The 70210-nt window shown below is 53.8% G+C and overlaps 1 protein-coding gene across 2 annotated transcripts; it reads right to left on the reverse strand.

Annotated features, from left to right (window-relative positions):
* Nucleotides 1–2652: 2652 nt before the first annotated feature.
* Nucleotides 2653–57368, reverse strand: LOC102456961 (C-type lectin domain family 2 member B-like). 2 transcript variants are annotated; one of them, XM_075913821.1, is made up of 9 exons: nucleotides 57079–57220; nucleotides 45475–45762; nucleotides 31229–31379; nucleotides 17770–17835; nucleotides 17585–17641; nucleotides 16122–16214; nucleotides 11810–11994; nucleotides 10188–10297; nucleotides 2653–8736 (listed from the first exon to the last, which is right to left on the reverse strand). In XM_075913821.1, exons 4-9 carry the CDS (start codon nucleotides 17795–17797, stop codon nucleotides 8574–8576), a joined length of 636 nt encoding a protein of 211 aa, XP_075769936.1. In that variant the 5' UTR covers nucleotides 17798–17835; nucleotides 31229–31379; nucleotides 45475–45762; nucleotides 57079–57220; the 3' UTR covers nucleotides 2653–8573. The 2 variants fall into 2 exon arrangements, with proteins under 2 accessions (XP_075769936.1, XP_075769937.1); XM_075913822.1 differs by having other exon boundaries at nucleotides 8597–8736; nucleotides 10207–10297; nucleotides 57079–57368.
* Between the last annotated feature and the right edge of the window lie 12842 nt (nucleotides 57369–70210).

Genomic DNA, 70210 nt, shown 5'->3' on the forward strand with positions numbered 1-70210 from the left:
CTGGCTGTCGGCTTCTCACACTCCTAGGATCGTCCGGCTGGCAGAGACCTCAGCAGGCATCAAGTCCAGCCCCCTGCCCAAAGCAGGACCAACCCCGACTCAATCATCCCAGTGGGGCTTCGTCAAGCCATGTCCTGACCACCTCTATGGATGGAGATTCCACCCCTCCCTAGGGAACCCATCTCAGTGCTTCCCCCACCCTCCTAGTGAAATAGTTTTTCCTAATCTCCCACCTAGACCTCCCCGGCTGCAACTTGAGCCCATTGCTCCTTGTTCTGTCCCCACCAAGAACAGCCTCTCCCCATCCTCTTTGGAACCCCCTTCAGGGAGTTGCAGGCTGCTCTCAAATCCCCCCTCGCTCTTCTCTTCCGCAGACTGAACAAACCCAAATCCCTCAGCCTCTCCTCGTAGGTCATGTGCTGCAGCCCCTCATCACTTTTGTTACCCCCTGACCTCTCTCCAATGCAGCCACCTCCTTTTTATAGTGGGCAGCCCAGAACTGGCCACAATACTCCCAACACGGCCTCACTCCCTGTCTTTCTATCTCCCTTCACCCCCCCCCCCCCCCCCCCCCCAGGGAAGCTTTTAAAAGGTCTGGGGCAGGCTGGGAGTGGAGTCAGCTGGCTCTCATTGAGCCAGAGTGGCTCAGTCTTCCCCTCATCCCTAATCTGCCGGAGCTAGCTCCTTCTCAGCTGCTCCTAATTGACCCCATCCTCCTTAACAAGGGAGTTGGCTCTTTTTCTTCCCCTCCGAGGGCTGCCTTTCTCCCACTCTAATGCCGCCCACAGGTCTGACCTTGCCACAATCTTTTAAGCTATGTCGACACTGGCGGCTTCTTGTGCAAGAACATCTTGCACAAGGGTTCTTGTGCAAGAAGCCTTGCACAAGAACACGTCCGCACTGCCACGTGCGCGCTGTGCTTTTGCGCAAGAGCACCCATGGCCGTGTGAATGCTCTCTTGTGCAAGAAAGCTCCGATGGCCATTTTAGCCATAGGGCTTTCTTGCTCAAGAAACCCCTACCGAGCGTCCACACTGCCCTCTTGTGCAAGAGCTCCGGTGCAAGAGGGCTTACACCTATTACAAAACAGCATCGCTCTTGTGCAAGAAGCCCTCTCTTACCACGCTGTACTGTAAGTCTTCTTGCACAAGAGCCGGCGGGCAGTGTGGACGCTCTGCGGATTCTTGCCGTACTTGTGCAAGAAGCCACGAGTGTAGACGTAGCCTTAGAGTCTGTCTCTGAGTCCGTTTGTTCAAGAACTTCTCCCAAACCATTTTACGAGTTAGGGCCCCCCAATATGATATGCAGTGTCCTCTCACCAGGATTCTCTGTAAGATGAGCACTTGGACGGCCACCTAGGAGACATTCAAATGCTGCCCAGCAGATTAGCAGAGCATCCACAGCTGCCCACAGCATGTTTTTCTACTGGTGGTGCACATGCCTTGGTGCACATAATAAAATTGATTCCACACATGGGTGGGAAAAAGAGGAGGGAACACCACCTCTTACCCTAACTTACAGCAAGGTCAGGGACAGGGTGTGCCAGGAAAAGGGGAAGTGCCTGGAATGGGAATGTTTTCCCCCACGTGGAAAGGGCAGAGAACAGGGACGTGATACTCACTGGGGGCAGCCGCACAGGCAGCAGACTGGCCGGCTGAGGTCAGGGCTCCATAGGGCCGGTCATAGAGTGGGTGAGTGTTCCCTCTGCCCCAAACAGGGCTGGATGGGGGATCCCGTCTGCTCCCCTCGCTCACTGGACATGCCCCTTGGACACTCCCTCCCCTCCCTAAGCTGGACATATGGGGGTCTGTTGGCAGCCTCACCCCCCTGTACCAACTGCAGGCTGGGGGTGGGGGGACACTGGAGACCAGCTGCCAGCAGAAGATGCTGAAGGCCTTACCCCACTCCCCGCAGAGCTGCAGGGGCAGGGAGACACTGCAGGCCTCACCCCCCCTCCTTGGATCAGCTGGGGAGGGGTCGCTGGAGGCCTCTTCTCCCTCCCCAGAGCAGCTGCTGGGCTGGGAGGAGGGGTTGTTGGTGGGTGTGCCCCACCAGCCAGCTGCAGGCTGGGGTGGGGGGGCTGCTGGGCCAGTTGAAGATGGGGGGGGGTGGAGTGTTGTTGGAAGCCTCCACCATACCCTGGCCCAACTACAGGGGTAGAGGGAGCATCTAGAGGGCCCCTGAGTAGCTGGAAGCTGGGGGGGGAGAGGTGGGCACCGGAGACCCCGCCCCCTCCCCAGATCAGCTGTTGGGGGGTGTCAGCTGGAGCCCAGGCTGGCACATGGTGCCTTGCCCCACCACCCCGGATAAGCTGGAGGCTGGGAGGTCATTCCAGGCCCCTCCCCAGCGTCACCCACCAGGGAGGGCCCGGAGGATTTGCCATTGGAGCAGCATCACCCTCGCCTCCATGGGTGACCTGAGTCATGCCCCCCCCCCAGCCCCCTTCTGAGCCCAGAACTCCCCTCCCCGAGCCCCCACCAAAATCTCTGCCCTCAGGCCCCCATCCCCTGCCCTCACTCCATCCCCTTCCACCCCTTGCCTTGAACCCTCCAACACGCCCACCCCTTATTCCTGCACCCCCAACCCCTGCCACGCACGCAGCTCCCTGCCCGGATCCCCCCAGCCCCGGCCCTGCACAATCATTCAAATAAAGCACCGACGTTTCTTTTTTATTGAACAAATTCCACACGAAACTTTATGACAGCTACGAACCTGAGCAGCATCCGCGAGGTCGGCCAGTACGTGATATAAATAGGCCCGGAATTCAGACAGGAGACAGTCGCGGAGCGTACATGTTACTACAGACTGCGTGCTACAGATCAGTGCCAGTGGGGGAGCCGGATTAGTCTATAACTTCAAAAACGAGCCGTCCTATGGCTCCAGCTACATATTTTGGTTAGTCTCTAAGGGTGTGTCTAGACTGCAGGCTTCTTTCGAAAGAGCCTCTTTCGAAAGCATCTTTCGAAAGAGCCTCTTTCGAAAGAGACCGTCTAGACTGCACGGAGAAATTTCGAAAAAGCGGCTTGCTTTTTCGAAAGAACGCATCCAGTGAGTCTGGATGCTCTCTTTTGAAGAAGCCCTATTTACATTGAAGAATGCCTTCTTTCGAAAGAGGAACTTTCGAAAGAAGGCGTTCTTCCTCGTGAAATGAGGTTTACCGCCATCGAAAGAAAAGCCGCGTTCTTTCGAATTAATTTCGAAAGAACGCGGCTTGAGTCTGGACGCAGGGGAAGTTTTTTCGAAAAAAGGCTACTTTTTTCGAAAAAACCTCTGAGTCTGGACACAGCCTAAGATGCCACAGGAGCACTTCTGGTTTTTACAGCTAAGAGCCGGCGCCTAGAAGCTGGGGTCAGTTTCTCTTCACTCCTGCAATAGCGCTGGGGTCATTTAAGTCCCCGATACGGAGGCAGGGTTCAATTGCCGGTTATAAATGGAGGCAGACGGAGGGTAACGGACACCGCTCCCTCCTGTTACTCTTCTCTGGGCGGTTTCCCGCATTTGGTTCAGACCCCTAAGAGGAGCCAGCCTGAGAGCAAAAGAAACCCCCTTTGTCTGACAGGAAACCTTGGCTTCCCCTTGCCGGTGACTCCTGGAAGCTAAATGCTTGGGGGACCGTCCAGAAGAGATTCAAACACTGCCCTGCTGATTAGCCAAGTGCTTGCAGCCTCCTGCGGCTGGCAGCGTGGTGCCCATCTGTGCCTACCTCAGTGCACATAACAAAATTTATTCTGCACACAGACAGTACTCGGGGTTATACGCACGAAGAGCAGACAAGACAAACAGCATCAGGCAGAGCACATGGTAAGAGAAAGGTATTTTAGTGTCTGGTGTTATCCACACAAATTTCTCTCTCCCTTCCACACTGTAGGGACACACACCTTTACCCAGTTCCTAGGGCTCACGGTGCAACCCTGTGAATTTACACACCCACCCGTACCCAATTCCTAGGGCTCAAGTTGTAACAACCTGCAGGTTGGCAGGATCTTTAGCCACTTGAAAGAGCCGCACACGGTAATATCCTTCTCCTCTATTTATTGACAAATCCCAAACAAGCAGAACACACATGCTAAGCGCACAACGTCATGCTCACCAGTCCTGATACAGGCAGGCAATACCAGTCTCTGGTCTTAGGCTGCGTTTCGGAGGTGAGTTCTTCTTTCCAGGTCTTCTCCCTCTTCCTGGTCCTCTTCCAGCCTTTTCTTCCTTCTGTTCCTCCTGATGATCTTCTCTTCTCCTTCTTGGACCCCAGTTTATATAATGAAACCTGAGTCTTGCTTAGCTAGACCGTACCCAATTATTTTAGTATCATTTTACTAACTAATCATAACAAAATGACCTAACTAATCACACCCCACCACCTTCATTGATTTACACCTAGCAACATTAATTATCCAGCAGACGGAAAGAGTTACAAACCAGACAGAGATCACACAGACAAACAATAGGAAAGTGTCGTGACAAGGCTCATAGGATAAGGATTCCACATTCTCAATGGATAAGCAGTTTCTTGACAGACAGAACGGCGTGACGCACAAACTTCTTTGCTCATCTCAAGATCTGTTTCTTTATCTGGGGACAGTGGGGGAGCGATCTGGGCAACGTCCCTCCTCACAGCCTGGTGTGACACAGTTGTGATGGAACTGTGAGGATGTGACTCCAGGCCTTACAGCTACTGGCTGCTGCTCCTCAGTCTGGCTGCAGAAGGTGGCTTTGGTTCAGGCCTAGCACCAGCCTTCCAATTTGGCTACAGAAAAGCCAGACTGTTACACTGGTACAATGAGTCTGGAGTCGTGTGTCAGACTTTAGAAGACTATTTTGAAATTCATTCTCTAGGGGGCGGTCCCGTACTGGGAATTCTGGTGTGAGAGCATCCAAAGAGGCTGCTTCAGTGACGTGAATGGGACCTAGCTCTCATAGGTATTTAGATGCCCAGCTGCCACTGATGAAGAGTTGGCCCTGCTCTGAATGGGACAGACGGGGTAGAGGGTTCTGCCCCACAGGGAGGTGGCTTAGGGGCTGCAGCTCTGCGGGGTGCACATACTGAGTTCAGACTCTGTGCAGGAGCAGGGCTGAAGCCCTCAGCGGCACCCCAACTCTTGAACTGTTGAATATCGCCATATGTGACTTGGAGGGTCAGTAAGTTTGGCCACCTCTGGATACGGTGAGCCCGACACTGAAATGGGGCCTTTCCCGACATATGCCCTGGCCAAGCACAAGTTATTAGGGTCATTACAGGGGCAAGCGGGTGAAATTATCTGGCCTGTGTGAGGCAGGAGGCCAGACTAGATGCTGTAATGGTCTCTTCTGGCCTTACACTGTGTACCTCTATTGAAAACTAGGCGACTAATTTTGGTTCCTAGCATAGGCCATGTTTACACTACCGCAATCAATCTTCCAGTGTTTGATTTATCGGGTCTAGTTAAGACTCGCTAAATCAAACTCAGAGAGCACCCGCTTCAGCAGCCAGTATTCCTGCTTGTGCGAGGAGTTTGGGAAGCTGATGGGAGTGTTTGCTTCTGTCGGCTTCCCACTGTGGGGCTGACAGGGAAATGAGAAACAAGGTCCATCGACTCCAGCTACGTGATTAACATACGTGCTTCAATCTTCCGAGTGTAGGCAGAGACGAAAAGCCATTATGGATCAGTAGATACAAAGCCCAGGAGAAGGGACTGACTACTTCCCGGGAGCAACTCCGAACCAAACCATCTTAGCTCCAGGAACGAATAAAAATGAGGAGTAATTTTTTCCTCAGGCAGGGTTTCCATAAAAAAAGGAAAGCAAGCAAACAAACAAACTAATAAATAAATTCAGGACAACAACAAAAATCCAGGAAAAACACCCTTAAAATGCTGCTCCTCAAATCGTGAGCAGATTTACTTAAAACCAGATCCACAACAATAAAAAAAAAAAGTCGTCTTGTAGCACTGCAGAGAAACCCACTTCTTCAGAGGAGTTAAGTTCATCAAAACTGCCACCTGGCTCAGGCCAATGGTCCATCTGGTAACCTCTCTTCTGGTGGTAGCCAGTGGAAGGTACTTTACAGAGGCTATGGCCAGAACACGACAATTATCGAGCGATCTATCCCATCGGTCCATGACATGAGGTTTCCAAGGTAGACTGGCCTCTTCACGCCTTGACCGCGGTTCAGGGACTCGTTGGCCTCTTCCCAAGTGTAAGGCTCCATATCCTACACTCAGGGCCTCTCTCCTCCTGTGGTCGCTGCTGCTCACGAGCACAGAGCTGTTCACAAGTCTGGTGCGTTGGTTCGAACAGGAGGTTCTGACGACGGCAAAGAGGCGGGGCTATCGGGGGCAACTCGTGGATGTTTTTCTGGAAATCCCAACAAAATCAACCAAACGTTTGGTTGCGGATGGAACCCGAATCAACGAATGTGGTCGTGTCATCATCCATCGATCCCTCCCTGCTTTCATTCTGGTCTCACACCCGTGCCTCATCCTTCGCCTTGTGGGTTCTGAGCCCAGGGGACATGTCCACATTCCCTGTGTGGGCTGGGCCCGGCTGGGTTACACAGGTAGCCTGACAACTAGACGTGCTTTTAACACCACCCCTATACTTGTGTTCAGGGGTAGGTTTTACCTCCTCCGGCGTTCCTAATCTGGCGGACGCCCAGGAGGTCAGTTTAGAGTTTCCATGACAGTCTTGGGGTGAATCGTTTTTAGTCTAGATCCTCCCCCCAGGCCTGTTCGCCAAGGGTGACCCTACCAGGAGCAGCAAACTCCAGACGCCATAGCCCTGGGGTTCACCGGAACACGCAAGCCCCTCCACCACGGCAAGGTAACGATCCTCGGAGGCAGACCCTGTTTTCCAGACACCTGGCTGGAGAGAGAGGGAGAGCTGTGAGCCGGTCACTGCTCTGGTGATGGGAAGGAAGCATGTGAGCGACTGGCGGAATGATACAGCGGCCGGCGGAGTGATATGACAGCAGCAGTGAGGCAACCACTATATTGCTATGTGGGGGTGAAGCCGGAGCTGAATTTCAAGCAAAGCTCTCGGTGCATAGGTCAATCTACGTCCCCATCTTCACTTAGGCTATGTTTACACTGCCCCCAAAATATGCAAATAGGGTGAAAAGCGTGGAATATCACCATGCCTCATTTGCATAATTAATGAGGCTCCGTTTTTGCGCAAACCCCCCCTCTTGTGCAAGAGCCGTTCTTCTGCATTTTTTTCCCGTGCTTCACCTCATTTGCATATTTTTGGTGCAGAATGAGGGCAGTGTAGACATAGCCCTGGGCTCGGGAACGTTTTGGGTTATGAACGAAAGGACAAAACGGCGTGGAAAAGCAGCAGAAATGAGGTTTCTCCACAGGGTGCTGGGTTACTCTCTGAGAGGAACATAGCTCCGAGAAAAGCTCCTACACCTCCGGATCCAGAAAAGCTAGCTGAGTGGGTTCTGGCACCTCAGAAAAGTGCCGAATGTGTGGGCTTCCTTTGGAAATCCACTGGGGCTATGACCACACTGTAGCTTTTTTTGTGGGGAAAAAGCGACACAAATGGAGCGCCACAATTTGTGGAGCTTTTTCCAATTGCTTTTCCGGAAGAGGCTTTTCCACCATTTGGCCCTGTCTAGACGCAGCCAAGTGGCAGAAAAGTCTCCTCTTTCAGAGGAGCCCGTATTCCTCATAGCACAAAGTAGACAAGCGTGTGTTTGCTTTTCTGCAAAAAACAGCGGAAGAGCAGAGGAGTGCGCTGGATGTGGCTGGGTTTTTCCAGCATACCTCTGGTATCCCGGAAAACTCCCGCAGTGTGGACACAGCCTGGGTACCTGCCACTGAGAGGAGGCCTCATGGACAACCCAGAACATGTGGGATGGATGGTATCTCCTGGCTGACCTGGGAATGCTTGGGAGTCCAGCATTGTGGGGAAAAGGGAGACCTGGTCCCAGAAATGCCCAAGGGAGGACAGAGGGGAAGGGAACAGCTGCCCCGTAGCCCAGCAATTTAAAAAGGTCTGGTGTGCCCGTCCAACACTACCGCAGCAGCAGCAGAAGCTGTGGCAAGTGATGCTGAAGTGCTGACTAGGGGAGGCTTGCCCCCAACCCTATTCCTTCTGCTTGAGGCCTGCCCCTTCTGAGGGCCTGGATCCCCCTCCCCACACATACGCCTTGCCTAAGGTCTGCTGTAGTATGTTGGCAGCCTGGCCTAGTCCTCCTTACTCTGCATGCTGTGTCCATCACTCTCACCAGGAAATGACAGAGGAAAAAAAAAAGGAAGATTGTAGTGCTGTCACTAGGTTCCAGAGTTAACACACCAGTTCCATAAATGGGGCTCTTTTCTGTGTCTTTCTTTCAGGCTGTGTTTTCTTCAGCAAGGTATCTTCATAACTAAGCAGGCTAAAACCACACCGGTTTTTTTAAAACAAAAGCTGGGTTTTTTTAAATAAAAAGGGTCACTCCCATGTAGTACCAGCCATGGAGACTTCCTTGAAAGTTAATGATGTTAGCCTCGTAAAAGATGTACTTTTAGCTGAGATCTACGGTCGGAGAGGTAGGGGGGTCCACCAGAGATGACCTATTGAAAACTGGGCACGCCCCGAAAAGGCTGCATTGGCCCTTCAAGTGATTTTCGACATTGTATCCCCTCTGGCGGCGCTCGGCTTCCTTCGAGAGCACTCGTCCGGCTGGCTGCAGATGAAATGTCTGTCCGAGTAGCACCTGGCGCTGCTCACCCCAAAATCATCCAGGTAGGCGCACTGCCCTTCCCCTCTGATCTCAAACCTGCAATGAGATGCAGCGAGGGGTTACCAGCTGTCCTTCCTGCCCTCGTACAGACGTGGCCTAGCCCCACACGACCCAGGGGAGCTGGATTCACAGCCAGGCTTTGCTGCCAACCAGCCATGAAACCCGGCACTGGCCACGTCTGGCTGTAAAGGTCAGCGTGGGCACCGAGTGCTCCAAAATCAGGCTTGCAGAGAGCAGGAAGCAGAGGCTGCCAAGTTTCTTGCAGGTCTTTCCAGTGTGTGAGGGGACAGAGGACTGCAAGGGAGGCGGTAGGCCACCGCTGTTCCCTGAAAGCAGCACGCTGGGGAAGCCAACCAGGAGAGGTGCGAATGCTTCCCAGCTGGGTTTGTGTTTCTACTGGTGGTGCACATCCGCACCAGGCTGGGTGCATGCAATTCCGAAAGGGGCGGGGACTCGGGCAGTAGGGCGGGGCCTCCGGTGGAAGGGGCGGGGCTTCAGGTGGAAGGGGAGGGGCTGAAGCAGCTGGCCCAGGGCTCTCCAGTGGTCCGTGCAGAGCTCTGTCTCTGCCTCCCCTTATGCTATTAAGGAGCTGCTTCCCCTCCTAACTGCCCCGTCTTCCACCCCTTCCCGCAGCCTGGGGGCGGGGAAAGTGCCATTGTGCACGAACGATAGGGGTGCGCTTGGGAATGATTTCGGGTTGAACCCATGTGCGTGAGGGTGGGTGATGAAGGGAATTTCCACTCTGAGGGAAATCCCTGTGTTTCGACAGGTTTTCCTCCTATTGAACAAAGAGTCAAACTAAAATTTCCCACCGGACAGGAATCCTCTCCAAAAAACGATTTAGAACCACCCCAAATTAAGCATTTTTCTTCGTGACGGTGGGGCTGAGGCATCATGGGAATTGTAGTTTTCCTTCCTCCAGCCCGGTGGTCTCCTACAGGCCCTGATTCCCAGCTGGACTATATCTCCCAGGATGCACGGCGGTGCCTCCCTACGGCGGAAGCATCACAGAACACGGAGGTGGGAGATATTGAACGGTCAAAGACCAGGGCCCAATGGAGCCAGAAGGACGTGGAACACAGTTCCCATGATGTGCTGTGGAGGCCCCGCCGGGGAAACCCAAATGAAAATGTTTCCATCTGGGTAGAGTGAAAAATACCCATTGGGAGTCCATTTCTGCAATGGAAAACCCCACCCCGGTGACCTTTTCCTGTGGGAAATTTTTGGCACAACCAGGGTAAACTTCGAGTTGGAATTTTTCCAACCAGTCCCCCTGGGTCAGTGACATTAACCCCGCGGGGCTCTCGTCCTCCTCTGCCAAAGAGCTTCACAAATCTCTGGCAGGTGCCACCGCCCCAGGACTAGCCCCGGAGCTCCGGCAGCAAAGGCTCCGGCCTTTAAAATTGAACTTTCAGTCCGTTCCCCACCCAACCCAGGGCTCTGTTGTGGCCTAACAATGAAAACATCAATAAGGACGAAGGACGCACAGGTTGTTGAATATGGTACCGTTGGTCCATTTCCACGGCTGGCCCTGGTCTTGTTCCCTCTGGAGGCCGATCCAGCAAAAAGGGTTCCCTTTATAGCGCCGCATGAAAGCCTGTGGAGGTGGGGGGTGAAGCACAAATTATATCCTTACCGGTATCACAGCAAGCAAGGTCGGGGGCTGGTTGTGCCAGGACAACTGGCAGCCCCGGGAAACGGGCTGTTTTCCGTAACATGCAAAGGGAGGGGCTGCTGCTAGGAGGGATGCGATATGAGAGCGGCCACTAGGGGGCAGCAATCCACAGGGGAGAGCTCTCCTGCAGTGGCCACTAGGGGGCAGCAACCCACAGGGGAGAGCTCTCCTGCAGTGGCCACTAGGGGGCAGCAATCCACAGGGGGGAGCTCTCCTGCAGTGGCCACTAGGGGGCAGCAATCCACAGGGGAGAGCTCTCCTGCAGTAGCCACTAGGGGGCAGCAACCCACAGGGGAGAGCTCTCCTGCAGTGACCACTAGGGGGCAGCAATCCACAGGGGAGAGCTCTCCTGCAGTGGCCACTAGGGGGCAGCAACCCACAGGGGAGAGCTCTCCTGCAGTGGCCACTAGGGGGCAGCCCACCCCCAAGGGAGTGTCCTGCCTGCCAGTATGCTGAGGAAGCAGCCCCCCTGCCCCAACCTCCCCCCCCCCCCCCGGTCCCCCTCCACAGTCCTTAGGTGCAGCACCAGAGGAGGGGAAGGCCTCTGACAACTGGGGAGGCTGGTGGGCAATAAGATGCCTCTGGCAGCCGGGGATGGGGTGGGGGGAAAGAAAGCCCCACAGGATAGAACCCCCCACCCTGAACCCCCCTTCCCCACTTAATTCTCACTCTCGCACCCCCACACACACACACCCACAACCTATTGCCCTGCCCTCCCCCACATCCCCCTGCCCTCCCCCACCCCCACCTGTATTTGAAAGTTCAGGAAATAGTTGAAGGCAAGTTTCCATAAGCTCTTTCCCACCCTTGTTAACCCTTCCCCCCTTTTTATAGGGGGCAATGATGGGGTGGGGGAAGGCAACAAGAAAAAGGGGGGGGCCCAACATTTTGAAAAATGAGATTTTAGGGTTAAACCCTCCCCCCCCTCCAATTTTAGGTTAAAATGAAAATCTTGGGAGAAATTAGGAATTGTCCGGTTCTGCCCCTGAATTTCCATTTTACAAACAGCGCCTTGTATTTAGTGGGGTAGGGGTTAGGGTCAGGGCCAACCCATTAAACAGCGAGAGCGGAAATGGCTGTGGGAAAAATGTGAAGAGCTGCACCAGAAATTTTTGTTGAGCCAAAAAAAAAAAGAGACGGCTTTTTGGCCACATCAGGCTCCCGTCGGCTGCCGTCTAGACCATTTTGAATCACCACACTGGACGGCTCCCCTGCCCCACTGAGCACAGGGAGCTGGGGGTCATTTCTAGGGGCACAGGGGCAGCATCGAAAGCCATGGGGAAGGCTTCATGAGCCTCACTTTAAGGGGGGAAGAGCCACCAGTCTAGGGTTAGAATTTAGGGTTTTGGGGCAGGGGCTGCTGTAGGCCTGCAGGGGGCGCTAACTCGGGCATGTCCTTATCTGTGGCTACGGAGGTGCCCGTCTCTTGCTTACCAGCTCCGGCAGGGAATCCACGGTGGCCAGGGAGGCGTTGTGGGAAGCGCAGTGGCTCTGGCTAGCGCTCCAGTTCCCCTCCGTCTCCGAGAAGTAGAAGCATTTTCCTTGGAATCCAACCCAGCCGTCCGGGCATGTGGCAGTGACAGGGGGCGGGAACGATGGGCAGGGAGGACTTTGCCTGGCTGAAAATAAGCAAGTAGCAGAACGGTGAGAGAGGGACCCAGCCCCGGGGTCTGTCTGCGTGGGAATCCCTGCTCAGGAGGGCACAAAGACCCCACGTCCACAGCCTGCGTTGTTTTGCATCGATTCCAAGGGCAGAATGGGGCCTCCGGCATAACACGGTCCTGCACTAATCCCTGGAGCAGAGCTTTTGCAACGTCCGATCGTGATTTCAGAACAGCCAGGGATGGAGAATCCACTGCGTCTAACATTCCCTCTCCTCTTTCCCAGCCATGCGTGGGTTTCTCCCATCCCTGGGCGGAATACATTTGTAATATGCACCTCGGTGCACATCACAAAAATCATTCCGCGCCTGGATGAAAAAGACGAGCAGGAACATTGCGACACAGCTGCTAAAATGGAGGCCAAAGGGCAAGAGTCTAAGAAGGGGGATTCTGGAAACGGTTTTCTCAGGATCCTGAGGGTGTGTCTAGACTACAAGGTTTTGGTTGTTTTTTTTTTTTTTTAAAGTAGACTTTTTTTGAAAAAACTTCACCTGCATCTAGACGACAGCCACATTCTTTCGAAAGTAAATCGGAAGAACGCAGCAGTTTCGTCGCCCGCGGTAAACCTCATTCTACGAGGAATAAAGTCATCTTTCGAAAAAAGGCGCTACTGAATGAAAACAGGGCTGGGTCGAAAGAGAGCGCTGAGACTCTCTTTCCAAAAAGCGAGCCGCTTTTTTGAAAAATCTCGTCGTCTAGACACTGTCTTTCCAAAGAGGCTTGTAGTCTAGACGTACCCTGAGAAAGGATTTTGTTTTTCTTCCAGAGTCAGGGAGAGAAGGCAAATGTTTTCGCAAACCGAAAAGCCTGAAACGGCGTCAGGAAATTAGGAGGCGTGTGATTCCCCCAGTGCGCAGACACATTAACTGGGGGCAGAGATGCCGGCACTCACTCCGTCGCCAATCGGGCAGGTGTGGATGTCGGCATATGGAAGGGATTCAGGGCGCTGCCCCAGCTGAAACTTAGAGCAGTGTTGGGGTTCCTCTAATTTACCCAGGGCAACTGTATTGCAGCGTGCTTTGGCCACAACCCCAATCCACACAGAGGCCAGGGACACCATTTTATCCCCTGGCTAATAGCCTTTTATGGGCCTAACCTCCAGGAAATTATCTAGCTCCGTGGTCCCCAACACGGTGCCCGCGGGTGCCATGGCGCCCGCGGGGGCATTTGCTTGCGCCCGCCAGGTGCTCGGGGCTGGCCTGGCCCCGGGCACATGGCGCGGCGCTTGTGGGGAGCGTCGGCCCCGGGCGCGCGGCGCTTGTGGGGGGGAGAGGGTGAAGTGCTGGCCCCAGCCCCGGGCGCACGGCGCTTGCGGGGGGGAGGGGGTAGCGGCGGCCCCGGGCGCGCGGCTATGGGGGGGCCCCGGCCCTGGGCGCGTGGCTATGGGGGGGCCCCCGGGCGTGTAGCTATGGGGGGGCCCCGGCCCTGGGCGCGTGGCTATGGGGGGGTCCCCGGGCATGTGGCTATGGGGGTGCCCCGGCCCCGGGGCTATGGGGGGGCCCCCGGGCGCGTGGCTATGGGGGGCCCCGGCCCTGGGCGTGTAGCTATGGGGGGGCCCTGGCCCTGGGCGCGTGGCTATGGGGGGGCCCCCGGGCGTGTGGCTATGGGGGGGCCCCGGCCCCGGGCGCGTGGCTACGGGGGGGCCCCCCGGCCCCGGGCATGTGGCTATGGGGGGGGCGCCCCCGGGCGCGCAAGTGTCCCCACCCCCTGGCGCCCAGCGGGCAAACGGCCACGCCCCCTGGCGCCCGACAACCTCAAACGGTTGGGGACCACTGATCTAGCTACTCGTTAAACTCTGTTATAGTCCTAGCTATAAACCTGCTGCCAAGGCCACAGGGGGGCGCTCACACCTATGGCCACGGAAGCTGAGGTTGGCCTTTGGCTGCCCCAGGGAGGAGGGCGAGGCAGGGGGACCCCCCACCCCACCCCATGGCCTCCCTGCATGGCTGCACAGACCCAGCGTCTAGCAGGGCTGCTGCTTACAAGGGGGCAGGGAGGGGAAAGGCTCTTGGGAGTCACCCCTGCTACTCCCAGCCCCCGGAGGAGCCGGCCTGGCCCAGGGGAGGTGGCAAACAGAGTCTCCCCGCTTCTCCTTTAAGCGTTTCCGCCTCTCCTCAGAGCTTTCCCGTCCATGGGGCGGTTCGGGGGCGGCCGCTCTGGACCCCACACTTTGGGGGGCTCCAAGGCAGCCGTCTCTGCCCTTCTCTGGCTGGGAGGGTGGCGGGGAAGGAGGGGGGCCTGGTGCGGGGTGCAGCGACTGGGAGAGGGTGGCGGCACGGAGCAAGCTGCCAGGAGAGGGGGTGACCCCACCGCTGCCCCGTGGTAGGCCTGCTCCCCCCATGTGCATTGCTCGGGGGTGGAGCAAGGTTCAGCTCTGGGGAGGGGTGGGGCGGGGGCAGGGTAGAGTGGAGGGCAGGTGGGGCAGAGGGAGGGGCTGCCCTGGTCTCCGCACCGGGGGGCACTTGGGGGGGGTTGCCCCAAGCCTTGCGCCTCCCTTAGGCCAGGCCTTCCGAGCCTCCTTCCCATCTGGGGGCTCGGGATGGAGGGAAGGACTGGGTCCCCCCCTCCCAGGACTCACCACAGCCTCCCCGCCGCACATCCCCAGAGCATCCGCCCGGCGGGAGGTGCCAGAAGGGATGTGGTTTTACACTATCACTCTCCCTGGCCACCAGTCGGCAACTGCCACACCTTGGGGCAGGATGCCAACGGGGCAGTGGTTAGAAAAACACCCAGCGGCGGGGGGGTTGGGCCGTGTTTCATGACCCCCCAACCTTTCCGTGCAAGGGAGGGCGTGCGAAACGTGCAAGTGTGGCAGGACAGGGGGGCCAGCGTGCAAGGGAAGATGCCCGTGTGGTGGAACGCGTGCCAGGGGACGCGCCTGCGTGACCACGGCAACAGACACCCATCTGTGGGCTACATTGGAGTGGCACGGCTGGGTTTCCGCTCCTAGGAGGAACCCAATCCAAAACACGGGAGTCCCCGCACATGCTCAGTGGCCCCCGGACCTTGGCCAGCCTGGAAAATCCCTTCCTCTGTGTGTTTGGTTTTTCTAACCAGTACCCCACAGCGGGCCAGGAGGAAGCAGGAGAACCGGAGGGTGTCTGGGAGGATGGATCGGGGTGGGTGTTACAGCTGCCTCGTGGCTGCTCTCGCTTACCCCCGGGAACCAGACAGCCCCAGGACACGGGGATCTCAGAGGTGACTTAATGCCCGTCCCTGCCTGCCAAGTGAACCCCCAAACCCTGCTACGTCTCGCTGTTGTATTGTGGCCAGCGTCCGGCAGCGTAAGTAGCCACGAATTACGGCTGGTTAACAAGCCAGCGTGCTCCCAGCTTGCAGAAAGACCCCAAGACGGGTTTAGTGAGGGACGGTGGAGAGTTTGTGGCTGTTCCGGCAGCGAACGGAGACCCTGTTTCTCGCTGTGCTAGTGCCTGTCTGGCCGATGGCAGTATGTCGGAAGGAGGGGGGGGGGGTGAGAGGGAGCAGAAGGGACTTCCCATTCGGTCACCGCCCTTGCTGGACAGCAAGGAGTAGGGTTCTTCATCTCCCATAGACCTCAGCAGCAGATCACAAGGCAGGTGAGTAACATGATTGCTGTTTTTATTACATGGGGAAACTGAGGCACGGGAAACTGAGGCACGGCGCAAGGTAGTGACCAGCTCATGGTCACGCAGCGAGGCCAGTGCTGGGAAGAGAACAGAGGTCTCCCTGCCTGCCAGGCCAGTGCTCTATCCATTAGGTAACGCTCTCTCCGTGAGGATGCTGCTCTCATAGTTGGTGGGGCGGGGGGTTGGGCAGAGCAGGGAGCAGCCTCAAGTTTTATTTCTCAGGAGCAGCGAGCAACAGGCGCCGGGTGGGCTGTGGCTGCTGGGAGTGTATGGCCCTGCCTCACCATATGACTGGGAAAAGCGTCTGGAAAAAACTCCCCTCCCCGCCCCTGAAAAGAGGAATGTGCTTGGACGGAGGAGGCAGACCAGGCTCAGGCAGGGTGAGAGGAGGCCGTGGGAAACACGAGGGGGGCACCCATGATCATGGGACTAGGACGACCCCGCAGTGACGTGTCGGTGACCGGGCCCTTCACTCACCTGCCAGGGCAATTATGGTGATGCTCAAAATTATGATGACAATGCTAACGAGAATGAGGATCCACTTCTTTTTAAGGTGCTCCAGGATGACACCTTGCAAAATAAAATACAGCCATGAAAGGCGAGCAGCAAGTGGTTCAACAGCAAATGCGTCTGGCGCATGAAGGTTGCCATGGTTTGCTAAGTTCTTCCTGTCACAGCAGATAAATCTAGCTCTTTGATGATGAAAGGCCTGGAACAGCAGTTAGAGGAGAAGAGACTAAAAAGACGAGGGCTGTTCCACTTAGAAAAGTAATAACTAAGGGGGAGGGGGAAAACAGAGGACTACAAAGTCATGTGGGGTGTGGAACAGGTGAATAGAAAAGTGTTACTCGCCCATTTCACACAACAAAACCCCGGGGTCACCTGATAAAATGAATAGGCAGAAGATTTCAAGAAAACAAAAGGAAGTATTTCTTCATGCAGCGTACAGTCAACCTGTGGAACTCCTTGCCACAGGATGTTGTGAAATCCAAGCGTAGAACAGGGTTTGAAATGAGCTAGATAAATCCATAGAGGTTAGGTCCATTGATGGCTATTAGGATGGACAGGGATGGTGTCCCTAGCCTGTTTGCAAGAAGCTGGGAATGGATGACAGAGGATGGATCAATTGATGATTCCCTGTTTTGTTCACTCTCTCTGGGACACAGGGGGTCTGACACAATTGCTAAGCCTCTGGAGGGGGACACAGGGTCTGTCTCTCGCTGTGTCTGTGCAGCGCCCGGCACAATGGGGCCCTGATCCCAGCTGGGGCAGGGACTGTCTCTCGCTGTGTCTGTGCAGCGCCCGGCACAACGGGGCCCTGATCTCAGCTGGGGCAGGGTCTGTCTCTCGCTGTGTCTGTGCAGCGCCCGGCACAACGGGGCCCTGATCTCAGCTGGGGCAGGGACTGTCTCTCGCTGTGTCTGTGCAGCGCCCGGCACAACGGGGCCCTGATCTCAGCTGGGCAGGGACTGTCTCTCGCTGTGTCTGTGCAGCGCCCGGCACAACGGGGCCCTGATCCCAGCTGGGGCAGGGTCTGTCTCTCGCTGTGTCTGTGCAGCGCCCGGCACAACGGGGCCCTGATCCCAGCTGGGGCAGGGACTGTCTCTCGCTGTGTCTGTGCAGCGCCCGGCACAACGGGGCCCTGATCTCAGCTGGGGCAGGGACTGTCTCTCGCTGTGTCTGTGCAGCGCCCGGCACGACGGGGCCCTGATCTCAGCTGGGGCAGGGCCTGTCTCTCGCTGTGTCTGTGCAGCGCCCGGCACAACGGGGCCCTGATCTCAGCTGGGGCAGGGCCTGTCTCTCGCTGTGTCTGTGCAGCGCCCGGCACAACGGGGCCCTGGTCCCAGCTGGGGCAGGGCCTGTCTCTCGCTGTGTCTGTGCAGCACACAATGGGGATCAGCTTCTGTCTCTAGGGGCTACCATATTATACAATTATTTACCTACATCTCTTCTCTCTTCTCTCTGATCACGCAGCATTGACTCCCCCGCCTCTCCTCCTGCCAGAAAATCATAGACACACATTCATGGTCAGGCCGTATGATCAAGCATCTCCCCTTCCCTCTGCCAATTACATGCAGGCTCTTGTTTCCTTAAGATTAAAGTTATTGTTATTTATTGCTCTCACTTGCTGCTTCAGCATCCTGTTGGGCCATCAGTTGAACACACTGCACCCAGACGGCTGTGTCTCCACCTACCAGGAAGAAAGAGAACGTCACTCGAGCCGGGTGATTTTAATCATGCGCTTCTCCATCAGAGCATATCGTGTCCGGTGCAATGGACAAAGCCCGGTCCAATCCCTCCTTGGCTGTGTCTACACTGGCATGATTTTCCGAACATGCTTTTAATGGAAAAGTTTTCCGTTAAAAGCATTTTCAGAAAAGCACGTCTAGATTGGCAGGATGCTTTTCCGCAAAAGCACTTTTTACAGAAAAGCCTCCATGGCCAATCTAGACGTGGTTTTCCGCAAAAAATCCCCGATCGCCATTTTCGCCATCGGGGCTTTTTTGCAGAAAACAGTACTGTGCTGTCTACACTGGCCCTCTTGCGTAAATGATTTGCGCAAGAAGGCTTTTGCCTGAACGGGAGCAGAACAGTATTTCCGCAAGAACACTGACGATCTTACATGAAATCGTCGGTGTTCTTGCGGAAATTCAAGCAGCCAGTGTAGACAGCTGGCAAGTTTTTCCGCAAAAGCAGATGATTTTGCGGAAAAACTTGCCAGTCTAGACACAGCCCTTGTGTCCATCTGGAGATTTTCTGGGCATTTGTCACGGTGAGAGACAGACGGTGGTGGCTTCTCCTGGCTTTAATAACCTCAAATACTCCAGTATTGGCCTCACCGATGCCATATACAGAGGTTAAATCACCCGCCTTTTGTTCACGGCTTCCAATGATGATGCATTCATGTTTCCCGTTTGCCGTTTTTCCCACGGCATCGCTCTGGGAGCTCGTGTTGTGCACTCTGTGCTCCCAGGCTGAGATAATAACCTGTCTTTTCCCCTAGCAGTGAGGGGGGGGCATAAAGCATTGCAAAAGGAGAATCTTGTACCCCCTCGAGTAGCCTGTCATCTCAGCAGATAACAGCCTACTACTGCTGCCAGCTAAAGTTCTATACCACTGTACGAAAGGTTCCCCCCTTCAAACGCTGCTCATTGCCCATTGCGAACATTAACAAACAGGTCAGGGGGTTCGGGGAGATTTTCAGGGATGCTGAAAATCAGACTTCTGACCAGTGTTCATTGTAAGGAGAGTGCTTGGGCGGCTGCCCAGGAGAGATTCAAACACCACCTAGCTGGTTCGCAGAATGCCCAGAGCCGGCCACATGTGTTTCTACTGGTGGTGCACACACCTTGGTGCACATAACAAAATTTATTCTGCACACAGCTGGACAAAAATTAGAGGGAACGCTGCTTCTGTCCCCAGTTTGAAGGCACAACTGAGTCCGTTATCATGCAGTTGGCCCTCCTGTATAGCACAGACCACAGACCCTTCCCCACGCCCCCAGCATGCCCTGCATCTAGCACTATAACGGGTTTCACAGTTAGCATGTTTCAGAGAGATCGCTTATCTCGGTTAGTGACTTTGCTAGATACATGGGAACTGCCTCACAGAGCTGTCCCCATGATTGATTAGCTTCTTCAAATAGAAACCGTGTTTGCTGCTCGACTTTCTCCAGCCTCCGCTTTCTTCTCTTGGTTCAGCTTTTTGCTGCTCTTGAAAAAGGGACTTCCCTGGGGCCGCAAAGGGCGGGCAGTTCGGGGCAAGTGAACCCCAGGTGCTAGGCTCAGTGTCCCATAGGCCTTGCCGGAGAAAAGGCCTGTGGTCCCCAGAGCAGCGTTACCAAGGCGACAGCAGCTGCCAGGCTCCGTCAGGTGACAGGAGCAAGGAGAGCTGTCCCAGAACAGCTGAGCCCATGGGAGCTGCCCCGGTCCCTTTCCCCATTCAGACAAAGCCCTGCCGAAGGTGGTTGATTGTGAGTTAGACACCAGATTGAATGGGGAGCAGGTTCAAAACAAACACAAGGACACTTTTCCTCACGCAGCACGCAGTCAACCTGTGGAACTCCTTGCCGGAGGACATGGTGAAGACCAGAACTTTAACAGGGTTCAAAAAAGAACTAGCTACATTCATGGAGGTTAGGTCTATCCATATTTATTAGCCAGGATGGCTAAAAATGGTGTACCTAGCCTCCGTGTATCAGAGGCTGGGAATCATAGAATTACAGAATCCTAGGGCTGGAGAAGACCTCAGGAATCATCGACACCAGGCCTCTGCCCAAAACAGGACCACCCCTAAATGGGAATAGGCAGCACGGGAGGGATCACTTGATTCGCTGTTCGGTCCATTCCCTCTGGGGCACCTGGTATTGGCCACGGTTGGCAGACAGGACAGTGGGCTAGAGGGACCTTTGGTCTGGCCCAGTCTGGCTGCTCTTACGTTCAGAACGGGGAAGGCTAAACTTCCCTTGTGCGGAATAATTTTTCATGTGCACCAAAGCATGTGCCAACGTGCACCACCTGTAGAAACCCCATCCTTGCTGTGGACGCTCTGCTGATCAGCTGCACTGCTTGGTACCTCTCGATGTGCCCCAGTGCAGGCTGGGGTAGCAGCCCTGGCTGTGCTCCCACCCCCCAACCCCCACAGTCCCTAGCCTAGAGACCTGTTGGGGTGCAGCTGGGGTCAGGCGCAAGCAAAGTGGCTGCAAATTAGGGTAGCCCTGGGGTGGCTCTCGCTTGCACTAGGATCCCCCAAACAGACCTGAATAAGGGGGGGGGCAGCATTGCACCCCCGCTGCCTGGTGTGCAGCTCTCTGACACCAGTGCCCCCTTGGCCACTTCTGCAGTGTGTTTATCAGATTATTGGAGGGTGATGCCAAATGCCTTCAAAAAAACCCAGCTAGATCAAGTCTCCTGTTTCTCCATTAGGCCTGTAACCCGGTTAAGGAAGGAAAGTAGGTTCGTTTGGTCTGATTTTAATCCTGACTATTACTTATGACCTTGGGTTTCCATGATCTTTCTGACTATTATGTATGACCCTGTTCTAGAGGTTTGCAAATGGATTGCTCAATCGTCTGTTCCCGCATCTTCCCAGGGATCCAATTAGGCTGAGTGATCTATAATTCCCTGGACCCTCTTCTGTTCCCTTTTTCAAGGTAGCTGCTACCTTGACCTTTCTCCCTTCCTCTGCCATTTCCCATAAGTTCTTAAAATAACCACTAACGATTCCAAGATTGATTTTCTCTGCATCCTCCCTGCATGTTCCAGGCTGAGTTAACACTTTTCCATCCATGTGCAGACCCGATCCCCCCCATCCATGTGTGGAATACATTTTGTTGTGTGCACTGATTCAGAGGTGAATTCAAAAGAAACACAAATGGCACCAACACTAGCATTGTTTCGGCAGCAGGCTAAAGCCACCTTTTTTACCCATGCTTTTATTAATGTTTGAGTCTGTATGTGTGTGTTTCTCTTCTCTAGGGGTGTGTCTAGACTACAGGGTTTTGTCGACAAAAGTGGACTTTTGTCGACAAAACTTTACCCGCGTCCACACTACCGCTGAGTTCTGTCGACATAACGTCGACAGAACTCAGCAGTTTTGTCGACGCTGGTAAACCTCATTTTACGAGGCATAACGCCTTCTGTCGACAGAGTTTCTGTCGACAGAAGGTGTTATTGCATGTAAACTGCATGTAAACTGTCCTTTGCGTCTACACTACCATGTCAACAAAGCAGCTTGCTTTGTCGACAGAACTCAATGTAGTCTAGACGCTCTTTGTCGACAGAAGTTTTGTCGACAGTATCTGTCGACAAAACTTCTGTCGACAGAAGCCTGTAGTCTAGACGTACCCTAGATGTTTTTAGCAGGTTTTATGTCCCTCTGGGGGTCTCATATTTTAAATTTGTAAATATTGCATTTAAACCTTTTTTCTAAGCCACCTTGAATATTTTAAATAGAGGGGCAGGGTAAAAATATCTAAATAAAATATAAAAATAAAAATGTAGCAGTGGGAGGTGCTAATCAGCTAGAATCTCTCCTGAGCAGTCGCACGAGCACCCGGCTTACAGGGAACACGGGTTAACCCAGGTGTGTCTACACTGCAATATTATACCCACGGTAGTGACTCTCGGAGCCTGGATTTCCAGACTTGGGCCTGTCGCTGGTTGGGCTCAGAGACCCGCTTTCTTCCTGGAATGGAGAGCATTATATAGGACTGCAGATTTACTCTCTTCTTATCTGTGGTTTCCTCTCTCGCCTCTGCTGAGAGGTGTGACTTGTGGGTAGCAGGGTGTGTTCTGTTTTGGCAGGTTTCTGTTGTTAGCACACAACACTGCCTTGTGTACTAAATATCAGTGTTAGCTACCGGCAATATCAGGTGCAGCAGCTTTTCTTCTGCTCTATTGGACGTGTCCTCACCTTTGCCCCTGACTTGGCTCCGGTGCCCACTTACAAACTTCTAGTCTGAGTTAAACGGGGCTTTATCCGTGAGCAAGCTGCCCCGACGAGCGCTGCTGAGGCCAGCGTTAATACTAGCAGGCAGGTCTAGAGAGAGCAAGTCATAGGGTGCAAACAACGTCCCCTCTAATTTTTCCATCTGGATGCAGAATGAATTTTGTTCTGTGCACCAGAGCATGGGCAGATGTGCACCACCCGTAGAAACACGTGCTGCCGGCTGCGAGTGCTCAGCTAACCCGGTGGGCAGCCTTTGACTCTCTCCTGGGGGGCTGCCCCAGCGTGCAGTTTGCTGGAACTGCTGGGTCCAAATGCTTTGCTTTGGCTCCCGGGTTCTGCCTGTCACATACTGCGGGTTGACGGCTGTTGTGTCCCATGGTTCGTTAGGCTCAGCCGCATGTAGCACCTCGAGCGGAGGGTGGCAACACCCCTCCAGGCCTGGGTGGATGGTTGAGACATGACCAACTGGGATGCTTACGTTGTGAGTTCATTGCACGCACCAGGAGCACCTCGGATTTCCCCGTATGCCCCTCCTTGCCACCACAGACTGCCTGATGCCACCTTCCCTTCCCTAACCTGGCAGGAACTGCCTGAAACCACCCAGAAACTTCCCCCTGGCTGGGTTCCCCCTCGCCCTGGTTCCTGTAATGCAGGCAAAAAGCAGAAGGCTAGAGTCCAAGGCAGGGTGATATATATTGCGGTTACCTTGTAGAACAAGGTGCAGCTGTCACCCCACAGAACTTTTCCTGTTCCCTCTTTCTCAGCAGGTTTTATCCTGCCTCTATTGCGGCTCCTACCTCTCACAGTTCATTTTGGAAGGTCGTGAGTCCGGCCCCTTCATTACCACGTCTTTTGTACCCCATGAGGGGCGGGGTCAGAAGTGAGCTTGGTGTTTGTGTCTGTGGCTTTTCACGTTTTTTATACCCCCTCACCATCCTCCTTGCCTCTCCCCTCCCCTCAATATTCTCTCTAATCTTTTTCATCTCTGTGAGGATGTTTTCTACCCAGTTACGTTACTGGATTTTGAGGGGAGCAGCCAGATTACTGCTGCACCCGGGGGGGGGGGGAGGCCCCAAAAGTTTGTACAAAGGGGGCCATGTGAGGTATCAAATGAAAGCTTATCTTATGCTGATTCTAGATAGGCTATTCATGTAACTGTATAATGTCTGTGTGTAACGTTATAAGCATGTACTTTGTGTGGATACTGAAAGTTCTCTGTATGTGGTTGAGCATGGATAAGGCAGCTCTGCCTACATACCTGTGAATGAGCAAGGCTGCTTCAAACAATAGGTCTCTTAAGTACCGGAGACCCACCCAAGAGAGAACCTGGATGCTTGGCCTGTAACCATGTGACTCCCTCTAGCTTGGAAGAAGCCAGGGAGGAGTATAAATAAGCCATGTGGCTGACTCCATGTTGGTCTTCAGATCTGATACTGATCCCCAGATGCAGCCTTGCAGGGAATTACAAGGCGGGAAGAACTGTGGACCCATCCTGACACAGGATGTACACCAAGGACTTTTAAGCCAGCAGCTATAACATCTCTGCTGCAAGCCTGCATCGAGAACTGGGAGATTCGATGCATGTAATGTAGGATACTTCAACAACCTTACTCTCTTGCTTTTCTTTCTTGTAAGAATAAACCTTTAGATGTTAGATTCTAAAGGATCAGCTCAGTGTGATCTTGTGGGTAAGATCCAGAGGGTAAATTGACCTGAGATCTGTGGCTGGTTTCTTGGAACCGGACAGAACTTGTTTGGGGTAGGTAAGATTGGGCACCTGTGTATGAGGCCTGGGGCCATCTGGGGCATGGATATAACTGGGGTGTCAGAGGGGTTTGGTCGTGAGGCTTCTTGCTGGCCAGGCAGGCAGCTGGAGCGCTCTGTGGGACTGGTGTGTGGCCTATTTGCAAAGGTCTCCAGTTTGGGGGCTGTAAGGAGCCCTGAATTTGAGCAATTCACCCTGAGCAGATGCCCTCACCGGTGCCTGGCTCTGTCACGCCCGTGTGTGGAATAATTTTGTTACGTGCGCCAAGGCAGGTATCGATGTGCACCACCCGTTGGAAACACAAACCTAGTGTGGGTGCTCTGCTAATCAAGCAGTGGCACAAATGCAGGGAACTCTGCCTCACATCCCCCCTCGCCCTTCCTGACTGGTTGTTTGGCCATGGGAAAGAAGTCGGGCAGCTTTTAAGTGTCCACTGATGTAAACTCCCCCTGCACCCAGCAAGACTTTAACTCTGGACTTACGTTAGCACAGCCCATCTGGCTGTAGGCAGATGCCACCCCCAGTATCTTTGTTGACACATGCTGGTAAGGAGCTCGGAAAACCAAACATCACTCGGATAAGCAAACACCTATTTTATCTCGCACTAACACACGGGGCTAAATACTATCTTGCCGTCACAGACACCGCCTGGAAGGGGGTTTCTGGGCGGCACAGTTTTGTCCACAGAACAGCTATTCTCAAGTTGTAGCTTAGTTGCTAGGCAAGTGGGAAGCTGTGATAATCAACGGCTCTAGAAATGACGCTCATTTTCCTCGTCACCACCTGTTTCATCTGCCTTTTGTTGTCTTTTTTTCCATTATTTGCCTACCTGCCTCTTGAGGGTTACCACAAACACCATCTGGGCAAATCCCATCTGCACAACCACTCACACAGGGTTAGGGTACAAACATTAGATGTGCCAGCTGAGTTTACATTGTTCCTTGGGCTGCTGCGACACGGCACCGAGTCTGGTTGCAGAGCTGGGCTTAACTAGCACCCCCCCTCCAATAGTGAAACTGATGCAAATTCACAGCAAAAAGAGATGGCCAGGAAGGGCTCACCACGCTTCATAGACTCCCAAGGCCAGAATGGGCCCATGACAGATATTCAGTCTGAACTTCCGCGCCCCAGGACTTCCCTCAGATTCAATCTGTGATGCTCCGTAAATTGTTCCAATGTTTAATTCCCCTTCCTAACAAAAAGGCCTTGTTCCAAATTCCGGCCACGAGATCCTGTTAGAATGTCTGAGCCAGCCCCATGTGACTGTCATAAGCAAAATAGGGAAACGTGGCTAGATGAAAATGCAATAAAATGAGTGTGACAATTCCTCCCCTCCTCCACTTTATGAAAATTAGCTGATGAATAGAAATATGCCTATCTCAGAAATGCTTTGCACAACATATCTCATGTAACCTATCAACAGACATACCACAATCTGCTGGATCGGTACTTTTTATCTTCATGCACGTATCGTTCTTGCATGCGAAGTGAGAGAGATGAAGGATGAGATTGTGTATGATTTTTAATGTGCTAATTACTTGGAAGCTGGAAGCCTTAGCCACTGGGTGACCAATTTAAAAACGTGTAAATAACCTTGTTTGTCCTGTAAGCCCAAAGGTAATCTGACCAGTAAGAAATGTGATCTTACCATCTGGCACTGGGATTCTATTTTGACCCTGATATTTTTCCATGGGAGGGGGAATGGAGAGCAAAAGATTCCTGACCCAGAGGAAAGACTGTTTAAACAAGGGGGAAGATATCAGGTCTTTGTCTTCAGCTGTCTTGTAAACAAAGAGAACTGGAGGCTCAGGTCAGAAGAAAATATTATCTTGACTTGAAGACTTGCCTGAAGTAAGAACAGCTGCTTGCAATCTGTTTTTCCAGTGTATTAGAACGAGCTCTGCATTTTTGTTTCATTTCAACTTAATAACTTACTTTGATCTGTTTGTTTTCACTTGCAACCTCTAAAATCCTGCTGTCTGTAGTTAATAAAAACACTTGTGTTTAGTATCAGGCTCAGTGTAAATAATTGTTACCTCGGGGGGGGGGGGGCAGGAACCAGTGTGCATATCTCTCTTTCATTGATAAAGCAGGTGAACATCTTCATGGACTTAAGAACATAGGAATGGCTGTACTGGGTCAGACCAAAGGTCCATCTAGCCCAGTATCCTGCTGACAGTGGCCAATGCCAAATGCCCCAGAAGGGCTCAACTACAGGGAATCCTTCCCTGTCATTCATTTCCAGACAAACAGAGGCTAGCAACACCATTCCTACCCATCTCGGCTAATAGCCTTTGATGGACCTGACCTCCTCTTTTTTGAGCCCTGTTAAAGTCCTAATCCTCACATCCTCTGGCAAGGAGTTCCACAGGTTGACTGTGCGCTGTGTGAAGAAAAACTTCCTTCTGTTTGCTTTAAACCTGCTGCCTATTAATTTTATTTGGTGACCCCTAGTTCTTATGATATGAGAACAGATAAATAACTTTTACTTGTTCACTTTCTCCACACCACTCATGATTTTATAGACCTCGATCCTATCCCCCTATATGAGGTTTCTTTGTATAAAACGTTTACAGGAGACAGACGGATTTATTTGGGGGAGTGTTTGATCCCACTTGGGGGGTCGGTTTCCTGGGTACTGTGCCCTAGAACTACATCCACCCCAGAGCTGAAGTGGTTCAGTGTCTGCATTGCTCTTTGGGGGGATGGTTACCCCATTGCAACATCTTCTGGCAAGGAGTTCCACAGGTTGACTGTGCGCTGTGTGAAAAAAAAACCTTCTTTTTGTTTGTCTGCATTGCTCGTCAGGGGGGTGGTTACCCCAACCCTGTGCCTTGTCGGGGCGAGGTCAGAGAATGACAGGGTGGTGGGCAGCTCCGGAGAGCAAGAAGGAACAAACAGCCCACCAGGGAAATAGTTTCTCCTAATCTCCAACTTAGATCTCCCCCACTGCAACTTGAGCCCATTGCTCCTTGTTCTGCCACCTGTCACCACTGAGAACAGCCTTTCTCCATCCTCTTTGGACCCTCCCTTCAGGGAGTTGCAGGCTGCTCTCAAATCCCCCCTCACTCTTCTCTTCTGCAGACTAAACAAACCCAAATCCCCCAGCCTCTCCCCACAGGTCATGTGCTCCAACCCTCTGATCATTTTGGTCGCCTTCCGCTGGTCCGCCTTCCAAACACGTCCCCGTCCTTTCTGTAGTGGGGGGCCCAGACCTGGACACAATACTCCAGATGTGCCCCCCCCCCGCACACACACACAGTTTATCACCTTCCTCCCCCACTGGAAGGCGCACAAGCAGTTTCGAGGGCAGCATGAGAATTCGAAGTGACGGTGATGGATCCGAGAGCCGATCCGAGCGCAGGTCAGTACAGACAAATGCTGCACAGATGGAGGGAAAAGCAGCCCCTCAGCTCGCTCACTGCCCACTGGGATTAGCACACTCGGGGGTCACCCCACGGAAAGGGCGCTGGGGGGGATCCCACAGGGAATGGAACAGCCGCGTGCGTCAGCCGCCGACAAAGCGACTCCACCGCTGGGGCCAGATTTTCCAAACAACCCAGCCCCCAACTCCCTCCCCGCCTGCCGCCCTGAACTAAAGAGCAGCTGATTCTGGGAGCAGAGCCTCGTGCCAGGCATCAGCTGATGCCCTTGAGATCAGATCAGTGCAAGAGCAAAGCTGGTCTTGTGATCAAGGTCTTGTGGACTGAGAAAATGCAGTGACCTGTGGGGGGAGAGGAGGGTGATACTGCACACAAGCGGGGGAGGCGGAACAGGCGTCCACCGACAAGGTCGTAGCTAGGAAGCTATTTTATCCAGAACGGATTCTTCCCCTTCCACTCTGAGGCCTGCGGAAACCTGGCTGTGCCCTGAGAGGCATGCGTAGCCCTCAGTGGATACCCCCGGGAAGAGATTAAACATGGAATCCTTTGCCCAGGATTAATTACGGGGACTTTCCCAGCACAGAAATAGAATGAAACTAAACCAAGGTTAAAAACAGGCCCACAGCTGCTGCCGCATGAAGCACCCACAGGGCAAACGACACCTGTGTGTGTGATTGCAACCCGGGGCAAAATGCAGGACAATGTAGCACTTTAAAGACTAACAAGATGGTTTATTAGGGGATGAGCTTTCCTGGGCCAGACCCACTTCCTCAGATCAAATAGTGGAAGAAAATAGTCACAACCATATATTTTCTTCCACTATTTGATGTGAGGAAGTGGGTCTGGCCCACGGAAGCTCATCATCTAATAGACCATCTTGTTAGTCTTTAAAGTGCTGCATAGGCCTGTCTTTTGTTTCAGCTACACCAGACTAACACGGCTACATTTCTATCACCAGGACAAAGGAGGATGTTTACAAGTGATCACCCAGGCGTGGAGGCGTCCGGAAACACCCCTGATGCTTTCATTTGCACATATACAGCCAGGCACCCTTTCTTGACCCATATCTCTACACGCAAGAGTGATACGCAGGCCAAAATAAGACTGACACATCCGGCAGATTGGGCCATCAAGACTGAGACGTGACATGCGGCATTTGGTCCAAAGCATTTTCGAGTGACGGGTATTTGCGTCCCTACGTCAATTTCAGAAAGTGGGAGAGGGAGGAGGAGAGGGCGTCACAATGACCCCCATACCGGTGGGGGGGAATTCAGTCCCTTTCGCTGGGTCCCTGGAGGAGGGCAGGGTGTGCTCGGGAGGGATTGTTGTTAGCGCACACACTGCTTGGTCTACTACACAGACATGTTTGCTCTGGCAACAGACAGCGTCCTCTACACACACACACACCCCACCCAGGGCAGAGCTGGGTTGGTGTCACCTGTCTCCGGTCCCTCTCCCACGTGACAGCTAAGGACACAGAACCACGCTCCATGGAGCTGAGAGGGAGCTGGAGAGGCCAGTCCTCTGCCCCGTGGCAGAACCAAATACACCCAGGCCGGCTCTGCCGGGTGGGTATCCAACCTGATCTGAAAATCCCCCTGTGACGGGGATTCCCCAGCCTCTCTAGGAAGCCAGCTCCGGAGCTTGGCTGCCCTTCGGGCTTGTTTCTCTACCCGCTCCGGCAGCTCTCCGGTCTCTCGCACTCCCATCGCTAGACACAAGCTTCTCCTCTGCGCCCTTCCGGCTCTTTCACCCTGAGGCCTCTCACGTCCTAGCAGGCCAGCTACTTAACCACGCCAGAGACCTTGCTGGTGCCTTGCCAGGGACATGCAGCCCTTCCCCCTGCAAGCACCGCCAGGCTGTCCCCAGGAAACCTCCCCACAAGAAATCAGAAAGTCCCGACAATGCCCCTCGTTTGGCTCATCCCCCCTGCGACACTCACAGAGCCCGGCCAGCTGGGAGGAAGACGGCAGATGTGAAGCGGAGCCGGTAACGGATTATGCAAAATACAGGCGGAGTCTACCTATTTCACTTTCCTGTGTTTGCATCACAAACCCGTCCCATCCAACCTGGGGGAACTGGATAAGCTGGACAGGCCAGAGGGGAGCCACAAAACCCATCCCACGGAGGGAAAGCTGAAAACACCTGGAAGCTTCCGAAAAAAAGACAGAGGGGGAGGAACCCTGAAAACCGTCTTTAAAGCTGCTACAACGAGGTGGTGACCGATGGTTCTCTTTGGCCACTGAAGGTGGCAATGGGGTTAACTGGCAGCCAGGGAGATGTAGGTTCATTAGTAGGAAAAACTCTCTAACTGGGGGTAGTTGCATCCTGGCACAGACCTTGAAGGAGGCTTTTAAGGGGAGGTTGGACAAACGCCTGCCGGGGAGGATCTGGGTTTACTGACTCCTGCCTTGGTGCAGGCGACTGGACTTGACGGCCTCTCAAGGTCCCTTCCAGCTCCATGTTTCTATGAATCAAAGAATCATCGAATTCCAGGTCTGGCAGAGACCTCAGGAGCCACCGAGTCCAGAGCCACAACCTGATGTAAGCCGGTTCCCCCGAGGTCCCATCTCCCCTGCACGTCACGACAATAGCGTCCAGTCACCACGATCCTCTAATGCAAGTAACCCTGCCAGGTCGGCTGGTGCTACTGAAACTACCACCTGGTGGATTCAAACCTGGGATCTCGGAGGAGCCGCTACAGCTGGTGCTACAAAGCCAGCTGGCTCTCCGCGCAGGCTGTCGAGCTCCGCTCCGTGGGACAGTGACCCCCATGAGGTGTGTGGGTTGCAGATAGGAAACTAAGAAATGCAGAAGTGGGGGCCAGCAAGTGAACCGCAAAGTCTTCTCTACCCAGCTTTGGTATAAAACTTCCCCCAAAATCTTAAAAACCTAGATCTTGGGAATAAAATTTCTGCTGCCACCCACCCAAATATCGATAAAGAAATCAGGGGAAAGATCGTTTGGGAAATCTCACCCCTATTATAAAAATCAGGACACACAAGTAACCGATGCCCGGTTAATAAAAAGAAAAGAGAAGACTTTTATTATTACAACAATATTCCTGTTGCAGGCATAATGACTAGATGGAAAGGTAACAAAATATACTCAGGCCTGGCTGTGTCTACACTGGGCCACTTATTCTGGAAAATCAGCCGCTTTTCCGGAATAAGCTGCGAGCTGTCTACACTGGCCCTTGAATTTCCGGAAAAGCAACGATGCTCTACTGTACAAAATCAGCCGCTATTCCAGAAAAACTATTCTGCTCCCACTCGGGCATAAGTCCTTATTCCGGAACACCGTTCCGGAAAAGAGCCAGTGTAGACAGCCCAGTAGTCTTTTCCGGAAAAAAGCCCCGATCGCGAAAATGGCGATCGGGGCTCTTTTCTGGAAAAGCGCGTCTACATTGGCCACAGATGCTTTTCCGGAAAAAGGGCTTTTCCGGAAAAGCAGCCTGCCAATGTAGACGCTCCTTTTCCGGAAAAACTGAAAACGGAATAGTATTCCGTTTTAAGCATTTCCGGAAATTCATGCCAGTGTAGACACAGCCATGGAGAAACTCCATGGGCCCAGAACTTAGTTACAAAGAAAAGCCAAAACATATTTTAAGCAGGGCCAGATCTCAGATCCCGCACCCAACCCTTAAAACAATAAAGCCTAACGAAATTACCGAAACTTTACCCTACTCACAGAAAATGAAGACTGGTGCCTTGGAGAGAGAGAGAGAGACATGCTTGTCCCTCTCTGTAGCTGCAGAGAACACACCCCGAGAGACAAAAGGGAGAAAGGAAAAACCCCAAATTCCTTTGTCCCAGTTTGAAAGTCCCCCCTACATTCCTACTGGCCACTCCACCTGGCTAGGTGTAGTTAACCCCTTAATCCCCAGGCTGCTGGCTAACCCTCATCATCATGACAGAGGCACAGAGCGATTTCAGTGGGAAACCGTCCCCTAAATACCAAAGGAGACCAGGAGCGAGGTGACTCACCTCAGACGGCAGGAGCAGCGCAGGGACTCAACGGCGGGTTACACGGGTCCCAGGCGGCATCCCAACGAGGGGACCATCCTTCCAGGCAGGGAGGGAGGTTCCACAAAGGGCGTCGTGCTGCGGAGAGTCCTAGCCCCTCACTTTCAGATACCTAGAAATAAAAATGAGAGGAATCCGAGTGGGATCCAGCAAGCCCGGGCAAGGTTCCTCGGCTTCTCCGCATGACGAGCAGGGAGATATGCCTATCTCATAGAGCTGGAAAGCACCTCATCAAGTCCACTCCCCTGTCCTCGTGGCAAGGCCAAGCACCATCCCCGACATATTTGCCCCAGATCCATAAAAGTCCCCGTCAAGGATTGAACTCACAACCCTGGATTTAGCAGCCCAGCTGAGCTCTGTCTCCCTAGGGACCCTGAGTAGCCTTAAAATTGTCATGTCTGGTCTTACTTTGTTACCAACTGCAGGGAGAGAGGCTGACCGTCAGGACCCCTGTGCTCAGTCTTAGCTCTGGAAGGGGAGTGGTCTCTAGTGGTTACAGCAGGGGGGGCGCTCTCTATGAGATCAGATAGGGAGGGAAGAGGGAGGCGCTACATACTGGGAACTGCAACATATAAGGAAACGCAGACACCAGAGAGAGCTGATAAGGGGTCTTCCGCCCCTCCTCCATGAGGGAGATTAGAAAGCATGTAACTGAATAGTTGTGTAAGGGCAGTCCAAAATATGAATAACGAAAGACGGGGCATTCCGGTAATTAAGAAATCGTTAGATGATTCTTGCCAAACACTGAAAAGCTGGTGAGGGGAGGAGTAGCAATGAGCATTGTGCTCCTAGGATTTGAACTGGGAAGAGTTCTGTTAAACTTTTAAACGGTCTTGAAAAAGGGGATGAAAAGCGAGATGGCAAAATGTGTGGCCACTCTACACAATTACTCAGAATAGTAAAGTCCAAAGCTGACACAGGGATCTCACAATGCTGGGGGACTGGGCAGCCCCAGGGCAGAGGGAATAAGAACTAGAGGACACTAAATGAAATTAACGGGCAGCAGGTTTAAAACTAATAAAAGAAAGTTCTTCGCACAGCGCATAGTCAACCTGTGGAACTCCTTGCCAGAGGAGGCTGTGAGGTCTAAGACTCTCACAGGCTGTGTCTACACTGGGCCACTTATTCCGGAAAATCAGCCGCTTTTCCGGAATAAGCTGTGAGCTGTCTACACTGGCCCTTGAATTTCCGGAAAAGCAACGATGCTCTACTGTACAAAATCAGCCGCTATTCCGGAAAAACTATTCTGCTCCCGCTCAGGCATAAGTCCTTATTCCGGAACACTGTTCCGGAAAAGGGCCAGTGTAGACAGCCCAGTAGTCTTTTCCGGAAAAAAGCTCCGATCGCGAAAATGGCGATCAGGGCTCTTTTCCGGAAAAGCGAGTCTACATTGGCCACAGACACTTTTCCGGAAAAAGGGCTTTTCCGGAAAAGCAGCCTGCCAATGTAGACGCTCCTTTTCCGGAAAAACTGAAAATGGAATAGTATTCCATTTTAAGCATTTCCGGAAATTTATGCCAGTGTAGACACAGCCACAGAGTTTAAAAAAGAGCTAGATAGATTCATGGAGGTTAGGTCCATAAAAGGCTGTTAGCTAGGGGATAGAGTTGGTGTCCTTGGTCTTTGTTTGTCAGAGGCTGGAGATGGATGGCAGGAGACAAATCGCTTAATCGTTGTCTTCGCTCCACCCTCTTTGGGGCACCTGGCACTGTCTGCAGACAGGATACTGAGCTAGATGGACCTTTGGTCTGACCCAGTGTGGCCATTCTTATGTAATTCAGGGTTGAGAAATGCAAAGTAATTCACATGGGAAACTAGAAACCCAACTACTCACACAAACATGACGGAGTCTAAAAGAGCTGCAACCACTCAAGAAATAGATCTTGGAATCCCTGTGGCTAGTTCCCTGGACACATCTGCTCTTGTGCAGTGGCCATGTGAAAACGACGGGAATCGCTGGAACAGGGAGAGAGAAGACAGAAAATACCATCTTGCCTCTATAGAAAGGCATGGTACTGGTACGCCCATATCTTGAACGCTGCATGCAGAACTGGTCACCCCATCCAAAAAAACTCCCCAGCTAGACTGGAGTTGGAAAAGGGACCGAAAGGGCAACAGACGTGATTAGGGATGAGGAACAGTTTCCATATGAGGAGAGGTTCACAAGACTGGGACTTTTCAGCTTGGAAAAGAAATGACTCAGGGTCGGGGGGTGGGGTGTCAGCTCTGTAACTCCGTGTTCCCCTGTGCTGGGATGTGAGATTCCCACTGATTCACCCACATGTGAATTGGCCCAGACACCAGGGGGTTAGCAAAGCTCTTCCCAGGAGGAGAGACAAAGGGAGGGAGGTGGAGACGGACACCTAGCTGGGGGGCAGGATCTGGGAGCGAGGGAGTTGCTGGCTGGGAAACAAAAAGGGAACAGGCTAAGCTGAGGGCTGAGGGTCTGGGGGGGCGATAGGCCCCCTAACCCAAGGGGTCTGAGGCATCCTGGCCCTGACTCCTGTAATCACATCACGTCTATGCTGTGCTGTATCCTGGAGAAGCAATAAACCCTTCCTATTCTTCTGGCTGGCGGAGTCTGTTCGTGCTGCTATGGGGCTGCAGGATCAGGGGGAGCCTCGACTCGCCGTCACAGGGGATATGTTAGTGGTCTAGAAAATCACGAGCGGCGTGGAAAAACCGAACACGGAAATGTGATTTACTCCCTCACTCACATAACGCAAGAAGTAAGCTCAATGTGTAGGCTGCAGCTTTAAAACAAATTCATTTCTTTACAATCAACCTGTGGAACTCCTTGCCAGGGGATGGTGGAAAGTCCCAAACTGTCACAGAATTCCAGGAAGCCGCCTTGAATATTTGAGCCGCCTGGAATACTTTAAATAGAAAGGCGAGGTAAAAATATTTACATACATAAATAAAATAAATAAATAAGAACAAAGTAAGTTCAAGGTGGATCGGTTCATCAATGGCTCCTAGCCAGGATGGGCAGGGATGGGTGTCCTTTGCTTCTGCTTGCCAGAAGCTGGGAATTGACAGCAGGGGAGGGATCATTTGACGACTGTCTCTTCTGTTCATGTCTTCCAAAGCATCTGGCCTTGGCCACTCTCGGCAGACAGGACACTGGGCTAGAAGGACCTGTCTGGCTGTTCTGATCTCATAGAGAGCCCTCTGCTCCCTGCTGTAACCACTAGATCGCACTCCCCTTCCAGGGCTAAGACAGAACCCAAAAGTCCTGACAGTCAGCCTCTTTCTCTTCAGTTGGTAACAAAGTAAGAGCAGACATGACAATTACCAGGCTAACCGGTGTCCCTTAAGTGCCTTGCCACAAGAAGTCAGAACATGTTAATAGTGGAGCGGAGCGGGGCTAATATTTTTCTGTCGTTTACATAGGAGTTAGATACAGTGCTCCTGCCAGCCAATTGCTGACCAAATACCTGGCTAGGTACAGGGGACAGAGTGAAACCCTTATTCACCAGGCTGCTGGCCATGGCCATGACAGGGATCAGTAGCAGAGAGAGAAGGTTGTTATTTAAGTCAGGGACCAAGGTACGCACAGGAACGGACAGATATAAACTGGCCCTCCATAAATGGAGGCATGAAATTAGACGACGGTTTCTAACCACCAGAGCAGCAACGCTCTGAAACAGCTGCCGAGGGGCTCAGTGTGGGGAAACAAAGCCCAACAACCTTCTTTTAAGACAGAGCTTGATACATTCAGGCGAGGGGGTTGGGAGTGGCATGATGAGGTGGCCGACCCGGACCGGTGGCCCATCCATGAGGCTGTTAGCAAACAAACAACAGCTGCTGAGGGGTCACTGTGCGCACAGGCGGCGAGCCGCCGAGGACTCCGGCCCTGCTGAGGAGACGCTGGCGAGGGAAAGCGTCTGAGGTAGAATCTCCTCATGGGCTCCCTCCAAAACGAACAGGGGTCTGACAAAAACCCCAGTGCACCTGCCCCTGCTTAACCGAACAGGCGGTTGGAGGCCCCGGCTTCTGGGGGGTTGTGGGGAAACCGTCAGGAAGCAGCCACTGGCAGTTGGCGTGTGACTGTACTGGCTGTCGGGCGTAGACACAATGAGTCTCACAAGACCGTTAAACATTTATGCAAACACAAGCTGCCAGTATTGTTAAGGAAAGAGAGAGGCGTGATAAAGCAATATGTTTGAAGGGTGATTAACTACCACCCGCCTCCTCAAGGAAAAAGTAGCTCAAATAATTGTATTTTTCTTAGCAGATAACACTCAATTGCTACTGGAATAAGAATATTGCAAAGGAGTTTCTTTAGGTGCCTGTCTGACTCAGTTCCTGGCCGAATGCTTATTTTAATGTTTATGATGATGATGTTTTAAGTTTTACCAAAAAATTCCTGGGTGTTACAAACGCTTTTTCGGTAAACCAAACTTTGGACCTCTCCAGCAAGGTTCCCTCTGATTTTTTCCCCATCTGTGTGAGGAATAAATTTTGTTCCGTGCACTATAGCATGAGTGGATGTGCACCACCAGCTGCCAGGTTGCTCTGCTAAGCAGCTGGGCAGCATTTAAATCTCTCCTAGGTGGTTGCCCAAACACTCCGCTTACAGAGAACACTGCTCGTCAGTACATGAAAATATGGATTAGGGCTCGACAATCTATTGAATCTACTCGCCCATGGCAGTAGATTTCAGCCCGGCGCCTCGTTTACCGGCGGCGTGCGCATGCGCAATGCGGCTCTTGTGCATGCGCAGTGCAGGGCTGGTGAGCGGCTTTCGCTGCGGTTCGCTAAGCCCTGCGGATTATGTTAAAAAAAATCCAGTGCATAACATTAGGTAGGTGAGATCACATCTACTATATAAAGGAGAATGTTTGTAAGTTTGTTCGCTAATAACTTGGACACTGTAAGAGCTACCGCAACCAAACTTTGCATGGAGTAACCTTTCCTCCAGGAGGAGGTTTTAAGGTACTTTTGGACCCAATCAGTCCCGATCTCAAGCGGTAAAAATAAAAAATAACCCACCGCACTGCAGGGGCCACCCCGCCCACCCTAGGATCCATGCCCGCTGCCTGCGGCCCCCAGCGCTGTCCAGAACTTGCCCCCTCCCACCTGCAAGGTTACATAAGCGACTCTCTTTCCCCCCACCCCCTCTGCGCCGGCAGGCAGTGCCCTGACCCCCACACGCACAATGGTTTGGGCACCCACCCTACCCCTCGCAGCACCTGCAGTCCCAGATGGGAGCTGGGGCACCCTTCCTGTGCGTAACCTCCCTTCCACTTGGGGTCACTCACCACCTGCTACCCTGCCCCCTCCAGGGATGACGTGGAGCTATATTTTAATCCCTATAGAAATCGGTGCAACTTTTCTACCATTCAAAAAAAGATAACAGACTACTGTTTTTCTACATTTTGTTCCTCCGGTTTCCCGGGCAATGCTGGGTAACTCCAGCTAGTTAGTAATAAGTTACTCTAAGTGTAAACATAAAAGGCTATGTCTCGACTGGCATGATTTTCCGCAAATGCTTCTAACGGAAAACTTTTCCGTTCAAATCATTTGCAGAAAAGAGCTTCTAGATTGGCACGGACGCTTTTCCGCAAAAGCACTTTTCCGCAAAAGCGTCCGTGTAAAATCTAGACGCACTTTTCCGCAAAAAAGCCCCGATCGCCATTTTCGCGATCGGGTCTTTTTTGCGCAAAACAAATCTGAGCTGTTTACACTGGCCCTTTTGCGCAAAAGGACTTTTGCCCGAACGGGAGCAGCATAGTATTTCCGCAAGAAGCACTGATTTCTTACATGAGATCGTCAGTGGTCTTGCGGAAATTCAAGCGGCCAGTGTAGACAGCTGGCAAGTTTTTCCGCAAAAGCAGCTGCTTTTGCAGAAAAACTTGCCAGTCTAGACACAGCCAAGAGTGTTTATGAAAGTGGAAGAGACACTCCACCACACACACATATGAGTGCCTACATGGTGCTGTCACCCCTCAGTCCGGCACTGGATGAAGTTTATAATCCAAACCACAGCGTTAAACTGATTTTACTGTCAGGAGCTCTGTTTCCCTCTGCTAGCCACTTTTCTTTTCTGTCCCCCAATATTTATCCAGACAACTGTGATTTTTTTGTACTGATCGCTAGCTTTTTTAATTTATTTTTCTGAGAAACACGGAGCCAGTCCCGGGAAACTTTAAACAACATAAAACCCCAAACACCAAAGGGATTTGGGTCTGTATCTCACTGATTGCGTGTCAGGGAGTCTGGAATATTGCTCACTGGTTCATTGTTCCAATGTAGATGTTTCACCCTGCAGCAAGTGTTTTCCGAAACCGTCTGCCTTTGTTCCCACGGGAATTTGTTCAGGGCCACTCTCTGGGGGCTGCGCTTCGGGGGCTTAGGTGTAGCCAATCACAGTGGCTCTTTGTTGCTTCAGGACCCACCAATCACGTCTGATCTGCCTCAAGGCCGTAAGACATCAATGGGCCTCTGTTCCTGACAGATGTCACCCCCAGAATTTGGTGCCCGGCTCGTGTCTGGGCTGGGCTGCTAGAAAGGGGCCAGAAGGGGACACGAATAGGGTCCATTGTCTGCTCTAACACTGCAAAACCGTGTGACCAAGCCCGGGGCAAAGCCGGGAGGCGCTTGCGGTGAGCTCGGCGAAAAATGAGCAACCTGGCTCCGCTCCGGCAGCTCCCGGCTGGGTCCTGCCGCACCAGCGTGACAGCCCCCGCTACCAGCACCAGGCCTTCTCCCCTCCCTCACATAACCCCCCGGCGTGTCACTCAGGGGAGGGGGTGGAGCAAGGCTGGGAGGAGGCGGGGCTTGGGGCAAAGGATGGAGTGGGACAGGACAGAATCAGAGCAGGCTGAGGTGGGGTAGGAGGCGGGGTTTGGGGCAGGGGGCGGGGCTGGGGGCGGAGCATTCACAACATAGACACCAAGCCGGGCCCCAAGCTCTGTGGGGCAGACTGTGCGGGGTGCCCAAGCCAACCGGAGGCTGTGGGACTGGGGCCCACAGATGTCCCCAGGGCTCTGAGACAGAGCTCTCCTCGCTCGCAGTCACGCCAGGCGCAACGCACTGGCTGTTGTCTGCTTTCAGACGCCGGCCAGGCCCCGAGCAGGCTGCAACATTGCATGGCCCCTGCCTGGAACCTCATCCAGCCTCCTCCCAGACTTGTCCGCTAAAGAAAACCAGGCTCCTCGCTAAGATACTGGCCAAGGAATTTGTTTAAAAAGCACCAGAAACAGGGCAGACTCGCATGCATCTGGTTGTGGGTTTTTTCGAGCGCTTTGCTGACCCAATTCCCTGTGACCACATTGGCATGTCATAGCAAATGTCGGTGACCTACTTGTAACCAGGGCCGGACGGAGGCATGGGCGAGTCGGGCAGCTGCCCAGAGTGCCAATCAATGCGAGGGCGCCTGATGGCAGCTGTAAGGGACACACGGCGTCCCTTACAGCTGCCATCAGGTGCCACGTGCCCAGCTCCCGCATCGCCGGTCTGTCCGCATCCCCGACACGGGACCCAACACGGCCCGGTCCATGCGCCAGCAGCGCTAGCTGGGCCGGACTGGGCCATGCTTGCCCCGTGCACACGGGGGGCGGGCCTGCGCCCCCTAAGGGGACGGCTTCCCGGCTGATTAGCAGTGTCCCCACAACTAGGGTTTGTGTTTCTCTGGGTGATGCCCATTCGTGCAGGCCTTGGTGCACACAGCAACATGTATTCCGTCCAGGGAAGGGAAAAAATCCACACGCAGGACTAGAAGGTCATTGGTTGCCAGGGAACACAAGGGAGAGGGAGAAGCAGCCACAGAAGATAAAGGAGAAACCGGCAGATGGTGGAGCCTGGTCTAAACTGGTTTTTGCAATTCCCCCTCCTCTCCTCCGGTGGTCGTACTTCTCCACCGTCATTTCCCTATTTGGGTTTTGCATTAAATTTCCCTCGCCTTGGCAGAACAGGTGGTGGGGGAGGGAGGAGGGAGGAGGAAGCATGGGATTGTTCCCTGTTTACATAGCTAATGCGGCACGGTGGATCAGCTTCTGTGTCCCCCCCCCCCCCATGCAAAAATCACGGCGAAGGAGAAAGACCCTCCCTTCTTTCCCCTTGCCCACCAGAGCCGGGGCGGGGGGCAGGCTAGTAGATTTTGTGTGCTCCAGCCGCATAGGGAGACGGCAGGGGGCTGGCGCACCAGTGTATGCTCCCCAATGCTGGGGGGGTGCCCTGAGCCTTGGGGGCCGGATTCAGGCAAACGGTCCCAGCCCTGATGTTCCCCACCCCGGGACTAATCACATTTCCTCTGTATTCATTAGCTGGTCCGCAATTAGAAACATACGCCTGGAAAGGGACTTTTGGAGGGTTCGTCCACTCCCCTGACCTTTCAGCTTTTGAATAAGTGAGACAAAGCAGACACCCCCACCCACTCCCGGCTGCGTCCTCTGACTCCCTGCATTGAAACGCAACAAAGCCATCGGCTTTGGAGGGGCTTGTTTACCGGGCGGGTGCTGAATGCCAGGCGGCAGACAGGCCTTGCGTTCCCGCCCCCCTTTCAAGTGTTCAATGGGGAGGATTCTGCTCATTCAGGTGGGAAGAAGCAAAAGGGGCCCTACATCTATTTGTGTGCAAAAATCGGTTCTCCCGCCGGCGTTAGCGGCCGTGAGGCCCTGTGCTCTGGGGACCCCATGAAGAAAAAGAACAGCCCTCTTCCTGCCCTCCCGTTTTTCCTTCCTTTGTCTTCCTCCGCCTCCTGCAGCGTAAGTATGAAGAAGTCAATGAAAATAAAGGGAGTTGCTTGATTGTTCGGGGAGCCTGACTTTTCTTTTTTTTCGGAGACCCCTTAAAAATTGCTGCGGGTCTCGGTGAGTCATGTTCTTCCCAAAGACTGTTTGTGCCAAGGGCTGTAGAGTGTCAGAGGGGGAGCCAAGTCTGTCTGTAACCGGAAACCATCAAACAATAATAAATGGTCCAGCAGCAGTTTAGAGATTTACAACACATGCCGAGGGGATCCTGAGCTTCTATGTAAAGGGCTTTGCTCCGCCCGCCACGATGTTCTTGGCTGGAGGAAAGTGGTGCTTTCCGGCTTCAAAGCGGCACGTTCCCATAAGGCAGCACATGGGATGCCCTGAAAGTAGGGCAACAGGATGGAGTCTGGAATGGCCTACTGGACAAAACATTTACCTAAGAAGTGCAGAGTGGCTGGTTCAAGTCCTATCCCCCTTTCTACCCACAGAGATAACAGGGGCAAGATTAGTTGCCCCAGAGATTCATCTGCCTCCTGCATCACTAAGGCAGCATAGGGGATGCTGGGTGGTAGATTGAGCTCTGCCTTGGAAGCCTTCTAGCCTGTGTTTGCACCAATCAGGCTACAGCAGTGCTCTGATCCCCTACTAAGAGAGATTAAAAAGACTGGGCCTTTTCAGATTAGAAAAGAGGAGACTACAGGGGATAGGATCGAGGTCTATAAAATCATAAGTGCTGTGGAAACAGTGAATAAGGAAAAGTGATTTACTTGTTCCCATAACATAAGAACCGAATGAAATGAATGGGTAGCAGGTTTAACACAAACACAGTCAACCTGTGGAACTCCTTGCCGGAGGATGTGGTGAAGACCTGGATTTTAACAGGGTTCAAAAAAGAGCTAGATAGATTTATGGAGGTAAGGTCCATCATTAGGTATTAGCCAGGCTGGGTAGGAATGATGCCCCTGTCCTCTGTTTGTGGGGAAATGGGTGACAGGGGAGGGATCACGTGAGAATTACCTGTTGTATTTACTCCCTTTGGGGCACATTGGCCACTGTGGGCAGACAGGACACTGGGTGAGATGGACCTTTGGTCTGAGCCAGTCTGGCTGCTCTTATGGTTAATGTATATGTACAATGACCATATTTTCCGCACCAAAAATCGGGACACACGATCTGACAAAGACGTTGGCAGAGTGGTGAGGACTAGGCTGGGGGTGTGGGGTGTCAGTAGGGCCGTGAGTGAGCTGGGGGTGTGGGGTCTTGGCAGGGTGGTGAATACGCAGGCTGGGGGTGGGTGCAGGACCTCAGTACAGGGGTGGAAGGGGAGACATTTGCTTTCCCAGAGTCTAGCCAATGGGAGTAAAGGGGAAAGCCTCCAAGAAGTGTGTCTCTGCGAGGCTGTTTCTCCAGCTGGGGGAAGGAACAGGGAGACATGTCTGGCTCGGCTTCTTCCCCGCAAGCCGGATCCCACGGGGAGCCTCTCGGGGCTTTCTCTCCCCGCCGACATATTAGAATGTCCCGGATATTTCAGGCAAAATGCAGGACAATGTAGCACTTTAAAGACTAACAAGATAGTGCTTTATGGGGACAGCGCATTTGAAATCAGGACTGTCCCGGAACATCTAGGACAGGTGGATGGCGGATGTAGATAGGTGATGCACTGTGTAGGGATACAGAAAGGAAGAGATTTTCTGGGCAACGCTGGAGGTGCGATACGCCCTTTACCCACCCCCTACGCTTGCATCTGATCAAGTCCATGCCGCTTGCTACCTGCCCCATCGCTCTTGGGGAGCAGAGAAGCTGAGGTCTCGGGGGAGCCTCAATATAACTGAGGAGGGGTGGGCCCCCATGAGGTTGCTTAAGAGCAGCTCCCCATGACCTGAGATCCAAGCAGCGATGGGAGAGGGAGAGCAGATCTAAACAGAGTGATTGTGCTGCAGGGAAGTTGGGGCTGGTCTCTTAGCAGCCACAGGAGGAAGGCGGAGGGGGGGCAGGACGAACAAAGGGCCCTTTAAAAACAGAGGAGCTAAAGTGCATTGACCGAGGGAGACTGGCTCATGAGCTCATGTCTGGAATGCAGCTAAGCTGCAGGGGGTTACCTTTGTCCTCTGGAGAGAGGGAAGGACAGGGGGGACACAATTTCCCCTGCCTTTGATATTCGCATCTCCACATCCAGCCTGACCAAGCTGACTTCCTTAACCCGAGCCCTACAACGGACAGGGAACTCCTCTGGCTGTTCTATATACTGCTCGGATTCTGTACTATCCACTCCAACTCATCGGATGAAGTGGGCTTTGCCCCTGGAAGTTCATGACCTGGTATATTTGTTAGTCTAAGGGGCTACAGGACCACTCACTGTTTTTATATGCACCAATGGTCCTTCTCATGGGGTCTCGCTGTGTGTGGAATAAATTTTGTTCGGTGCGCTGAGGCATGGGCAGGTGGGCACCACCAGTAGAAAAGCATGCTGCTTGGCTGTGGGTGTGTCATGTTCTTGGATTTTAAGGGGAGCAGCCAGATCACTGCTGCACCCCTGGGGGTGGGGAGGGTGTTTGCATCATCAAAGAGGAATGTAGATAAGTGGACAGCCCGATGGAAAACACCAGTTCATTGTGTGTTCTGCTCCACAAAACTCAGACATCGCTCTTATCTTGACTCACTGTCTCTCCGCTTTCGTCCCACATTCCACCTCCCACGGCCAATGCCAACTGGGCCTAGGTCATCCCCGGCACCAGCGCCAAAGAGCAAACAAAGAACTTGGGAAACAAAAGGGCAGCTCCTCCAGGCCTGGCTCTATACAGATCATTCCACTCCCTCTCCTTAGAACCACAGAGCTGGAAGAGACCTCAGAAGGTCGTCAAGTCCAGCCCCCTGCCCTAGGCAGGACCAATCCCAACTCAATCCACCCAGCCAGGGCTTTGTCAAGCCGAGACAAACACCTTTAGGGATGGAGACTCCGCTACTTCCCTAGGTAACCCATCCCAGTGCTTCCCCACCCTCCTAGGGAAATAGTTTTTCCTAATATCCAACCTGGACCTCTCCCATCACAACTTGAGACCATTGCTCCTTGTTCTGCCACCTGTCACCACTGAGAACAGCCTCTCTCCATCCTCTTTGGAATCTCCCTTCAGGAAGTTGAAGGCTGCTCTCAAATCCCCCCTCGCTCTTCGCTTCTGCAAACTAAACAAACTCAACTCCCTCAGCCTCTCCTTGTAGGTCATGTGCTCCAGCCCCCTAAACATTTTGGTCGTCCTCCGCTGGACCCTCTCCAATGTGTCCACATCCTTTTTGTAGTGGGGGATCCAGAACAGGACACAATACTCTGGCACACGAAAGCTCATCACCTAATAAACCATCTTGTTAGCCTTAAAAGTGCTGCATAGCTTTTCCTTTTGTTTCAGCAAGACCAGACTAAAAAGGCTACCTCTCTATTACTATTCCACGTGGGAGCAGCTACTGTAACCTTCCACCGTGGAAATTTTTGCTCAGGCTGCGGAAAGTCCCTTTTATTCCCAGTTCAATTTCCTCTGTGGGTCATTCATGCAATATAAAATACTCGGCAGGCTTCGCTTTTTATCTGCTAGTGTCAATAAATATTAACTTTGCTGCACGTGCACAAACGGATGACAAAATATTTCCAGCAACAATTACTGACATTTATAGAGACAGGCAAGATGCCCTCTATATTTTTCCATCCACGTGCAGAATAAATTTGTTGTGCGCACCATGGCCTGTGCAGATGGGCACCGTCCGTGGAAACCCATGCAGCCAGCTTTGTAAGAGCTTTGCTCATCAGTTAAGTGGCACTTGATTCTCATCTGGGTGGCCACCGAAGCACCCAGCTTACAGGGAACACTGCGCACAGAGTGAGGAAAATACGACTTGAAAAGCAATTAGGACTGTTTTGAAGCCAGGGTGGAGAAACGTTTTTGGGTTAGGGGTCACTGACCCACAGAAAAATCAGTCACGTGAGAATCAAAACAAAAAACAAAAAACCCCTCGTTCATAAGGCTACACCCTTGTTTGGGAGGGTACTTTCCTTTGGGTATTTTCATGTGGTTTTAAGGTTATTCTTTTATTTCCTCCAGTCTCAAAACACATCACTTTGTACAGCTGTAAACACTGAAAATGAGGAAAAACTAGAATCCTAGAACTGGAAGAGACCTCGAGAGGTCGTCAAGTCCAGTCCCCTGCCCTCATGGCAGGACCAAGCACGGTCTAGATCATCCCTGTGTCTTTGAGGCACATTGCAGGCTGGAGTCTAGCCTCCCATATCCCAGACTTCCGAGTGAGATATGGCCACTCTAGGCCTCTGTCTGTGGTGTGTATGTGTGTGGGGAAATCTAACTGTCCTGAGGACAATGAAATTGACCTTTAGGGTATTTTTGGAGAGCACAAGTGCAGTCGGGTTGCGTCTACACAGCCAAGCAATTGGGCTTGAATCCCGGATCGCAGCTGGAAAGAGACTCAGGCCCCACCCCAATGGAATTTGGGATTGGATCGTGATTTCAGACGAATTTATAACTCGGCCTGGCAGGTGCTGCTGCTGCTAATGTGGATGTTTATTTGTAAGTGTTTTGATCAGTTGCACACCTAGGCTGTGTCCAGACTCAGGGTTTTTTTCGAAAAAAGTAGCCTTTTTTCGAAAAAACTTCCCCTGCGTCCAGACTCAAGCCGCGTTCTTTCGAAATTAATTCGAAAGAACGCGGCTTTTCTTTCAATGGCGGTAAACCTCAATTTACGAGGAAGAACGCCTTCTTTCGAAAGTTCCTCTTTCGAAAGAAGGCCTTCTTCAATGTAAAGAGGGCTTCTTCGAAAGAGAGCATCCAGACTCACTGGATGCTTTCTTTCGAAAAAGCAAGCCGCTTTTTCGAAATTTCTCCGTGCAGTCTAGACGCTCTCTTTCGAAAGAGGCTTGCAGTCTAGACATAGCCCTACAGAAAGAGACTGTCTAGCCTCTGGGCACCATATTTGAAGAAAGATGTGGAGAAGTTGGAGAGGGTCCAGAAAAGAGCCACAAGAAGGAGGAAAGGTCTAGAGAACGTGAGGGAAGACTGAAAGAACTGGGCTTGTTTAGTTTGGAAAGGAGAAGACTGAGAGGGGACATGAGAGCAGTTTTCAAGTATCTAAAAGGGTGTCACAGGTAGGAGAGGACACAGGGGCCCACAGCCCTCCCCCGGCTCTGCCTGCTGGAGCTGTCATGCCCATGGAGGGGTGCTTCTCCCGGGCCCCCAAGCTGTGGTGGTGAGAGAGGGCTGGGGGTGTCCTCTCCCTGCCAGGACAGCCTGCAAACCGCCCCCGCCCCTCCGCAGAGCGATGAGTTCCCAGCAATGACGTCACAGGCTCCTGGCACAGCCCTGGGCTGGTCCTTTCATCTCTCTGTCCTTCACCTAACTGACAGGCCAGTGACAAGACTTGCTGGGGGAGGAAACGTTTCCTTCCCATCTAGGAGGGCCCGCAGCCTGCCCGTCTGAGCTGCCCAAGCCTGAGGAAGGAGATTTCACCCACCTTTCCCGTGGCTGCCGCTCCAGAGCACCCCGGCGGGAATAGCCTCTTGGGGAGGCCTGCGAACAATCCCTCATAGACACGCCGCTTCGTTGAGCGTTGTCGTTTGTACGCCCAGCCTGGGATGCCGATCCCCGGCCACCAGAACGTCCCTCGTCACCGGTGTTCACTTCTCCTCCGCCCGCCGATCATTTCCACGGGAGACAATTCGGGGAGAGGCGCCGAGCATGCCGGCGTGGGTAGGAGACATGTTATAATCCCTGCCGCCGCGATCCAGCCACCATCGGCCTCCTGCAAGAGAAGCACTGGACAATAGAAGGGAGAATTTGCCATGCCCTGGGATCAGCTGCTGAGCGTGACCATAGCTCACATTCCAACATTCTTGCATCACACACCCGCTCCAACATCAGGAGTTGCCCTGCGTTCGCACTCATTGCTTTTCCATCCACATGCAGAATCAATTTGGTTGCCCGGCCTGTGTGAATATACATGTGACGGGGAGAGCTGCGGCAGCCGGCACGCGCTGGCATCCCGGGTTACCCAGGCGAGGGGTCAGATGAACCCTGCATGCCAGCCGACTGCCGAGGAGGACCGGGTCCGCTGGAGGGGGGCAGAGCGGGCCGGAGGGGGCAGGGGAGGCCGGAGGGGGCAGGCGGGGGCCTTCCGGGCGACCAGGGAGCCCCGCAGGAGGGCGAATGGAGGAAGGGAGAGGAGACAGGACCGGCACAAGGCGCTCGTCGGCCACATCAGCAGTGCGCCGTGACTTTTAAAAATGGCGGCCCCGTGCCCGGGGCGGGGCTGTGGGTCTTGGCAGCAATGGCTCCTATGGGGCTGGGAGAGCCGACCGCAAGGGGCCAGGGCTCAGTCCGGAGCATCAGAGCTCCGGGACCGGGGGTCGGAGGGACGACCCGGCAGACGGCGACTCCGGGACGGCGAACCGGAGCCAGAACCCGGAGGACTCTCGGAGGAGTGGAGCGAGCAGACCGACAACCCATCGTGGGGGCGAGAGGATCCCCTGACGGGGTAGGAAGTGGCCCAGAGCAGGGCATATGGCCCGCGGGCTGGCGTGTTACGGGGAGGTCACCCCGCCAACCACCAGGGAGCGGATAGCTTTGTAATCCCTCCCCAGGGCTCTGGGCCGGGACCCGGTGGAGAGCGTGGGCCTGGGTCTCTCTCCCCACAACGTAATCCCCGGTCCTCTCGGTGGGTGTGTCCATATGCGAGGCAAGGCAGAATTGGGGAGCGGGTATAATTGGTACTGTGCGTGAGCCCCAGGCACTGCGGAGAGGGCTATAGAAAAGAGGGGGTGGCCCCCCTGGTCCTGCAAGGGGAGGGGCCCCCCTACAGTCCACCACAAGGAGAAACACACGCCTCCCTCTAATAAAAGTCACAACTACGTAGCACTTTAAAGACTAACAAGATGTTTAATAGGTGATGAGCTTTCGTGGGCCAGACCCACTTCCTCAGATCAAATAGTGGAAGAGAATTGGCACGACCACATATACCAAAGGGATACAATGAAAAAAGTGAACACGTTATTGAACTGACAAATCAGAAGGTGGGGTGAAGGAGAGGGAATCGCTATTTATGAGTCAATGAATGGCTAATCAGGGGTGATAAGTGGGGAAGCTATCTTTGTAAAGGCCAAGATAATTAGCATCTGTGTTAAGGCCCAGTCGTAAAATTTAAATCTAAGCAAGAAGGAAAGTTCTGAAGTTTCCCTCTGTAATCTGGTGTTCAAGTCTCTTTGAAGTAAGATGCATGGAGTAAGGTCCTTCAGACTATGTCCAGGTTGAAGTGAAAACCAACTGGTTTTTCCTTGAGATGTCTGATGTCTGACTTGTGGGCATTCCTTCTTTGGTGAAGTGTCTGAGACGTCTGTCCAATATACAGAGGAAGCGGGTCTGGCCCACGAAAGCTCCTCACCTATTAAACCACCTTGTTAGACTTTAAAGTGCTGCCTAATTTTTCCTTTTGTTTCAGCAAGATTAGACTCACGGGGCTACCTCTCTATTACTATTCCACACCCAGCTCTGGGCGTGTCGCTAATCCGGGGAGGGTAGCTGAAGTGTCAAAACTCCAGGAACTACATCCCTGTGTGTTGCGGAAGGAGGTTGGAGGGGGAATGGGGCGGGATAACAGATAAATCCTCAGTTGAATGAACAAAGCCAGGGACTTAACGCCCCACTGAGTTTTCTGCATTGGCTGCTTCCAATGAAGCCCTAGACAGGGAGAAGAAAATGTTTAGGTATAAAAAGATGGTTAGAACCAGTGTTCCCTGTAAGCCAGGAGGGGAACCTCAGCTCGGGGGCTGGATGCTGCCTCCAGCCTGCTGGGATCTGGCCACCAAGGCTCGGGGCTCCCCCAGTATTTGGGAACCAACCTCGGGGCTGGAGGACACAAAATTCACTAGCCTGGACCCCTGGGCTCTTTCTCTTTCGCACTCCGGTGCCACATCAGTGAGGGTTTGTTCTGGGGGTTTTTTGGCTTTTCACTTGCGTGCGGCCCCCGGCTGATTTTTCTGTGGGTCCGCAGCCCCCCGACCCAAAAAAGGACCCCCAATCCTCTGTTAGCTGAGTTAATGTGCGGCCAGTCGGGAGAGACTCCAGTGCCACCCAGCTGACAAGCAGAGCGCCCCGTGCTGGGATTTTTTGCTTCCACTGGTGGTGCACATTCAACTCTAGCTCGGTGCACGTAACATTTTATTCCGCACATGGATGGAGCAAATCCACCCATGGATGGAAAAGATGAGCAGGAACATCGGCTGGAATTCGCTCAAAGGCCGGACACGGACTCCCCCCGCTACAGTGGCCTGGTGTTGGTTTGGAGGGCTCGGATCCACCAACCCCCCGCAAGGAGAGCGGTTGGCTTTTGGCCAGCACAATGCACGTTTGGACCTTGGCTGTGTCCTTAATGCGCCCCTAGAAATAAGGGCGCTTTGCGTCGGGAGGCCGCGACTAGCTGGAGAGGGAGCGGCCGGAGGAGAAAGCGTGTGACATTGCAATGGGAGAGCCCCACGCCGACAGGGAAAGATGGTTTTCCCCGGCGCTGTACGGCGGCCGCTCACGGTAGGGACAAGAGCCGATTGTGAAAACAGCCAAAGAAAATATTTTGCTGGATGTCTGGAGCCACCAGGAAGGGTCTGTTCATGCCTCTCCTGGCTTGCCAGCCTGTCGGTTTAATGATTCCCAGCTTCTCTCATGAGGCGTAAAACCAGCCCCGCAGGTGAATGTGCAGATCCTGACTTGCTTTCTAGGTTCACTGCACGTCCCCCCTTTCCTGGCCTCCTCCTGTGCAGATTCTTAACTGGTGCCTGGGCTCAAACAGCTCAGATCTGGTGTGAAGGGGGCGGGGGAGAGGGGTTGTAGGACACGCTCCAGAATTAGCACTTTGTTCCCCTCCGGCCCTGGAAAGTCCCCTGCCCTGGTGCTGGGGATTTGGGGAGTATTCCCTGGACAGAGGAATTGGGAAGGGCTTCACCTCTCCCCTCCAGCCCCTTGGCACCCTTGTCTGGGGGCCTTGTGCAAACAGACATCAAACGCCTCTTCCCAGCCCGGCTCCCCTCTGCTTCCCCTCCCTTCCTGCGTCCCACCGCTCCCTTAACCCAGATCCGTCCTGCCCGCTCCAAACCAGACGCCCTCTGCTGTCTGCCTCCCCCCCCCAGACGCTTCCTTCTGCCCTCCAGTGCTGCCGCACCCAGCTCCAGGGGTGTCCTTCCCTCCTCCCCATTCCCAGACCACCCACCCCCTCGCTGCTGCTCCCACAACTTGGGGGGGTCCTTCCCTCCCTTCTGGGACCCACCCTGCCCTTCCCCAATCACATCCCAGTTGGGGAGGGGAGGAGCACAGAGACTGTCAGCCCGCTCCAGGCTCACTAAATTAATTGGCCCTTGTGACAGATGGTGCAGCCAAGCTGCCCCCAAGCAAAACAGAGCAATCTTTAATCTTTCAGGCCCCTCCGCTGCCTGCATCCATCTTCCTCCCCTCTCCAAAAACCCCTCCCCTCCTCCTTTATTGTAGGGACTCCAAGCAGCTCCTTCTGCTAGGCAAGGGGCTCTGTGCACCCCCAAATTCTGCCCACCCGTATAAAAGGATCCCCCCTTCTGCCCCTCAAAGGAGAGGCTCTGTGGGCCCCACCTTCCCCCCCTCAAAAGGGTCCCCCAATCTCCTCCCATTCCAGGGGCTCTGTGCACCCCCAAATTCCTCCCTCCCTAATAAAAGAACCCTCCCAATCTCCCTCCTTTCCCCGCCTTCCCCCTCAAGGCCCACACCCTGATTCTCCCCCCCAGGGCCTCTGCCCATCCTCCTCCCCACAGACCAGCCCCCCACAATGTCGCCCACCCACAACACAAAGGGGTCCGTGTTCCCCACACACCCCAGGGGCGGGTGAGTCTGAGTGGGCCGTTCACCCCCCCTTACCATCCAGGTCCACCCCTGTCCCAGCTCTTGCTGCAAAGTGGGCCTGGGTATTGTGTGTGGGGGGGTTGTAAACCCCTGACCCCCACTCAGCTGCTGGAGCTGGGCAAGCCCCCCACCCAGACCCTGCTCCCCAGCCGCAGTTCCAAGGGGGGGCACCGCAGGTGGGGGCACTTTTCTTCACCCCTCTATTTTCCCAGGGCCCCTGTCCTCCCCCCAGGGGACTTATGGGGGGAGAGGTGTCCCCAACTGCCCTTTCCCACCCTCCTGAAATCGGGGCCCACCCAAGTGTCCTCATCTGCCCATGCCAGACCCCCCCCCCTTTTGTCTCTCTGGGCTGCCCCTCACTCACAGTGCCAACCGGTCAACTCAACATCCCCCCCCCCCCCCGGCCGGGCACAGAGCTGAGCCGGGGGAGGGGGGGCTGAGGTCCTGCGGGAGGGAGCTACCCCCCCCCAGCACTCTGCTCCCCGAAATCTGCAACAGAGCCGCTGTCAGCGCATGGCAGGCAAACACCCCCCAGACATGGGCAGCCCCCCCGCTTGGCTGGGCCAATTCACACCCCCAATTCACACCCTCCGCCCCCCCCCCCGCCGGGATGGGCCCCCCATAAACCTGGGAGGGGCTGAAGGGGAGTTCCCCCCTTCTGCCTCCATCCCCCACGTGCCCTTAAGGAACCCACCAAATCCCCCCCCCCCCCCCGGGCAAAACCCGCCGCTCACCCGGCTCCCGCTGCCCGCGCCCGGCAGAAACACCCTGGACCGGCAGCAATGAGGGACCCGCATTGCGGCATGTGAATTGCTCCTCCCTCCCCCCGCCAGGAGAGGGGACGGGTCCCAGCTGGCTCATCCGAAGCAGGGGGCGGTGCCACAAACAGCTCACGCCCCCCCCCTTAGCCCCCCCCCCAGGGGTGATTAGTCCCCAAAGCGCTGCGGGACCCTCCCTTGCGGTTCCAGTTCTTTGATCGTGACAGCGCCGGCAATTTTCCCATCTCCACATTCCCCCTCTCCCCGCCCCCGAACCGGGAACCCCGCCCTTGATGCCTGAGCACCAGGAATATTCCTGGCCCGGGGCTGGGCTCCACCAAACTTGCCACCTGCTCCCCTTGCCCCCAGCACCCTCCCCCCACACGTCCCCTGGTCCCGACTGCCACCCCCGAGTGAGCTAAAATGCCCCGGGGACCCTCCCCTGGCTGTGCTGTGGGGTTCGGGCAGCTTCCAGGGGTGGTGTCTTTGTGCCTTATGCTGCACCAGCCGTCCAGTGCTCCCTAGGCCAGGCATGTCCAAAGTCCGGCCCGGGGGCCAATTGCGGCCCGTGTTCCGGTTTAATACGGCCCCCCAGGTAATTTGGCAATATCTATCTTTTATGGCCCCCAACGAATCCATATGTATTGAGATGAATACATTGTAAAATCTCAGTTAATGTCAGTTGGTCTAAATCAGTTATAAATATATTTGGACACGACATGTATACTTGGTTTTATGTTCCTGTTCATATTTTTTGAACTTAAAAGTTGACAGACAACCTTTATTACCAATAATATGTAATGTACTTTACAATGTTCCTGATGTATATTTCAGCTTCCTGGATTTTTTTTTCATCTGGCCTTCAGATATGAAAGGCAGAGTGATTTAACACCTGTTTAGATTTGTCATCCATGTGACGAAATGAAAAGTATGCCGTTTGCAATAAACTTTGCATAAAATAGTTAATTTGCATTTAATTTTAATGGTTCAAAGAATGTCAGGCAAAATGGTCGGCCCTCACGCATGTTCACTTCATCAAATCTGGCCCTCTTTGAAAAAAGTTTGGGCACCCCTGCCCTAGGGCCTTTCTGCCCCTTTTCTCTCCCCCCCCCCCCCCCCCCCCCCGCCTAGCTGCAGCTGCCCCACTGGTCACAGCCTCCCCCTCTGGGTTCCCTCAGCCTCCCTGTGCAAGGCCCCGAGCTAAGAGACGCGGCGACCCCTGCTGGCTGCATCCCCGCCCTGCAGCTCGGAGCTGACTCCGGTTCCCAGGAGAAGGCTGGATTTCCAACACCAGGGGCTGAGAGGACACCACAAGGCTCACAGCCACCCAACCCCCCTACCCAGAAGATGCAGGATCTGGGGTGTCTAAACACCTGCCCCCTTTAGAAAATCTCCCGCGGAGGAACTCCCCGCACCTCCCCCAGCGAGGGGGTGTGTCCTGGGATCTCCTCAGGGGCGGAGCCGGGTTCGTCGATACACGTTAAGCATTCCGGTCATCTGAAGAAGTGGGCTGTGCCATGTGTGGCGAGTCTAGGAAGACCATCGGTTGTTTTTTCTGTTTATAATCACCGTGTGCTCCTGCGGCCCCCAGCGGGTCCCAAACTCTTCAGCATCACGCCCTCCTTTTTGCTTTTTGAAAAACCCTCACTCCCCCTTGCCCCCCATAAAAATAGCAGCAACACTGGTTGAGGGACCAGGCACCTGCAGGGAGGCAGAAGAGACCTGCCCCATCTCACAGCCACCGGCGGCTTTTTCATCTTGCCCCGACCTCTTTTCCCCACCCGGCTTCTTCAAGAATCAGCCCCTCCCGTGACAAAAAGGGGATTTTATTGGCCTGGTTATGTTGCATGCAAGTTCTGCTAGCCTATTGTACTCTCCTGTGTGGGTGCCTCAGTTTCCCTGGTCATGACCCCACTACCTGGATGGTGATGGAAAGTTCCGGTGTGACAGCCTCTCCCGTGTGCACGGCGGCTGATGCCGTTCATCACCTGAGCCCAGGAGGGGGTGCGAGCTTTTGGTCTGGGAAGCAGGAAGAAGGTCCAGGCTGGGACCAGGAGCTGGGAGCGGGTCAGTCTCTGCTGGCTGGGGCGGCAGGGGGAGGCCGATGGCTCTAGCCCTGCCACCCCCTCCCCCCACGATGGATGCGGCCAGCAGCTTCTGGCTCCTGTGCCAACAAGTCTGTTCTACGCTGTGTCCCCGTCGACCAACGAACCTTCCCTTCAACCTGCCACCTGAGAGTCACAACTGGCTGCGGATGGGGGGAGCAGGGCCCAAGGACCCCCCCAGCCCTTCGTGACACGGGATTAGGATCTACGCTCCAGCAGCCCCTGAGCAAGGCCCCACAGAGAGTCTCTTACCTCCGTGTTCCTTGTATCTTCCCACCAGTGGGAGGCTTTTAAACCCCGATTCCGGCCTCGGACGCTTCCCAAAGCCATTGGGGCCTGTCGCTCCCTGCTCTGCTTCACCGGGGACATTATAAACCATCGTGTTAGCCCCCCGGAGAGATGCCGTCCCCCTCACACTTCCTTCCCCAGGAAAAGTACAAAGCACACTAAGTTAAAGGCAGGAAGACGAAAGCACAGACGTCCGGTCTAATCCACGTGTCCTGTAGGACCCAATGACAGTCACTCACACACACACACACACACACACAGCCCCTCCTCTCCTCCACTCAGACCACCTGCTCCCCCCAAAATAACTCTGCCCCTTGGCTGCCCACCAGGAGCAGCTGGAGCTGGCGGTAGAAGGGAAACAGGTGAGGTCCAAGAGGGGATGTGACATCGTTTCACAGCTAACGGACTCGCTTTCCCCAGGATGTTGAACAATCTCGTGACTTCTGCACTAGGGGCAGGTTGACTTTTGAGCCCCAGAATTTCTTGCGGTGGAAATGTGGATGTTCAGGTGTGGCGTCTTGGGGGGGGGTGTCTGCTCCGTAACCCGGGGTCCCCCTGCGCTGCGAGGTGTGATTCCCACTGACTCACCCACATGTTGTGATGTAGTGTCAGTCCCTTGCTGGTTGTTGTGTGTGGGCGGTGGGCTGTGGTTGACCCCTACTCGCCTCTGCCTCTGAGCACTGCCTGGCAGGTGGGCTACCTAAGTCAGGTAGAAAAAGACCCAACCGGTCAGACGAGTTGGAACTAAGGAAGGGAGTGTTCGGGGGAAGGAGGTGGCTGGCGGAGAAACGTGAAGGAAACTACCTAAGTTGAGGGGCTAGGGGTGATGGACTCCTAACCCAAGGGGTCTGAGGCATCCTGGCCCTGACTCCTGTAACCACATCACGTCTATGCTGTGCTGTATCCTGGAGAAGCAATAAACCCTCCCTATTCTACTGGCTGGTGGAGTCTGTTCTTCCTGAAGACGGGGTGCAGGATTTGGGGGAGCCTCCACTTGGTGTCACATCATAGTGATATCATCAATTGCCAGCTCTCACGGTCCTGTCACAAGCTCACCAATATTTGGAGCTGTCCTCAAAACTCGGGATTCGATTGATTATGTAGGAATCTAAGGATTCATATGATAAAGCAAATTCCTTACCTGTGTGGGTTCCTAGCCTGCAAACCTGACCGGACTGGGCTATAAATGCTCCGAAACCACAAGACAAATAAAAGTCCCCTCTAAAACTAACCCCCCAACATTTTGAAGCCAATTTCATGACCTGATCCATGATTTTGAAACACTTGGGGTTGACAGTCCTCATTCCCGGCTGCATCACTATGTGTCCCGGTGACCTTCCGGCTGTACTGCAGCAGAGCAATCAAGCTGGGTACAACGTCAGGTCCCACAGGACCGTCGAAGGAGCCTCTCCTTTGGGGGGCAGAATGGGGGATCCTTTTATAGGGGCAGGTGGAATTTGGGGGTGCACAGAGCCCCTGGTGTAGCAGAGGGAGTTGCTTGGAGTCCCTACAATAAAGGAGGATGGGAGTGGTTTTTGTAAGGGGGGGGAGATGGATGCAGGCAGCTGGGGCGGGGGGGGGGCTGAAAGATTAAAGAATTTATCTGTGTTGCTTGGGGGCAGCCAGGTGGCACCAGCTGTTACAAAGGGGAGTTAATTTAATTAACTGGGAGTCTGCTTGTCTCTAGCCAACCACCTCACTGTATCTCTGCTCCCCCACATCCCACTGGAAAGGGATGGGGGGGGGGTTCCGCACTAAGGCAGGGCGGGGGCAGCTGTAGGCAGACTGGAGCCAGGCAGCTGCACAGAGGGGCGATTGTGGCTTTGCTGAACCAGAGCAAGAAGCTCTCTTCTTGTGCGGCTTCAGGCAAGGAGAACTGCTCAAATTATCCCCCCGCCCCTGCAACAGCCTCCCCCTCACTCCGCTGGAATGCAATGGGGAAGGGCAGGGAGGGTCCCAGAAGGGGGGGGGGGGGAAGGAGCCCCTGGAGGTGTGGGAGCAGCAGCGAGGGGGTGGCTGGTCCAGGGAAGGGGGAGGAGGGAAGGACACCCCTGGAGCTGGGTGCGCCAGGACTGGAGGGCCGAAGGAAACATCTAGCGGGGAAGGCAGACAGCAGAGGGAGACTGGTTTAGGCGTTTGATGTCTGTTTGCACAATGAGGCCCCAGACAGGGGTGCCAAGGGGCTGGAGGGGAGAGGTGAAGCCCTTCCCAATTCCTCCGTCCAGGGAATACTCCCAAAATCCTCAGCACCAGGGCAGGGGACTTTCCAGGGCCGGAGGGGAACAAAGTGCTAATTCTGGAGCGTGTCCTACAGCCCCCCTCACACCGGATCTGAGCAGTTTGAGCCCAGGCACCAGCCGAAGGCTGAAAATGAAGAGTCTGCACAGGAGGAGGCCAGGAAAGGGGGGACGTGCAGTGAACCTAGAAAGCAAGTCAGGGTCTGTGCATTCACCTGCGGGGCTGGTTTTACGCCTTGTGAGAGAAGCTGGGAATCATTAAACCGACAGGCTGGCAAGCCAGGAGAGGCATGAACAGACCCTTCCTGGTGGCTCCAGACATCCAGCGAATATTTTCTTTGGTTGTTTTCACAATGGGCTCTTGTCTGTACCGTGAGCGGCCGCCGTTGGGTGCCATGCAAGAACCCAGCTTTCCCTGTCGGCGTGGGGCTCTCCTGTGGCAATGCAATAAGCCATAAGCTTTCTCCTCCGGCCGCTCCAGCTAGTCCCAGCCTGCCAATGCAAAGCGCCCTTATTTCTAGGGGCGCGTCAAGGACACAGCCACGGTCCAAACGCGCATTGCACCAGCCAAAAGCCAACCGCTCTCCTCGCGGGGGTTTAGTAGATCCAAGCTCAGCCACCTTAGCAGGGGTGGGAGTCCGCATCCGGCCTTTGAGTGAATTCCAGCTGATGTTCCTGCTCATCTTTTCCATCCATGGGTGGATTTGCTCCACCCATGTGCAGAATAAAATGTGACGTGCACCTAGGCAAAAGTTAATGGGCACCACCAGTGGAAGTGAAAAACCCAGTGGGGGGCGGGGGGGGTTCTGCTCATCAGCTGGGCAGCACTGGAATCTTTCCTGAGTGGCTGCACATGAACATGAGGGGGGAGGCTGTTGGTGGTGGCGGGGGGGGGGGGGGGGGGGGGAGGGGTTAATTTTAGCAGTTCTCCTTGCCTGAAGCCGCACAAGAAGAGAGCTTCTTGCTCTGGTTCAGCAAAGCCACAATCGCCCCTCTGTGCAGCTGCCTGGCTCCAGTCTGCCTACAGCTGCCCCCGCCCTGCCTTAGTGTGGACCCCCCCCATCCCTTTCCAGTGGAATGGGGGGGAGCAGAGATACAGTGAGGTGGTCGGCTGGAGACAAGCAGGCTCCCGGTTAATTAAATTAACTCCCCTTTGTAACAGCTGGTGCCAAATGGCTACCCCAAGCAACACAGATGCATTCTTTAATCTTTCAGCCCCCCCCCAGCTGCCTGCATCTATCTGCCCCCCCCAAAAAAAACTGCTCCCCTCCTCCTTCATTGTAGGGACTCCCAGCTCTTGCTGGGAAGTAGGTTGAGGTTTGGGGGGCTGCAAGACCCCCTGAACCCCACTCCCCCACCGGAACTGGGCAAGCCCCCCACCCTGACCTCCAGCTGCCAAGTGGGACCCTGGCCAGAAAGTCTGTCACTCCACTAAGGGGCTGGTGGGGGGAGACGCGGCCCCAACTGCCCCTACCCCACCCTCCTGAAATCAGAGCCCACCTGAAATCAGGGCCCACCCCAGCATCCCCATATGCCTACACCAATGACCCCCCCCATTTTGTCACGCTCCATGCCCACCTGCCAACCCCCCTCTCCACGTGCCCCTAAAGAATCCACCAATCCACCCCCCAAATACACCTCTCCTCCCTCACACCGCTCCCCAGCGCTCAGCCCCCGGCCTGCATGTGCCCTGCGTGGGTCTGAAGGAAGGTTTTTCCCCCTTCTGCCTCCATCCCCCGCTGTCCCACATGCCCTTAAGGAATCCACCAAATCCCCCCCGGTCCCTAACTCCCCCTGGGCAAAACCCACCGCTTACCCATCTCCCGCTGCCAGCGCCCGGCAGAAACGCCCTGAACTCGCTCCCGGCAGCGTCTCCAGTCGATGGTGGCACTGCGGCATTTTAGTCCCGCCTCTCTTTTCCACTCCCTCCTCATCCCACACGTTGCCATGGGGAAGAGCAGGCGAGGGGAAAAGGGAACAGGGAAAGGGAAATCGATAACAGCTGTCTCATCGGAAGCCCACAAAAAGCTCATGACCTCAGCGCCAGGTGCTATTAGTCTGCGAGATGCTGTGGGACCATCTGTCATTGATCCAGTTTTTTGATGGCGCCAGCAACGGCCGATTCTCTCGCTCGGCACCGTTAGCCCAGCAGGGAGGCGGGTTCTGGCAGGCGGGTTATTTTTCCATCTCGACATTAACCCTCTCCCCGCCACAGAACCGGAAACCCTGCGCACCAGCCCCCCGGGGCTGTGAGGGGCAGCCCGTTGGGGTCTTGCGGGTGCCCACGAGTCGCTGGGTTTCCCGGTACCCAGGCTCGGAGCTGGCAGATTCCACTGTTGTCCGACCGTGTCGTTTTTTTCCCATCATTCAAGGGACCTGAGAGTCCAGCCAGGGCCTGTCTAAGGAGGGGCAGGCTGATCGCACCCCACATTGGGAGAGCCGGGTGCTGGGTGTCCAATCCCATGGCTGTCACGGCTCTGTCGGTACCTCCCTCCTCCCGCCCCCATTCTAGGCACAGAAGCGCAGGGAGTGACACTGCCTTGTGCCAGAGACCGTCTGGGTTACAACAATCGTGCAGCCCCCTGAGATAAAGGAGGCCCCTCGCACAGCCCCTCAGGGGCCAGGCCTCAGAGGTAACATGACCTAGCGAAGAGAGAAACGGCGTAGGACTCACAAAAGGCCATTTCTATCCCTGTCTCAGCCCACCCCCCTGCTGCAAGACCTGGGTCGGTCTGTCTATTTCAGGGATGGTCAACCAGCTGCCTTTGTCGACCGCTGCCTTATGCCTTGTAAAACGAGGTTTACCGGAGTGGTCGACGAAGGCTTCCCTTGTCGACCGAGCCACGTCTTGACTGCCGCACTGTGCCAGATCAGCTGATCATCGGCACAGCGCAGCGGTCGTTTTTATTTTAATGAAGCCGGGATTATTTAAATCCCCGCTTCTTTGACTAGGTCGGGTAAACTACTTTGCATGGCTCCATTGACAAAGCCACGTGGTCGAGACACACCCTAAGGTACCACAGGACCCCGCGTGGTTTTTATTCCGTATATAGGTGAAACGTTGCACAGAAAGCTTTTCTTCTGCAATAAATGCAGGATCCAGTGACACTGGGACGTTTGGCAAGTCCACCTCAATTTTGCAAATGGCTTCTGTGAAAATAAGGGACAAAAACAAACACCAAAAAAGACAAAATGTTCCCTTGGATGCCATTTTGATTTCTCCCCCCTTTGGCTTAAAGGGACCTGCAGTTTCAAAAACTCCTTTTCATGTCACTGAGCACACGCTTACAATGCTCAGAATGAAAACGCCGGGGTTCGTTTTTGGATCCAACAAAATGTGCATTCGGCCCTTTCACAGGGTCGACTCACCTCCTGCTGGTAGCTTTGGGAATTAGCTCTGTCCTCAGCAGGGCACTTCCTCTGGCTGGCAACTCCCTCCATCACTCTGCTCTGTCCGTGTTCGGACGCTGGACCCGTGTTCGGACGCTGGACTCTAAAGCGGTCTCTCGTCCACCTTCTAATTTCCATCCCTGGAGATATCTAAAAGCAGGTTGGACAGACACCTGCCAGGGATGATCTAGCTCAGGGGCGGCCAACCCATCTCGGGCAAAGACCCAAGATATCAGTGGATCCAGCGCAATGAGCTGGCACAAAGTTTTCGAGCAAAAAAAAAAAAAAAAAAAAAAAGTCTGCCCCTTTAAGAAAACACATTTAGAGGGACTTGATGACCTTCTAGTGTTCTGTGAGTCTATGGTTCTGGGGATGTTTAGCCGCAGTCCTGAGTTTCTCCTGTCACTGTGGCCTCCAAGTCCAGCCCCAGTCTGTACTGGCCATAGCTTAGTGGCAAGGTGAGGGACTACTTTGGGTCCTGACCCAGGGACCCTCAGGCAGCAGCCTGGTCCTGCCTTGTCTGCTCCCCTTCACTGCCTCTTGCTCCCTGGGTCACTTCCCCTGGGATCCTTTGCACCTTCCCGGCCCCTGGAGAAAAGCTTTCAGCATGCCACATATCACCCCTCTCTAGCCCCCTTTTTGCCTGGCCAGCCTGGCTCTAGCAGAGGTGCATCTCTGGGAACCAGCCCCACACCTTCCCTGGCCAGCACCTCACTGCCTACTCTCTGCTGGGCAGCTGCTTTTATACAGGGCTGTCCCAGAAAGCTACGCTCTGGTTGGCTCTTTAAAAGCCTATGCCTGATTGGCCAGGGCTCTGCGCAGGCTCCTGGCCAGTGTGGGGAGTTGCCCCACCACAGACCCAAATTAAGTGGGGTGGGTTTTTCTTTTTCAATTTCTTAATTCACCAAAACTTTCAAAGAGTGTCCTTTCTCAGTTCAGCCCCAAATAAATGGTCTTATGGTTTTTTCAGAATGGCCAGCATAGCCCTCTCCTCCCCCCCAAAAAAACCTTTATTTTCCCAGCTTTATCTGCATCCCTTCATGCAGAAAACAGAAGTTTCCTGTGGTACGACTGCCATGGGGGGGGGGGAGCCCTCAAAATCTTGCAGCGGTGAGTCTGAGAACCTGGATCTACAGAATTAAATATGCAGGCCTCGTGGTAAAGCAGCGGTTCCCAATCTTTTCAAGCATATGGACCCCTTTTCAGTCTGTTAACATTTCATGCCCCCTGCCTTCCTCCCTGGGGAAGAGAGTAAGAAAAAGAAACAGAAAACCAAGAAAAAAAGAAAAGAAAGAGTAAAGAAAAGTAAGGAAAGGAAAAGGGAAAAGAAAAGGAAAAGAAAGGGAAAGGGAAAGAAAGGAAAAGGAAAAGTAAGAAAAAGGGAAAAGAAAAGAAAGGAAAAGGAAAAGGAAAAGGAAAAGGAAAAGGAAAAGGGAAAAGAAAGAGAAAGAGAAAGAGAAAGAGAAAGAAAAGAAAAGAAAAGAAAAGAAAAGAAAAGAAAAGAAAAGAAAAGAAAAGAAAAGAAAAGAAAAGAAAAAGGGGAAAGAAAGAGAAAGGAAAGGAAAAGAGAAAATAAAAGAACAGAAAAGGAAAAGTAAGAAAAAGGGAAAAGAAAGAAAGGAAAGGAAAAGAGAAAAGAAAAGAAAGGAAAAGGAAAAGTAAGAAAAGGGGGAAAGAAAAGAAAAGAAAAGAAAAGAAAAGAAAAGAAAAGAAAAGAAAAGAAAAAGAAAAGATAACCAAGGATCAGACCCACCGCGGGGGGTCCCATCCCTGCATTTAAAATTTCCCACGGACCCCCGGGGTCCGCAGACCATGGGCTGGGAAGCCGGGTGCTATCAGGCTAAGAACAAGCCATGTGGCCATTCTCATAGCGCAAGCTCCAAACCAGGGCCAGGGAACCTTTGTTGGGTTGGGGGGCTGCTGCCCCACAGAAAAACCAGTCCAGGGCCGCACACAAGGAAGAAGCAAAAAGAACCTCCCCCCCACCGAGATGCAGAAAACCCCTCCCCACGTCCCCCTCGCACACCAGAGCCTAGGAGGAGGATAGTAGATTTTATGGTGGGGACAAAAATGAGAAATTCAGGGTGTGGGAAGGGGTTGTCGGCAAGCAAGTTTGGGGTGTGGGGTCAAGGAAAGGTGCAAGAGTAGGTTGGGGGTAGGAGGGCTGGATGGTAGATACGGTGCAAGAGCAGGTTGGGAGTTGGGGGGGAGGGCTGGATGGGAGGTAGGGTGCAGGAGCGGGTTGGGGGAGGGGTGGACGGGAGGTAGGGTACAGGAGCAGGTTGGGGGAGGGCTGGACGGGAGGTAGGGTGCAGGAGCGGGTTGGGGGAAGGGTGGACGGGAGGTAAGGTGCAGGAGCAGGTTGGGGGAGGGCTGGACGGGAGGTAGGGTGCAGGAGCGGGTTGGGGGAAGGGTGGACGGGAGGTAGGGTGCAGGAGCAGGTTGGGGGAGGGCTGGACGGGAGGTAGGGTGCAGGAGCAGGTTGGGGGAGGGCTGGACGGGAGGTAGGGTGCAGGAGCGGGTTGGGGGAGGGGTGGACGGGAGGTAGGGTGCAGGAGCAGGTTGGGGGAGGGCTGGACGGGAGGTAGGGTGCAGGAGCGGGTTGGGGGAGGGGTGGATGGGAGGTAGGGTGCAGGAGCGGGTTGGGGGAGGGGTGGATGGGAGGTAGGGTGCAGGAGCGGGTTGGGGGAAGGGTGGACGGGAGGTAGGGTGCAGGAGCAGGTTGGGGGAGGGCTGGACGGGAGGTAGGGTGCAGGAGCGGGTAGGGTGCAGGAGCGGTTTGGGGGTGCAGGGTCTGGACAGGAACAGGGCTGCAGGGCTGAAGAGCCAGTTTCCTGATGTTGGGGGGCGGGGAGGCTCCAAGCCACAGGGCCCAGATCCAGGCAAGTTGCTGGGTCGGATCTGTCCTCCAGGCCAGCTGTTCCCCACCCTTGCTCTAACACCTGACTGGAGGGTGTCTCTTCGATGGTAAACTCCAGCCATGTGTCAATCACTTAGTTTTGGCCCTGGAGTGTGAGCTGGAGTAGATCTGCTACTGCATATTTTTTTGTGTGTGTGGGGGGGGGAGTTGCCGTGTAGATATTCTGGGGGGGGCGGGGGCGGACAGGGCTGTGAAACAAAACCCAGCAGGGGCTAAGAGCTGCTCCGGGCTCAGTGTTTCGGGCAACTCACTTCCACCTGCCTTCACTCATAGGAACAGAAGCCGGGCCAGTAGAAATCAACCTGGAAAGTTCACCTCTCCCGGCAGTAGGGGGCGGCGCGCCTCCACGCTGGGCTCATGTGAACCCCTGACAAAGTGTGTTAAGAGAGTTCAGCTGCCAGCAACACCCCGCTAGCGGGGAGAGAACTTTCCCAGGGGGCAAGTTGGACACGAGGAAAAGTTTCCTACCTGTCAGGGTGGTTAAACACTGGAATAAATTGCCTAGGGGGGTTGTGGAGTCTCCATCCCTGGAGATATTAAAGAGCAGGTTGGACAGACACCTGTCAGGGATGAGCTAGACAGTGCTTGGTCCTGCCACGAGGGCAGGGGACCGGACTGGATGACCCCTCGAAGTCCCTTCCAGTTTGCAAGGCGGAAGCTGAAGTGCCACCGAGGGTACGTCTACACTTGCACCGTCTTTCGACAGATGCAAATGCAGACATTTGAAATGGCCAATGAAGCCAGGATGGAAATATCCCACGCTTCATTTGCATAATCGCGTTATGGCGCTATTTCAAAATCAAAACGCTGTGTGGATGCGGGTATTTCGAAAGACAACCCTTCTTTGGAAATAACTTTTTTATTTCGAAATAGCGCCATAACGCAATTATGCAAATGAAGCGCAGGAGATTTAAATCCCGGCTTCATTTGCAACTTCGAATGTCTGCATTTGCATCCCTCTATCGAAAGAGGGTGCAAGTGTAGATATACCCCGAGTGATTTGTGTTCTGTGCCCGAATTGCCTCCACAGCCCCTCCTCCGGCCCTCCACCGCCGAGAGTGATGGGACATGGCTGGAGTAGGGGAGCAGAGTCATTTTTCCAAAGATTGGATGATTTCCCTGGCTCAGCCCGGTCTGAAAAAACTCTTCCCTGGCATGGAGCCATGAGCTGGGGAGGAGGAGGGAACACAGCCCCCGACTGTATTTGCATAGACACGCCCACTCTGTCTGGGTACGCCGCAAAGGACGCTGGGTAGCCTGAGGGATCGGTTTGGGCTGTAGCTGGGTTACAAATACCTTCAGCACAGGTGTAATGAGAGGTTAATTTCCTGATGGGACAGGTAGCAGGCAGCAGGATGGTAACGAGCCTGCACTGATGGTGAGAATCACCCTGAACGGGACGAGGAATGACCCCTCTTGTACAAGAGCTCTTCCACAAGAAGGCAGTGTGGACAGGCAACATGAATTTCTTGTGCAAGAAACCCCTACGGCTAAACTGGCCATCGGAGCTTTCTTGTGCAAGAGAGAGTCCGTGCTGCCATAGACGCTCTTGTGCAAAAGCACATGCCAGTGTAGACGTGCTCTTGTGGAAGACTTTTTGCGCAAGAACTCTTCCGCAAAACAGTTCTTGTGCAAGAAGCCTCCAGTGTAGACGTAGCCGTGAGGGGTGGGGAAGGTGGAAGAGGATATGACCTGTGAGTTGGACGTTCACCCTGCCGGGTGAGAAACGGGGCCAAAGGACACCATTGGGGGTGGATGGTTTGCTTATCTCTGATGGTGGTAGTTGTGTTTTCCCAAGCTAATGCTCAGTTCCCTTTTAATAAGAATTCTTATTTCCTGAGCGCAGATTCCGGGCTTGTGAAAGGGGAACAGCTGCTGCCTAGAGCGGCCAGGTGGGGAAGTTTTTCCAGATTCCTGGGGGGAGGGCTTTGTAGCACAAAGAGGAACTGCGACATGTTGAACCCAGCCCTTGTGGCTACCAGCTTCACCAGGAAGAGTTTACACGTGAGCTAAGTCTGCACTGGTGGCTTCTTGTGCAGGAACAGCTGTTCTTGCACAAAAACTTGCCGGGTGTCAACACTGCACGCGCGTTAAATTTACAGTCTAGTGTCGGAAAACAGGGCTTCTTCTGGAAGAGTTATTCCTCTCCCCACAAGGAGTAAGCCCTCTTGCGCAAGAGGCCAGTGTAGACAGGCAACATGAATTTCTTGCGCAAGAAACCCCTGTGGCTAAAATGGCCATCGGAGCTTTCTTGCACAAGAGAGCATCCACACTGCCATAGACACTGTTGCTCAAGAGCACGTCTCTTGCACAAGAAGCTGCCAGTGTAAACGTAGCTGTACAGTCTTACTCCCTCCTTGAGGGATACCGATGGACCCCAGTCGTCGGCAGGGGGGATTGAACCAGGGACCACTGGAGCTTAGTGAATGAGCTGCTACTGCAGGAGCTAAAAGCTCGTTGTCCGTAGAGCACGCTTGTTAACCTCTAAGTGGTCCCCATACCTCTAGATGGGGTTGCACTTGTAAACAAAAACATACGCCAGGAAGAGCGTGGAGGTCCATCCATCCATCCCACCAGCTCTGCTGATGTCTCTGTGTCTAGACTTCCGGCCAGCCACCTCTACAGGTTTAGTTCATGCAACGGCTGCAGGTTCCTTCTCTCCTTCCCTTCCTTCGCCCCCCCTCCCCTCTCCCGCCGATTTTCTAGCCTTCTGTCGCCGCAGCTTTCTGCTTCCATCCCCTCGTTGCTGCAGATGTTCATGGCCGTCTCTGGCTTGGCCTCCCCAAAGAAGTGTATCCTCCAACATGGCCCTTCCCTTGCACAATCTCTGTCCACTCTTAGGCTACGTCTACACCGGCGGCTTCTTGCGCAAGAACTTTTGCGGAAGAGTTCTTGTGCAAAAGGTCGTTCACAAGAGCGTGTCCACACTGCCCTGTGCTTTTGCACAAGAGATGTGCTTTTGCGGAAGAGCATCCGTGGCAGTGTGGACGCTGTCTTGGGGACAGACGCTGCTGTCTGTGGAGGCTCTGCTAATCAGCCAGGTGGCATGTGAATCTCTCCAGGGGTGGCCGCCCAAGCACTCAGCTTACAGGGAACACTGGAAACTGGTCACTCTCCAGAAGACCAAGGAAAAGGACTGCGCTACCCATTTTTACAAGAAGGACCACAGTCACATGGCACCAATCATACAGGAATGATGGTGCTGCAAATCCCAGAAAAAGTCTTTATGATCAGACCCCTAGGCTCAGCCCTAAAAGGAGAGACCACTAGTGGGACTTTCAGGTAGTTTGGTTGACCCTCCGTGCCATCGCGGCCTTGCGGATTGTCACTAAAAATGCCTGGCCCGACAAAATGGAAGTTGGCGTCGTGCTTGCAGATTTCTGTCGCTGCTTGTGGCTCAGGCCAGGCCTTCCCTAGAAGGCCAGGTCGAAGCAAGAGACGCAGCTCCAGCCACGATAATTATGTAGCTGGAGTCGATGAACCCGAATGCGAGTTTCCCCGTCGTCTCCAGAGTGGGAGGAGCAGGAGTCCTGGTCGCTGATGGGGGTTGCCTCTGAGTTTGATTTAGCGAGTCTTAACTAGACCCACTAAATCAAACTCCAGAAGATGGATCGCAGCAGCGCTGACCTTCTGTTCAGGGCTTTTGTTGGTGCTTTGGTTGCTGCTGCATCCATAGAGGTTACTGTGACAGGGTCAACACCCACCTCTCATGAGCACCCCCTCTGTTCTAGACCCACAGCACTCCCAGAACCACGGCCACTGAATCAAGGCCACAACCTGGCAGGTATCAGACTGTAGCCTCCCTCTCTAGCTCCCCTAAGCCTGCCCAGTCCTGCTCTCTCCAGATGCTACTCCCATGCTGGGAGCCGATCAGGACCCAACTGCCTTCTGCTCTGCTGGGCAGCTTCTTATAACCACGGCTGCCTCAGCAAGCTGCTTACTGATTGGCTTCTTACAAGCCTCTCTCTGATTGGCCAGGGCTCTGCGCAGGCATTCTCTAGCCTGATTTAAGCCAGAGTGGACAGCTGCCTCACTACACCAAGGGGCCCTCTCATTGTTTCCATGTGTGTGTGTGGAATCATTTTTGTTCAGTGCACCAAGGTCTGTGCTGATGTGCACCACCAGTAGCTGCTAGCTGTGGGCGCTCTGCTACTCATCTGGGTGAAATCTGAATCTTTCCTGGGGGCCAATCCCTGTGCTCAGCTTATTGGACACATTGCTCAGGACCCATTCTCACTAGGGGCCCACTTGCGTTTTTTGGTGCTGGGAGGCGGGGGTCTAGCAGCTGTCACAAACGTTGGGATGTTCAAGTGATTGGTGCACCAACAGCATCATCATGCATGGCGTACAAAGCAGCCCACCCCTGGACTAAGGTGATAGGCCAGTCAAAAGACATGTGGGGCCTATGTACCTCATGTCCTGATGTCCCTCCCCCTCCAACATCACCCCAGTTTCAGACATTCTGGGCTGCCCCATCTCCCCTCCTGGACTTGGATGTTGCACTGCTCAGCGTGGGGACTCCGAAGTTGCTCGGTGAACCCGGGCCCTGTGTCTAAAAACGCCACTGGGTGCCCCGTTGGCAGCTGTGAGAACTTAAAGACCTTTGGAAATTTGGCCTTTCCTTTCTTGTTTTGCTCCCAGCTCTAAGAAAGGAAGACCATGGGGGCGTTGTGAGGGGAAGTACGTCATAATCTGGAAGGTGCACGGAGGTTACAGTAACGGGGACAGCCCGTCATCCGAGGGCATTTATTTCAAGAAATTGGGGAAGATCCCGAGAAGAGCAACAAGAATGATGAAAGGTCGAGAGAACATGAGCGAGGAGGGAAGACTGAAAGAATTGGGCTTGTTTAGTTTGGAAAGGAGAAGACTGAGAGGGGACAAGAGAGCAGTTTTCAAGTATCTAAAAGGGTGTGACAAGGAAGAGGGAGAAAAATTGTTCTCCTTGGCCTCTGAGGACAAGAAGCAATGGGCTTAAACTGCAGCAAGGGAGGTTGGACTTAGGAAAACCTTCCTGCTTGTGAGGTGGTGAAACACTGGAGGCTAGGAGGGTGGTGGACTCTCCATCCCTGGAGATAATTAAGAGCGGGTTGCACAGACACCCGTCAGGGATGGTCTGTTTGCTCATGGCCCCCTTCTGAGCCTCATTCATCATGCGCCTGGCAGTTAAGCTTGGGTGGCCCCCTCAGAAACTTACCGTGGCCCCCTAATGTTCCAGATTTTTCTATGTGGCCCCCTTGAAGTAAGGCGTGGTCCCCTGGGGAGCCATATGGCCCACTTTCAGAACTACTGGTCCAGATGGTGCTTGGTCCTGAGTTGAGGGCAGTGGACAGGAGTTAATGACCTCTCAAGGTCCCTACCAGTTCTAGGGTTCTGTGAGTCTATGATTCTAAGGAGCTACCATCACATTCCTAAATATGACACACAGCTTTGTTTAGCATCGGGGCCACTGATATCTCACTGTCCCACCCTTCATGGCTCTATATTTCCGTCTCTACATCATCCGGCGGCCTCCCCGTTAAATTGCATCCTTCGACCACAGGGCCCCTGGCTGGGTCATTCCCCCCCCCCCCCCCTGCTGAATTTTCCATGTCGCAGAGGGTGGGCCTGGCCAGGAAGGGTCAGTTCAAACCTGCATGACCCCTTTTCCTTTTCCTGTCCCCTTGTGACCGCACACCCCAAAGGGAGGGTGTGAAACCGTGTGAGAGCAAAGTGGCCTTTCAAAGCGGACACTCCACGTTCGCTAGCATGGGGATGTGGTTAACAGCAAGTAGCCACTGGATCTTTTCTGACGTGTGGTAGGCCAAAGCCTCAGCTAGGGCAAACCAGCACAGCTCTGGGGAGCAGAGTGAAGGAAGTCAGACCTACCATGGGCATTGGACCCCACTGGGTCAGACCCCATGAGCCATCTAGCTCAGAGTCCTGTCTCCAACACCAGCCGGGACCAGAGCTTTTGGAAGAGATTCACCTATATATCTATGGCGATACACCTATCTCATAGAGCTGGAAAGGACCTCGAGAGGTCATCAAGTCCAGTCCCCTGCCCTCATGGTAGGACCAAGTACCAACCCTGACAGATTTTCCCCAGATCCCTAAATGGATCCCTCAAGGATTGAACTCACAACCCTGGGTTTAGCAGGCCAATGCTCAAGCCTCCCTCTCCCTCACCTCAGGCTTCCTCTCCTGGTCTCTGGCAGTCAAAAGTTCAGGGACACCCCGAGGATGGGGATGCATTCAAGACCACCTTGATTAATGGTCATTGATGGGGTCTCGGAATCATAGAATCACAGAACAGGAAGGGACCTCGAGAGGACATCGAGTCCAGTCCCCTGCCCTCATGGCAGGACCCAGCACTGTCTAGACCATCCCTGATAGACATGTATCCAGCCTGCTCTTAAATATCTCCAGAGATGGAGATTCCACAATTTCCCTGGGTTGTATGTAAGGAGGATGGGAGTCGGGTCTAGGCATGAGGGAGATGGGGGATGGTTACCATACTCCGAGGCATGCCTCTCACTGCTCCCATTGGCTGGAATTGCAGCCAATGGGAGCAGCATGGAAAGCCTCCAGTTAACACTTCCCTGCCCTGCCGTTCCCCCAGCTGTGGGGAAGGGAGAACAGTAGCGCATGGAGCCATTTGCTTCTCCCACCAGCCGGATCCAACTGCTGAGGCTCTGAGCTCCCCCCCCTTCCCTGGTTCTCCAACCTTCAGGGGGGGGGGGGCTGCACTTTGAGGACCACTGCTCTAGGGGCATAGCCAGTTCTTTATTGGGAACCCAGTTACGCTTTCGGCCCAGGCACCATCCCCCAGCCATGAGTTCCACAGGTCCGCCGTGTGTTCTGCGAAAAACACCTCCCTCGGATTTCTACTAAGCCTGTGGCCGATTCACTTCATCCGCTGCTCCCTTGCCAAACAACACTTCTCTCTTTGTTGTTTCCTCACCCTTCATCTTGTAGTGACCTCAATCACATGCTCCCTTTGCCGCCTCGTCTCTAAGCTAAACAGCAGTATAATCTGCCGGCACAAAAGCCGTCCCGTGCCCTGCATCGCTTCAGGAGCCTGTCTCGGGAACTTTTCCAGTTCCACTGTCACATGCTCGAGATGGAGCAACCGGATCAACACACAGTATCATAGAATCATAGAATCATAGGACTGGAAGGGATCTCAAGAGGTCATCGAGTCCAGCCCCCCGCCCTCAAGGCAGGACCAAGCTCCGTCTACACCATCCCTGACAGATGTCTATCTAACCTGTTCTTAAATATCTCCAGAGAGGGAGATTCCACCACCTCCCTTGGCAATTTATTCCAATATTTGACCACCCTGACAGTTAGGAATTTTTTCCTAATGTCCAATCTAAACCTCCCCTACTGCACTTTAAGCCCATTACTCCTTGTCCTGTCCTCAGAAACCAAGAGGAACAAATTTTCTCCTTCCTCCTTGTGACACCCTTTTAGATATTTGAAAACCGCTATCATGTCCCCCCTTAATCTTCTTTTTTCCAAACTAAACAAGCCCAGTTCATGAAGCCTGGCTTCATAGGTCATGTGCTCTAAACCTTTAATCATTCTTGTCGCTCTTCTCTGTACCCTTTCCAATTTCTCCACATCTTTCTTGAAATGTGGCTCCCAGAACTGGACACAGTACTCCAGCTGAGGCCTAACTAGTGCAGAGTAGAGCGGCAGAATGACTTCACGAGTTTTGCTTACAACTCACCTGTTGATACAACCTAGAATCATATTTGCTTTTTTTGCAACAGCATCACACTGTTGACTCATATTCAACTTGTGGTCCACTATGACCCCTAGATCCCTTTCCGCCATGCTCCTTCCTAGACAGTCGCTTCTCATCTTGTATGTATGGAACTGATTGTTCCTTCCTAAGTGGAGCACTTTGCATTTCTCTTTATTAAACCTCATCCTGTTTACCTCTGACCATTTCTCTAACTTGCTAAGGTCATTTTGAATTATGTCCCTATCCTCCAAAGAAGTCACAACCCCACCGCAGGGGGCTTTCTTGCGCAAGAAATCCCTGCCGAGCGTCCACACTGCTCTCTTGCATAAGAGCTCCTGCACAAGAGGGCTTACACCGGTTAAAAAAGAGCGTAGCTCTTGCACAAGAAGCCCTCTTTTACCACGCTGTACTTAAATTTCCTTGTGCAAGAGCGGGCGGGCAGTGTGGAATGGCCATACTTGCGCAAGAAGCCACGAGTGTAGACATAACCCAGATGTGGAATAATAAAGGGGAATAATCACTTCTCTAGATCTGCTGGCAATGCTCCTCCTAATGCACCTAATATGCCATTAGCCTTCTTGGCTACAAGGGCGCCCTGTTGACTCATGTCCAGCTTCCTGGTTACATGCCGTTAACCTCTTTGACGGCATCTGCACACTGCGTGGATGTTTCCAGAGACCCATCCGGGGTCACGCCAGCCTGTTGAGACTCCCTCGTGTCTGTGTCATTGGGATAAATTGTCGCAATGCACACTGGGGAAAAAATAGCTTTGCACCAGCCGGGGTTCTGGCTGTCTGGTTCCAGCAGAGCTGGGGGCCAGTGGTGGGGTCATATCTCCCACATAGAAATGGGACACCCTCTGGCCCTACCCCGCCTGTATAGGGCTGACCCAAGATGCTTACCCGAGTC

Source organism: Pelodiscus sinensis, chromosome 32 (genome assembly GCF_049634645.1).
Source record: "Pelodiscus sinensis isolate JC-2024 chromosome 32, ASM4963464v1, whole genome shotgun sequence".
NCBI lineage: Eukaryota > Metazoa > Chordata > Testudines > Trionychidae > Pelodiscus > Pelodiscus sinensis.

Excerpts from the sequence above, each read along its gene's own strand:
- LOC102456961 (XM_075913821.1), bottom strand. The coding sequence starts at position 17,797 with ATGGCCCAACAGGATGCTGAAGCAGCAA. Across the intron at positions 17,642-17,769 it reads ACAGGATGCTGAAGCAGCAA|GAGGAGAGGCGGGGGAGTCA; the intron begins GTGAGAGCAATA and ends ATTTTCTGGCAG. Across the intron at positions 11,995-16,121 it reads CACCATAATTGCCCTGGCAG|CCAGGCAAAGTCCTCCCTGC; the intron begins GTGAGTGAAGGG and ends GCTTATTTTCAG.